This window comes from Amblyomma mixtum, chromosome 1 (assembly GCF_055824585.1).
Source record: "Amblyomma mixtum isolate Tamu chromosome 1, ASM5582458v1, whole genome shotgun sequence".
Lineage (NCBI taxonomy): Eukaryota > Metazoa > Arthropoda > Arachnida > Ixodida > Ixodidae > Amblyomma > Amblyomma mixtum.
This window is the reverse complement of record NC_143012.1, coordinates 120728631-120800719: the sequence shown is the minus strand read 5'-3', so window position 1 is coordinate 120800719 and position 72089 is coordinate 120728631.

Here is a 72089-nt window from a genome sequence, read left to right as displayed (position 1 = left end):
TAAACTCTAATACTCCAAAAACGCAAAACTCCGAAACTCCAAAACTGTAAAACACCTAAACTCTAATACTCCAAAAACGCAAAACTCCGAAACTCCAAAACTCCGAAACTCGGAATTTAAGAAATTCCAAAACAGTGACACTCCATAAATCCGAAACTCCAAACCCCAAAGCTCCGAAACTCCAAAACTGCTTAGCTCCAAACTCCGAAACTCCGAAGCTCCGAAACTCCAAAACACGGAAACTCGAAGACTGTGAAAGTCCAGGACTCCAAAACTTCGAAACTCCAAAACTTCAGAACTCTATAGCTCCAAAACTTCAAAACTTCGAAAATCCGAACCTCCGAAACTCCAAACTACAAAACTCCAAAAGCCCGAAACAAGAAAACTCCGAGACTCCAAAGCTCCAAAATTGCAAAACTGAAAAACTGCAAAAACTCCAAAACTCAAAAACTCCAAAACTCCAGAACTCCGAAACTCCCAAACTCCCAATTTCCGATACTGCAAGACTCCGAAACTGAATTTAAGAAACTCCAAAACACTGAAACGCCATAAATCCGCAACTCCGAAACTCCCAAAATTTCGAATCTCCAAAACTCCAAATCTCCGAAACTCCAAATATCCAAAACTCTAGAACTCCAAAGCTCCAGATCTCTGAAACTCCAAAGCTCCGAAATTCCCAATTTCCGCTACTCTAAAACTCCGAAACTCCAAAGCTCTGAAACTCTCTATCTCAAATATTCCAAAATTCCGAAACTCCGAAACTCCGAAGCTCCACAACACCAAAACTCCAAATCTCCTAAACTCCAAAAATCCGAACCTCCGAAACTCCAAAACTCCAAACTCTAGAATTCCGAAACACCAAAACGCCAAATCTCCGGAACTCCAAAACTCTGAAACTCCGAAACTCGAAAACTCCGAGACTCCAAAGCTCCAAAATTGCAAAACTGAAAAACTGCGAAAACTCCAAAACTCCCAAACTCCCAATTTCCGATACTGCAATACTCCGAAACTGAATTTAAGAAACTCCAAAACACTGAAATGCCATAAATCCACAACTCCGAAACTCCAAAATTTCGAATCTCCAAAACTCCAAAACTCCGACAATCCAAAACTCTAATACTCCGAAACTCCAAATCTCTGAAACTCCAAAAACCCAAAACTCCTGAACTCCAAAACTCTAAACTCTAAAACTCCAAAACTGTAAAACTCCGAAACTCCAAAACTCCGAAATTAAGAAATCCCAAAATTCTTGATATCCATAAATCCCAAACTCCAAAACTCCGAACCTCCGAAACTCCAAAACACGGAAACTCGAAAACTGTAAAATTCCAGGACACCAAAACTTCGAAACTCCAAAAATGCGAACCTCCGAAACTCCAAACTGCAAAACCCTAAAAGCCCGAAACACGAAAACTCCGAGACTCCAAAGCTCCAAAATTGCAGAACTGAAAAACTGCAAAAACTCCAAAACTCCAGAACTCCAAAACTCCCAAACTCCCAATTTCCGATACTGAAAGACTCCGAAACTGAATTTAAGAAATTTCAAAACACTGAAACGCCATAAATCCGAAACTCCGAAACTCCAAAATTTCGAACCTCCAAAACTCCAAATCTCCGAAACTCCAAAAATCCAGAACTCCAGAACGCCAAAGCTCCAGATCTCTGAAACTCCACAACTCCGAAATTCCCAATTTCCGATACTCTAAAACTCCGAAACTCCGAACCTCTGAAACTCTCAATCTCAAAAATTCCAAAATTCCGAAACTCCAAAACTCTGAAGCTCCACAACTTCAAACTCCAAAACTGCTTAGCTCCAAACTCCGAAACTCCGAATTTAAGAAATTCCAATACTCTGAAACTCCAAAATCCGAAACTCCAAACCCCGAAGCTCCGAAACTCCAAAACACGGAAACTCCAAAACTGTGAATGTCCAGGACTCCAAAACTTAGAAACTCCAAAACTTCAGAACTCTATAGCTCCAAAACTTCAAAACTCCGAAAATCCGAACCTCCGAAACTCCAAACTACAAAACTCCAAAAGCCCGAAACACGAAAACTCCGAGACTCCAAAGCTCCAAAATTGCAATACTGAAAAACTCCAAAACTCCAGGACTCCGAAACTCCGAAACTCCCAATTTCCGGTACTGCAAGACTCCGAAACAGAAGTTAAGAAACTCCAAAACACTGAAACGCCATAAATCCGCAACTCCGAAACTCCAAAATTTCCAATCTCCAAAACTCTAAAACTCCGAAAATCCAAAACTGTAATACTCCAAAACTCCAAATCTCCGAAACTCCAAAAATCCAAAACTCCAGAACTCCAAAGCTCCAGATCTCTGAAACTCCAAAACTCCGAAATTTCCAATTTCCGGTACTCTAAAACTCTGAAACTCCGAAGCTCTGAAACTCTCAATCTCAAAAATTCCAAAATTGCGAAACTCCAAAACTCCGAAGCTCCAAAACTCCAAACACCAAAACTCCTTAGCTCCTAAACTCCGAAACTTCAAAACTCTGAAACTCCAAACTCCAGAATTCTGAAACGCCAAAACTCCGGAACTCCAAAACTCTGAAACTCCGAAACTCGAAAACTCCGAGATTCCAAAGCTCCAAAATTGCAAAACCGAAAAACTCCAAAACGCCAAAAGTCCTGAACTCCAAAACTCTAAACTCCCAATTTCCAATGCTGCAAGACTCCGAAACTGAATTTAAGAAACTCCAAAACACTGAAACGCCATAACTCCAAACCTCCGAAACTCCAAACTGTAGAATTCCGAAGCACCAAAACGCCAAAACTCCGGAACTCCAAAACTTTGAAACTCCGAAACTCGAAAACTCCGAAATTAAGAAATTCCAAAACTCTGCAACTCCATAAACCCGAAACTCCAAAACTCCGAAGCTCCGAAACTCGCAAAAACGGAAACTCGAAAACTGTGTAAGTCCAGGACTCCAAAATGGAAACTTCAAAACTTCAGAACTCTACAGCTCCAAAACTTCCAAACTCCAAAAGCCCGAAACGTGAAAACTCCGAGACTCCAAAGCTCCAAAATTGAAAAACTGAAAAACTGCAAAAACTCCAAAACTCCTGAACTCCAAAACTCCCAAACTCCCAATTTCCGATATTGCAAGACTCCGAAACTGAATTTAAGAAACTCCAAAACACTGAAACGCCATAAATCCGCAACTCCAAAACTCCAAAATTTCGAATCACCAAAACTTCAAAACTCCGAAAATCCAAAACTCTAATACTCCAAAACTGCAAATCTCTGAAACTCCGAAGATCCAAAACTCCAGAACTCCAAAGCTCCAGATCTCTGAAACTCCAAAACTCCGAAATTCCCAATTTCCGATACTCTAAAACACCGAAACTCCGAAGCTCTGAAACTCTCAATCTCAAAAATTCCAAAATTCCGAAACTCCAAAACTCCGAAGCTCCACAACTCCAAACTTCAAAACTGCTTAGCTCCAAAACTCCGAAACTTCGAAACTCCGACATCCCAAACTCTGAAACTCCGAAACTGCTAAACTCTATAACTTCAAAACTCCGAAACTCCAAAACTCCAAATTTCTATAGCTCCAAAACTCCGAAACTCCAAAACTCTAGAATTCTGAAACACCAAAACGTCAAAACTCCGGAACTCCAAAGCTCTGAAACTCCGAAACTCGAAAACTCCGAGACTCCAAAGCTCCAAGATTGCAAAACTGAAAAACTCGAAAACTCCAAAACTCCTGAACTCCAAAACTCTAAAACTCCAAAACTGTAAAACACCTCAACTCTAATACTCCAAAAACGCAAAACTCCGAAACTCCAAAACTCCGAAACTCGGAATTTAAGAAATTCCAAAACAGTGACACTCCATAAATCCGAAACTCCGAACCCCAAAGCTCCGAAACTCCAAAACTGCTTACCTCCAAACTCCGAAACTCCGAAGCTCCGATACTCCAAAACACGGAAACTCGAAGACTGTGAAAGTCCGGGACTCCAAAACTTCGAAACTCCAAAACTTCAGAACTCTATAGCTCCAAAACTTCAAAACTTCGAAAATCCGAACCTCCGAAACTCCAAACTACAAAACTCCAAAAGCCCAAAACACGAAAACTCCGAGACTCCAAAGCTCCAAAATTGCAAAACTGAAAAACTGCAAAAACTCCAAAACTCAAAAACTCCAAAACTCCAGAACTCGTAAACTCCCAAACTCCCAATTTCCGATACTGCAAGACTCCGAAACTGAATTTAAGAAACTCCAAAACACTGAAACGCCATAAATCCGCAACTCCGAAACTCCAAAATTTCGAATCTCCAAAACTCCAAATCTCCGAAACTCCAAAAATCCAAAACTCCAGATCTCCAAAGCTCCAGATCTCTGAAACTCCAAAGCTCCGAAATTGCCAATTTCCGCTACTCTAAAACTCCGAAACTCCAAAGCTCTGAAGCTCTCAATCTCAAATATTCCAAAAATTCCGAAACTCCAAAACTCCGAAGCTCCACAACACCAAAACTCCAAATCTCCTTAGCTCCAAAACTCTGAAACTCCGAAACTCGAAAACTCCGAGACTCCAAAGCTCCAAAATTGCAAAACTGAAAAACTGCGAAAACTCCAAAACTCCCAAACTCCCAATTTCCGATACTGCAATACTCCGAAACTGAATTTAAGATACTCCAAAACACTGAAATGCCATAAATCCGCAACTCCGAAACTCCAAAATTTCGAATCTCCAAAACTCTAAAACTCCGAAAATCCAAAACTGTAATACTCCAAAACTACAAAAATCTCTGAAACTCCAAAAATCCAAAACTCCAGAACTCCAAAGCTCCAGATCTCTGAAACTCCAAAACTCCGAAATTTCCAATTTCCGGTACTCTAAAACTCTGAAACTCCGAAGCTCTGAAACTCTCAATCTCAAAAATTCCAAAATTGCGAAACTCCAAAACTCCGAAGCTCCACAACTCCAAACTCCAAAACTCCTTAGCTCCAAAACTCCGAAACTTCAATACTCCAGAACTCCAAAACTCTGAAACTCCGAAACTCGAAAACTCCGAGATTCCAAAGCTCCAAAATTGCAAAACCGAAAAACTCCAAAACTCCAAAAGTCCTGAACTCCAAGACTCTAAACTCCCAATTTTCAATACTGCAAGACTCCGAAACTGAATTTAAGAAACTCCAAAACACTGAAACGCCATAACTACGAACCTCCGAAACTCCAAACTGTAGAATTACGAAGCACCAAAACGCCAAAACTCCGGAACTCCAAAACTTTGAAACTCCGAAACTCGAAAACTCCGAAATTAAGAAATTCCAAAACTCTGCAACTCCATAAACCCAAAACTCCAAAACTCCGAAGCTCCGAAACTCGCAAAAACGGAAACTCGAAAACTGTGTAAGTCCAGGACTCCAAAATGGAAAATTCAAAACTTCAGAACTCTACAGCTCCAAAACTTCCAAACTCCAAAAGCCCGAAACGTGAAAACTCCGAGACTCCAAAGCTCCAAAATTGAAAAACTAAAAAACTGCAAAAACTCCAAAACTCCAGAACTCCAAAACTCCCAAACTCCCAATTTCCGATATTGCAAGACTCCGAAACTGAATTTAAGAAACTCCAAAACACTGAAATGCCATAAATCCGCAACTCCGAAACTCCAAAATTTCGAATCACCAAAACTTCAAAACTCCGAAAATCCAAAACTCTAATACTCCAAAACTCCAAATCTCCGAAACTCCGAAAATCCAAAACTCCAGAACTCCAAAGCTCCATATCTCTGAAACTCCAAAACTCCGAAATTCCCAATTTCCGATACTCTAAAACTCCGAAACTCCGAAGCTCCACAACTCCAAACACCAAAACTCCTTAGCTCCTAAACTCCGAAACTTCAAAACTCCGAAACTCCAAACTCCAGAATTCTGAAACGCCAAAACTCCGGAACTCCAAAACTCTGAAACTCCGAAACTCGAAAGCTCCGAGATTCCAAAGCTCCAAAATTGCAAAACCGAAAAACTCCAAAACTCCAAAAGTCCTGAACTCCAAAACTCTAAACTCCCAATTTCCAATACTGCAAGACTCCGAAACTGAATTTAAGAAACTCCAAAACACTGAAACGCCATAACTCCGAACCTCCGAAACTCCAAACTGTAGAATTCCGAAGCACCAAAACGCCAAAACTCCAAAACTACAAAACTACAAAATTCCGAAACTCCAAGACCCTGACTCTCCAAAACGCCGAAACTCCAAATCTCCAATACTCCAAAACTCCAAAACTCCGAAACTCCAAAATTCCGAAACTCCAAAACTCCGAAACTCCGATAATCCGGAACTCTAAAACTCAAAAACTCCAAAGCTCTAAAACTACAAAATTCCAATAATCCGAAACCCCGAAAGTCCAAAACTCCACAAATCCAAAACTCCGAAACTCGAAAGTTCCAAAAATCCAAAACTCCAAAAATCCAAAACTCTAAACGCCAAGACTCCAAAACTGTAAAACACCGAAACTCTAATACTCCAAAAACGCAAAACTCCGAAACTCCAAAACTCCGAAACTCCGAATTTAAGAAATTCCAAAACTCTGAAACTGCATAAATCCGAAACTCCAAATCCCGAAGCTCCGAAACTCCAAAACACGGCAACTCGAAAACTGTGAAAGTCCAGGACTCCAAAACTTCGAAACTACAAAACTTCAGAACTCTATAGCTCCAAAACTTCAAAACTCCGAAAATCCGAACCTCCGAAACTCCAAAACTCCAAAAGCCCGAAACACGAAAACTCCGAGACTCCAAAGCTCCAAAATTGCAAAACTGAAAAACTGCCAAAACTCCAAATCTCCAGAACTCCAAAACTCCAAAACTCCCAAACTCCCAATTTCCGATACTGAAAGACTCCGAAACTGCATTTAAGAAACTCTAAAACACTGAAACGCCATAAATCCGAAACTCCGAAACTCCAAAATTTCGAACCTCCAAAACTCCAAATCTCCGAAACTCCAAAAATCCAAACCTCCAGAACGCCAAAGCTCCAGATCTCTGAAGCTCCACAACTCCGAAATTCCCAATTTCCGATACTCTAAAACTCCGAAACTCCGAACCTCTGAAACTGTCAATCTCAAAAATTCCAAAATTCCGAAACTCCAAAACTCCGAAGCTCCACAACTCCAAACTCCAAAACTGCTTAGCTCCTAACTCCAAAACTCCGAAGCTCCACAACTCCAAACTCCAAAACTGCTTAGCTCCTAACTCCGAAACTCCGAATTTAAGAAATTCCAAAACTCTGAAACTCCAAAATCCGAAACTCAAAACCCCGAAGCTCCGAAACTCCAAAACACGGAAACTCGAAAACTGTGAATGTGCAGGACTCCAAAACTTCAGAACTCTATAGCTCCAAAACTTCAAAACTCCGAAAATCCGAACCTCCGAAACTCCAAACTACAAAACTCCAACAGCCCGAAACACGAAAACTCCGAGACTCCAAAGCTCCAAAATTGCAAGACTCAAAAACTCCAAAACTCCAGAACTCCCAAACTCCCAAACTCCCAATTTCCGATACTGCAAGACTCCGAAACAGAATTTAAGAAACTCCAAAACACTGAAACGCCATAAATCCGCAACTCCGAAACTCCAAAACTCCGAAGCTCCACAACTCAAAACTTCAAAACTGCTTAGCTCCAAAACTCCGAAAGTTCGAAACTCCAGATCTCTGAAACTCCAAAGCTCCGAAATTCCCAATTTCCGCTACTCTAAAACTCCGAAACTCCAAAGCTCTGAAACTCTCTATCTCAAATATTCCAAAATTCCGAAACTCCGAAACTCCGAAGCTCCACAACACCAAAACTCCAAATCTCCTAAACTCCAAAAATCCGAACCTCCGAAACTCCAAAACTCCAAACTCTATAATTCCGAAACACCAAAACGCCAAATCTCCGGAACTCCAAAACTCTGAAACTCCGAAACTCGAAAACTCCGAGACTCCAAAGCTCCAAAATTGCAAAACTGAAAAACTGCGAAAACTCCAAAACTCCCAAACTCCCAATTTCCGATACTGCAATACTCCGAAACTGAATTTAAGAAACTCCAAAACACTGAAATGCCATAAATCCACAACTCCGAAACTCCAAAATTTCGAATCTCCAAAACTCCAAAACTCCGAAAATCCAAAACTCTAATACTCCGAAACTCCAAATCTCTGAAACTCCAAAAACCCAAAACTCCTGAACTCCAAAACTCTAAACTCTAAAACTCCAAAACTGTAAAACTCCGAAACTCCAAAACTCCGAAGCTCCGAAACTCCAAAAGATGGAAACTCGAAAACTGTAAAAGTCCAGGACTCCAAAACTTCGAAACTCCAAAAATGCGAACCTCCGAAACACAAAACTGCAAAACCCCAAAAGCCCGAAACACGAAAACTCCGAGACTCCAAAGCTCCAAAATTGTAGAACGGAAATCCTGCAAAAACTCCAAAACTCCAGAACTCCAAAACTCCAAAATTCCCAAACTTCCAATTTCCGATACTGAAAGACTCCGAAACTGAATTTAAGAAACTCCAAAACACTGAAACGCCATAAATCCGGAACTCCGAAACTCCAAAACTCCGAAGCTCCACAGCACCAAACTCCAAAACTCCTTAGCTCCAAAACTCCGAAACATCGAAACTCCCAAACTCCCAAACTCCGAAACTCCGAAACTGCAAAACTCTAAATCTTCAAAACTCCGAGACTCCAAAGTTCCAAATCTCCGAAACTCTGAAGCTCCAAATTTAAGAAACTCCAAAACTCCAAAACTCCAAATTTCTATAGCTCAAAAACTCCGAAACTGCAATACTCTGAACCTCCGAATTTAAGAGAGTCCAAAACTCCAAATCTCCTAAACTCCAAAAATCCGAACCTCCGAAACTCCAAACTCTAGAATTCCGAAGCACCAAAACGCCAAAACTCCGAAACTCCAAAACACGGAAACTCGAAAACTGTGTAAGTCCAGGACTCCAATACTTCGAAACTTCAAAACTTCACAACTCTACAGCTCCAAAGCTTCAAAACTCACAAAATCCGAACCTCCGAAACTCCAAAACTCCAAGAGCCCGAAACGTGAAAACTCCGAGACTCCAAAGCTCCAAAATTGCAAATCTTAAAAACTGCAAAAACTCCAAAACTCCAGAACTCCAAAACTCCCAAACTCCCAATTTCCGATACTGCAAGACTCCGAAACTGAATTTAAGAAACTCCAGAACACTGAAATGCCATAAATCCGAAACTCCGAAACTTCAAAATTTCGAATGTCCAAAACTCCAAAACTCCGAAAATCCAAACTCTAATACTCCAAAACTCCAAATCTCCGAAACTCCAAAAATCCAAACCTCAACGACTCCAAAGCTCCAGATCTCTGAAACTCCAAAACTCCGAAATTCCCAATTTCCGATACTCTAAAACTCCGAAACTCCGAAGCTCTGAAACACTCAATCTCAAAAATTCCAAAATTCCGAAACTCCAAAACTCCGAAGCTCCACAACTCCAAACTCCAAAATTCCTTAGCTCCAAAACTCCGAAATTCCCATTTCCGATACTCTAAAACTCCGAAACTCCGAAGCTCTGAAACTCTCAATCTCGAAAATTCCAAAATTCCGAAACTCCAAAACTCCGAAGCTCCACAACTCCAAACTTCAAAACTGCTTAGCTCCAAAACTCCGAAACTTCGAAACTCCGACATCCCAAACTCTGAAACTCCGAAACTGCTAAACTCTATAACTTCGAAACTCCGAAATTCCAAAACTCCATATTTCTATAGCTCCAAAACTCCGAAACTCCAAAAATGCGAACCTCCGAAACTCCAAAACTCCAAACTCTATAATTCTGAAACACCAAAACGTCAAAACTCCGGAACTCCAAAGCTCTGAAACTCCGAAACTCGAAAACTCCGAGCATCCAAAGCTCCAAGATTGCAAAACTGAAAAACTCCAAAACTCCAAAACTCCTGAACTCCAAAACTCTAAAACTCCAAAACTGTAAAACACCTAACCTCTAATACTCCAAAAACGCAAAACTCTGAAACTCCAAAACTCCGAAAATCGGAATTTAAGAAATTTCACAACAGTGACACTCCATAAATCCGAAACTCCAAACCCCAAAGCTCCGAAACTCCAAAACTGCTTAGCTCCAAACTCCGAAACTGCGAAGCTCCGAAACTCCAAAACACGGAAACTCGAAGACTGTGAAAGTCCAGGACTCCAAAACTTCGAAACTCCAAAACTTCAGAACTCTATAGCTCCAAAACTTCAAAACTTCGAAAATCCGAACCTCCGAAACTCCAAACTACAAAACTCCAAAAGCCCGAAACACGAAAACTCCGAGACTCCAAAGCTCCAAAATTGCAAAACTGAAAAACTGCAAATACTCCAAAACTCAAAAACTCCAAAACTCCACAACTCCGAAACTCCCAAACTCCCAATTTCCGATACTGCAAGACTCCGAAACTGAATTTAAGAAACTCCAAAACACTGAAACGCCATAACTCCGAAACTCCGAAACTCCAAAATTTCGAATCTCCAAAACTCCAAATCTCCGAAACTCCAAAAATCCAAAACTCCAGAACTCCAAAGCTCCAGATCTCTGAAACTCCAAAGCTCCGAAATTCCCAATTTCCGATACTTTAAAACTCCGAAACTCCGAAGCTCTGAAACTCTCAATTTCAAAAATTCCAAAATTCCGAAACTCCAAAACTCCGAAGCTCCACAGCTCCAAACTCCAAAATTCCTTAGCTCCAAAACTCCGAAACTTCGAAACTCCGAAACTCCCAAACTCAGAAACTCCGAAACTGCAAAACTCTAAAACTTCAAAACTCCGAAACTCCAAAACTCCAAATTTCTATAGCTCCAAAACTCCGAAACTCCAAAACTCTGAACCTCCGAATTTAACAGACTCCAAAACTCAAAATCTCCTAAACTCCAAAAATCCGAACCTCCGAAACTCCAAAACTAAAAACTCTAGAATTCCGAAACGCCAAAACTCCGGAACCCCAAAACTCTGAAACTCCGAAACTCGAAAACTCCGAGACTCCAATGCTCCAAAATTGCAAAACTGAAAAACTCCAAAACTCCAAAACTCCCGAACTCCAAAACTCTAAACGCCAAGACTCCAAAACTGTAAAACACCGAAACTCTAATACTCCAAAAACGCAAAACTCCGAAACTCCAAAACTCCGAAACTCCGAATTTAAGAAACTCCAAAACTCTGAAACTGCATAAATCCGAAACTCCAAACCCTGAAGCTCCGAAACTCCAAAACACGGCAACTCGAAAACTGTGAAAGTCCAGGACTCCAAAACTTCGAAACTACAAAACTTCAGAACTCTATAGCTCCAAAACTTCAAAACTCCGAAAATCCGAACCTCCGAAACTCCAAAACTCCAAAAGCCCGAAACACGAAAACTCCGAGACTCCAAAGCTCCAAAATTGCAAAACTGAAAAACTGCCAAAACTCCAAATCTCCAGAACTCCAAAACTCCCAAACTCCCAATTTCCGATACTGAAAGACTCCGAAACTGCATTTAAGAAACTCTAAAACACTGAAACGCCATAAATCCGAAACTCCGAAACTCCAAAATTTCGAACCTCCAAAACTCCAAATCTCCGAAACTCCAAAAATCCAAAACTCCAGAACGCCAAAGCTCCAGATCTCTCAAACTCCACAACTCCGAAATTCCCAATTTCCGATACTCTAAAACTCCGAAACTCCGAACCTCTGAAACTGTCAATCTCAAAAATTCCAAAATTCCGAAACTCCAAAACTCCGAAGCTCCACAACTCCAAACTCCAAAACTGCTTAGCTCCTAACTCCGAAACTCCGAATTTAAGAAATTCCAAAACTCTGAAACTCCAAAATCCGAAACTCAAAACCCCGAAGCTCCGAAACTCCAAAACACGGAAACTCGAAAACTGTGAATGTCCAGGACTCCAAAACTTCAGAACTCTATAGCTCCAAAACTTCAAAACTCCGAAAATCCGAACCTCCGAAACTCCAAACTACAAAACTCCAACAGCCCGAAACACGAAAACTCCGAGACTCCAAAGCTCCAAAATTGCAAGACTGAAAAACTCCAAAACTCCAGAACTCACAAACTCCCAAACTCCCAATTTCCGATACTGCAAGACTCCGAAACAGAATTTAAGAAACTCCAAAACACTGAAACGCCATAAATCCGCAACTCCGAAACTCCAAAACTCCGAAGCTCCACAACTCAAAACTTCAAAACTGCTTAGCTCCAAAACTCAGAAATTTCGAAACTCCAACATCCCAAACTCTGAAACTCCGAAACTGCTAAACTCTATAACTTCAAAACTCCGAAACTCCAAAACTCCAAACTCTAGAATTCTGAAACACCAAAACGTCAAAACTCCGGAACTACAAAGCTCTGAAACTCCGAAACTCGAAAACTCCGAGACTCCAAAGCTCCAAGATTGCAAAACTGAAAAACTCCTAAACTCTAATACTCCAAAAACGCAAAACTCCGAAACTCCAAAACTGTAAAACACCTAAACTCTAATACTCCAAAAACGCAAAACTCCGAAACTCCAAAACTCCGAAACTCGGAATTTAAGAAATTCCAAAACAGTGACACTCCATAAATCCGAAACTCCAAACCCCAAAGCTCCGAAACTCCAAAACTGCTTAGCTCCAAACTCCGAAACTCCGAAGCTCCGAAACTCCAAAACACGGAAACTCGAAGACTGTGAAAGTCCAGGACTCCAAAACTTCGAAACTCCAAAACTTCAGAACTCTATAGCTCCAAAACTTCAAAACTTCGAAAATCCGAACCTCCGAAACTCCAAACTACAAAACTCCAAAAGCCCGAAACAAGAAAACTCCGAGACTCCAAAGCTCCAAAATTGCAAAACTGAAAAACTGCAAAAACTCCAAAACTCAAAAACTCCAAAACTCCAGAACTCCGAAACTCCCAAACTCCCAATTTCCGATACTGCAAGACTCCGAAACTGAATTTAAGAAACTCCAAAACACTGAAATGCCATAAATCCGCAACTCCGAAACTCCCAAAATTTCGAATCTCCAAAACTCCAAATCTCCGAAACTCCAAATATCCAAAACTCTAGAACTCCAAAGCTCCAGATCTCTGAAACTCCAAAGCTCCGAAATTCCCAATTTCCGCTACTCTAAAACTCCGAAACTCCAAAGCTCTGAAACTCTCTATCTCAAATATTCCAAAATTCCGAAACTCCGAAACTCCGAAGCTCCACAACACCAAAACTCCAAATCTCCTAAACTCCAAAAATCCGAACCTCCGAAACTCCAAAACTCCAAACTCTAGAATTCCGAAACACCAAAACGCCAAATCTCCGGAACTCCAAAACTCTGAAACTCCGAAACTCGAAAACTCCGAGACTCCAAAGCTCCAAAATTGCAAAACTGAAAAACTGCGAAAACTCCAAAACTCCCAAACTCCCAATTTCCGATACTGCAATACTCCGAAACTGAATTTAAGAAACTCCAAAACACTGAAATGCCATAAATCCACAACTCCGAAACTCCAAAATTTCGAATCTCCAAAACTCCAAAACTCCGACAATCCAAAACTCTAATACTCCGAAACTCCAAATCTCTGAAACTCCAAAAACCCAAAACTCCTGAACTCCAAAACTCTAAACTCTAAAACTCCAAAACTGTAAAACTCCGAAACTCCAAAACTCCGAAATTAAGAAATCCCAAAATTCTTGATATCCATAAATCCCAAACTCCAAAACTCCGAACCTCCGAAACTCCAAAACACGGAAACTCGAAAACTGTAAAATTCCAGGACACCAAAACTTCGAAACTCCAAAAATGCGAACCTCCGAAACTCCAAACTGCAAAACCCTAAAAGCCCGAAACACGAAAACTCCGAGACTCCAAAGCTCCAAAATTGCAGAACTGAAAAACTGCAAAAACTCCAAAACTCCAGAACTCCAAAACTCCCAAACTCCCAATTTCCGATACTGAAAGACTCCGAAACTGAATTTAAGAAATTTCAAAACACTGAAACGCCATAAATCCGAAACTCCGAAACTCCAAAATTTCGAACCTCCAAAACTCCAAATCTCCGAAACTCCAAAAATCCAGAACTCCAGAACGCCAAAGCTCCAGATCTCTGAAACTCCACAACTCCGAAATTCCCAATTTCCGATACTCTAAAACTCCGAAACTCCGAACCTCTGAAACTCTCAATCTCAAAAATTCCAAAATTCCGAAACTCCAAAACTCTGAAGCTCCACAACTTCAAACTCCAAAACTGCTTAGCTCCAAACTCCGAAACTCCGAATTTAAGAAATTCCAATACTCTGAAACTCCAAAATCCGAAACTCCAAACCCCGAAGCTCCGAAACTCCAAAACACGGAAACTCCAAAACTGTGAATGTCCAGGACTCCAAAACTTAGAAACTCCAAAACTTCAGAACTCTATAGCTCCAAAACTTCAAAACTCCGAAAATCCGAACCTCCGAAACTCCAAACTACAAAACTCCAAAAGCCCGAAACACGAAAACTCCGAGACTCCAAAGCTCCAAAATTGCAATACTGAAAAACTCCAAAACTCCAGGACTCCGAAACTCCGAAACTCCCAATTTCCGGTACTGCAAGACTCCGAAACAGAAGTTAAGAAACTCCAAAACACTGAAACGCCATAAATCCGCAACTCCGAAACTCCAAAATTTCCAATCTCCAAAACTCTAAAACTCCGAAAATCCAAAACTGTAATACTCCAAAACTCCAAATCTCCGAAACTCCAAAAATCCAAAACTCCAGAACTCCAAAGCTCCAGATCTCTGAAACTCCAAAACTCCGAAATTTCCAATTTCCGGTACTCTAAAACTCTGAAACTCCGAAGCTCTGAAACTCTCAATCTCAAAAATTCCAAAATTGCGAAACTCCAAAACTCCGAAGCTCCAAAACTCCAAACACCAAAACTCCTTAGCTCCTAAACTCCGAAACTTCAAAACTCTGAAACTCCAAACTCCAGAATTCTGAAACGCCAAAACTCCGGAACTCCAAAACTCTGAAACTCCGAAACTCGAAAACTCCGAGATTCCAAAGCTCCAAAATTGCAAAACCGAAAAACTCCAAAACGCCAAAAGTCCTGAACTCCAAAACTCTAAACTCCCAATTTCCAATGCTGCAAGACTCCGAAACTGAATTTAAGAAACTCCAAAACACTGAAACGCCATAACTCCAAACCTCCGAAACTCCAAACTGTAGAATTCCGAAGCACCAAAACGCCAAAACTCCGGAACTCCAAAACTTTGAAACTCCGAAACTCGAAAACTCCGAAATTAAGAAATTCCAAAACTCTGCAACTCCATAAACCCGAAACTCCAAAACTCCGAAGCTCCGAAACTCGCAAAAACGGAAACTCGAAAACTGTGTAAGTCCAGGACTCCAAAATGGAAACTTCAAAACTTCAGAACTCTACAGCTCCAAAACTTCCAAACTCCAAAAGCCCGAAACGTGAAAACTCCGAGACTCCAAAGCTCCAAAATTGAAAAACTGAAAAACTGCAAAAACTCCAAAACTCCTGAACTCCAAAACTCCCAAACTCCCAATTTCCGATATTGCAAGACTCCGAAACTGAATTTAAGAAACTCCAAAACACTGAAACGCCATAAATCCGCAACTCCAAAACTCCAAAATTTCGAATCACCAAAACTTCAAAACTCCGAAAATCCAAAACTCTAATACTCCAAAACTGCAAATCTCTGAAACTCCGAAAATCCAAAACTCCAGAACTCCAAAGCTCCAGATCTCTGAAACTCCAAAACTCCGAAATTCCCAATTTCCGATACTCTAAAACACCGAAACTCCGAAGCTCTGAAACTCTCAATCTCAAAAATTCCAAAATTCCGAAACTCCAAAACTCCGAAGCTCCACAACTCCAAACTTCAAAACTGCTTAGCTCCAAAACTCCGAAACTTCGAAACTCCGACATCCCAAACTCTGAAACTCCGAAACTGCTAAACTCTATAACTTCAAAACTCCGTAACTCCAAAACTCCAAATTTCTATAGCTCCAAAACTCCGAAACTCCAAAACTCTAGAATTCTGAAACACCAAAACGTCAAAACTCCGGAACTCCAAAGCTCTGAAACTCCGAAACTCGAAAACTCCGAGACTCCAAAGCTCCAAGATTGCAAAACTGAAAAACTCGAAAACTCCAAAACTCCTGAACTCCAAAACTCTAAAACTCCAAAACTGTAAAACACCTCAACTCTAATACTCCAAAAACGCAAAACTCCGAAACTCCAAAACTCCGAAACTCGGAATTTAAGAAATTCCAAAACAGTGACACTCCATAAATCCGAAACTCCGAACCCCAAAGCTCCGAAACTCCAAAACTGCTTACCTCCAAACTCCGAAACTCCGAAGCTCCGAAACTCCAAAACACGGAAACTCGAAGACTGTGAAAGTCCGGGACTCCAAAACTTCGAAACTCCAAAACTTCAGAACTCTATAGCTCCAAAACTTCAAAACTTCGAAAATCCGAACCTCCGAAACTCCAAACTACAAAACTCCAAAAGCCCAAAACACGAAAACTCCGAGACTCCAAAGCTCCAAAATTGCAAAACTGAAAAACTGCAAAAACTCCAAAACTCAAAAACTCCAAAACTCCAGAACTCGTAAACTCCCAAACTCCCAATTTCCGATACTGCAAGACTCCGAAACTGAATTTAAGAAACTCCAAAACACTGAAACGCCATAAATCCGCAACTCCGAAACTCCAAAATTTCGAATCTCCAAAACTCCAAATCTCCGAAACTCCAAAAATCCAAAACTCCAGATCTCCAAAGCTCCAGATCTCTGAAACTCCAAAGCTCCGAAATTGCCAATTTCCGCTACTCTAAAACTCCGAAACTCCAAAGCTCTGAAGCTCTCAATCTCAAATATTCCAAAAATTCCGAAACTCCAAAACTCCGAAGCTCCACAACACCAAAACTCCAAATCTCCTTAGCTCCAAAACTCTGAAACTCCGAAACTCGAAAACTCCGAGACTCCAAAGCTCCAAAATTGCAAAACTGAAAAACTGCGAAAACTCCAAAACTCCCAAACTCCCAATTTCCGATACTGCAATACTCCGAAACTGAATTTAAGATACTCCAAAACACTGAAATGCCATAAATCCGCAACTCCGAAACTCCAAAATTTCGAATCTCCAAAACTCTAAAACTCCGAAAATCCAAAACTGTAATACTCCAAAACTACAAAAATCTCTGAAACTCCAAAAATCCAAAACTCCAGAACTCCAAAGCTCCAGATCTCTGAAACTCCAAAACTCCGAAATTTCCAATTTCCGGTACTCTAAAACTCTGAAACTCCGAAGCTCTGAAACTCTCAATCTCAAAAATTCCAAAATTGCGAAACTCCAAAACTCCGAAGCTCCACAACTCCAAACTCCAAAACTCCTTAGCTCCAAAACGCCGAAACTTCAATACTCCAGAACTCCAAAACTCTGAAACTCCGAAACTCGAAAACTCCGAGATTCCAAAGCTCCAAAATTGCAAAACCGAAAAACTCCAAAACTCCAAAAGTCCTGAACTCCAAGACTCTAAACTCCCAATTTTCAATACTGCAAGACTCCGAAACTGAATTTAAGAAACTCCAAAACACTGAAACGCCATAACTACGAACCTCCGAAACTCCAAACTGTAGAATTACGAAGCACCAAAACGCCAAAACTCCGGAACTCCAAAACTTTGAAACTCCGAAACTCGAAAACTCCGAAATTAAGAAATTCCAAAACTCTGCAACTCCATAAACCCAAAACTCCAAAACTCCGAAGCTCCGAAACTCGCAAAAACGGAAACTCGAAAACTGTGTAAGTCCAGGACTCCAAAATGGAAAATTCAAAACTTCAGAACTCTACAGCTCCAAAACTTCCAAACTCCAAAAGCCCGAAACGTGAAAACTCCGAGACTCCAAAGCTCCAAAATTGAAAAACTAAAAAACTGCAAAAACTCCAAAACTCCAGAACTCCAAAACTCCCAAACTCCCAATTTCCGATATTGCAAGACTCCGAAACTGAATTTAAGAAACTCCAAAACACTGAAATGCCATAAATCCGCAACTCCGAAACTCCAAAATTTCGAATCACCAAAACTTCAAAACTCCGAAAATCCAAAACTCTAATACTCCAAAACTCCAAATCTCCGAAACTCCGAAAATCCAAAACTCCAGAACTCCAAAGCTCCATATCTCTGAAACTCCAAAACTCCGAAATTCCCAATTTCCGATACTCTAAAACTCCGAAACTCCGAAGCTCCACAACTCCAAACACCAAAACTCCTTAGCTCCTAAACTCCGAAACTTCAAAACTCCGAAACTCCAAACTCCAGAATTCTGAAACGCCAAAACTCCGGAACTCCAAAACTCTGAAACTCCGAAACTCGAAAGCTCCGAGATTCCAAAGCTCCAAAATTGCAAAACCGAAAAACTCCAAAACTCCAAAAGTCCTGAACTCCAAAACTCTAAACTCCCAATTTCCAATACTGCTAGACTCCGAAACTGAATTTAAGAAACTCCAAAACACTGAAACGCCATAACTCCGAACCTCCGAAACTCCAAACTGTAGAATTCCGAAGCACCAAAACGCCAAAACTCCAAAACTACAAAACTACAAAATTCCGAAACTCCAAGACCCTGACTCTCCAAAACGCCGAAACTCCAAATCTCCGATACTCCAAAACTCCAAAACTCCGAAACTCCAAAATTCCGAAACTCCAAAACTCCGAAACTCCGATAATCCGGAACTCTAAAACTCAAAAACTCCAAAGCTCTAAAACTACAAAATTCCAATAATCCGAAACCCCGAAAGTCCAAAACTCCACAAATCCAAAACTCCGAAACTCGAAAGCTCCAAAAATCCAAAACTCCAAAAATCCAAAACTCCGAAAATCGAAAACTTAGAAACTCCAAAACTCCAAAAATCCGAAACTCAAATATTCCGAAACTCCACAACCCTGAACCTCCAAAACTCCGAAACTCCAAAACTTCGAAACTCCGAAACTCCAAAACTCCAAAACTCCGAAACTGCAAAACTCCAAAACTCCGAAACTCCGAAACTCCGGAACTCCGAAACTCCAAAACTCCGAAGCTCCAAAACTCCGAAACTCCAACAATCAATACCTCCAAAACTCCAAAACTACAGAATTCGGAAACTCCAAAACCCCGAATTTCCAGAACTCCGAAACTGCAATATTCCGAAACTCTAAAACTCCAAAAATCAGAAACTCCGAAACTCCAAAACTCCGAAACTGCAAAACACCGAAACTCCAAAAATCCAGAACTCGAAAACTCCAATGCTCTAAAACTCCAAAACTCCAATAATCCGAAACTCCGAAAATCCAAAACTCCAAAAATCCAAAACTCCACAAATCCAAAACTAGAAAACTCCGAACCTGCAAAAATCCGAAACTCCAAAATTCCGAAACTCCACAACCACGAATCTCCAAAACTGCGAAACTCCAAAACTCAATCACTCCGAAACTCTAAAACTCCGAAACTCAGGAACTCAGAAACTCCGAACCTCCAAAACTCCAAAACTGAAATTCCGAAACTCCAAAACTCCAAACCTCCAAAATTCCGAAACTCCAAAACCCCGAATCTCCAAAACTCGGAAACTCCAAAACTCCGAAACTCCGAAAATCCAGAACTCCAAAACTTCAAAACTCCAAAGCTCTAAAACTCCAAAACTCCAATAATCCGAAACTCCGAAAATCCGAAACTCCAAAAATCCAAAGCTCCGAAACACCAAAACTCCGAAACTCCACAACCCTGCATCTCCAAAACTCCGAAACTCCAAAACTCAAACTCCAAAACTTCGAAACTCCGAAACTCCAAAACTCCAAAACTCCGAAACTGCAAAACTTCGAAACTCCGAAACTGCGAAACTCCGGAACTCCGAAACTCCAAAACTCCAAAACTCAAAAATATCGAAACTCCACTACCCTGAATCTCCAAAACTCCGAAACTCCAAAACTCCGAAACTCCGAAAATCCAGAACTCCACAACTCCAAAACTCCAAAGCTCTTAAACTCTAAAACTCCAAAACTCCAAAAATCCGAAACTCCGAAAATCCAAAACTCCAAAAATCCAATACTCCACAAATCCAAAACTAGAACACTCCAAAACTGCAAAAATCCGAAACTCCGAAATTCCGAAACTCCACAACCACGAATCTCCAAAACTCCGAAACTCAGGAACTCAGAAACTCCTTAGCTCCAAAACTCCGAAACTTCAATACTCCAGAACTCCAAAACTCTGAAACTCCGAAACTCGAAAACTCCGAGATTCCAAAGCTCCAAAATTGCAAAACCGAAAAACTCCAAAACTCCAAAAGTCCTGAACTCCAAGACTCTAAACTCCCAATTTTCAATGCTGCAAGACTCCGAAACTGAATTTAAGAAACTCCAAAACACTGAAACGCCATAACTACGAACCTCCGAAACTCCAAACTGTAGAATTACGAAGCACCAAAACGCCAAAACTCCGGAACTCCAAAACTTTGAAACTCCGAAACTCGAAAACTCCGAAATTAAGAAATTCCAAAACTCTGCAACTCCATAAACCCAAAACTCCAAAACTCCGAAGCTCCGAAACTCGCAAAAACGGAAACTCGAAAACTGTGTAAGTCCAGGACTCCAAAATGGAAAATTCAAAACTTCAGAACTCTACAGCTCCAAAACTTCCAAACTCCAAAAGCCCGAAACGTGAAAACTCCGAGACTCCAAAGCTCCAAAATTGAAAAACTAAAAAACTGCAAAAACTCCAAAACTCCAGAACTCCAAAACTCCCAAACTCCCAATTTCCGATATTGCAAGACTCCGAAACTGAATTTAAGAAACTCCAAAACACTGAAATGCCATAAATCCGCAACTCCGAAACTCCAAAATTTCGAATCACCAAAACTTCAAAACTCCGAAAATCCAAAACTCTAATACTCCAAAACTCCAAATCTCCGAAACTCCGAAAATCCAAAACTCCAGAACTCCAAAGCTCCATATCTCTGAAACTCCAAAACTCCGAAATTCCCAATTTCCGATACTCTAAAACTCCGAAACTCCGAAGCTCCACAACTCCAAACACCAAAACTCCTTAGCTCCTAAACTCCGAAACTTCAAAACTCCGAAACTCCAAACTCCAGAATTCTGAAACGCCAAAACTCCGGAACTCCAAAACTCTGAAACTCCGAAACTCGAAAGCTCCGAGATTCCAAAGCTCCAAAATTGCAAAACCGAAAAACTCCAAAACTCCAAAAGTCCTGAACTCCAAAACTCTAAACTCCCAATTTCCAATACTGCAAGACTCCGAAACTGAATTTAAGAAACTCCAAAACACTGAAACGCCATAACTCCGAACCTCCGAAACTCCAAACTGTAGAATTCCGAAGCACCAAAACGCCAAAACTCCAAAACTACAAAACTACAAAATTCCGAAACTCCAAGACCCTGACTCTCCAAAACGCCGAAACTCCAAATCTCCGATACTCCAAAACTCCAAAACTCCGAAACTCCAAAATTCCGAAACTCCAAAACTCCGAAACTCCGATAATCCGGAACTCTAAAACTCAAAAACTCCAAAGCTCTAAAACTACAAAATTCCAATAATCCGAAACCCCGAAAGTCCAAAACTCCACAAATCCAAAACTCCGAAACTCGAAAGCTCCAAAAATCCAAAACTCCAAAAATCCAAAACTCCGAAAATCGAAAACTTAGAAACTCCAAAACTCCAAAAATCCGAAACTAAAATTTCAAAACTCCAAAACTCTAAAACTCTAAAACTCCAAAACTCCAAAACTTCAACACTCCGAAACTCCAAAACTACAAAACTACAAAATTCTTAAACTCCAAGACCCTGAATCTCCAAAACGCCAAAACTCCAAATCTCCGAAACTTCAGAACTCCAAAAATCCGAAACTGAAAATCCGGAACTCCAAAACTCCAAAGCTCTAAAACTCCAAAAGTCCGATAATCCGAAACTCCGAAAGTCCAAAACTACAATATTCCGAAACTCCGAAACTCCGAAAATCCAGAACTCCAAAACTCCAAAACTCCAAAGCTCTAAAAATCGAAAAGTCCAATAATCCGAAACTCCGAAAGTCAGGAACTCAAAATCTCCAAAAGTGCAAAAATCCAAAACTCCAAAACTCGAAAGCTCCAAAACTCAAAAACCCAAAAATCCAAAACTCAAAAATCCAAAACCTAAAAACTCCAAACTCCAAAAATCCGAAACTCAAAAATTTCAAAACTACAAAACTCAAACTCTAAAACTCCAAAACTCCAACACTCCGAAACTCCGAAACTACAAAATTCCAAAACTACAAAACTACAAAATTCCGAAACTCCAAGACCCCGAATCTCCAAAACGCCGGAACTCCAAATCTCTGAAACTCCAAAACTCCAAAACTCCGAAACTCAGAACCTCAGGAACTCAGAAACTCCGAACCTCCAAAACTCCAAAACTGAAATTCCGAAACTCCAAAACTCCAAACCTCCAAAATTCCGAAACTCCAAAACCCCGAATCTCCAAAACTCCGAAACTCCAAAACTCAAACTCCAAAACTTCGAAACTCCGAAACTCCAAAACTCCAAAACTCCGAAACTGCAAAACTTCGAAACTCCGAAACTGCGAAACTCCGGAACTCCGAAACTCCAAAACTCCAAAACTCAAAAATATCGAAACTCCACTACCCTGAATCTCCAAAACTCCGAAACTCCAAAACTCCGAAACTCCGAAAATCCAGAACTCCAAAACTTCAAAACTCCAAAGCTCTAAAACTCCAAAACTCCAATAATCCGAAACTCAGAAAATCCGAAACTCCAAAAATCCAAAGCTCCAAAACACCAAAACTCCAAACTCCGAAACTCCACAACCCTGCATCTCCAAAACTCCGAAACTCCAAAACTCTAAAACTCCAAAACTTCGAAACTCCGAAACTCCGAAACTCCAAAACTACGAAACTACAAAACTTCGAAACTCCGAAACTGCGAAACTCCGGAACTCCGAAACTCCAAAACTCCAAAACTCAAAAATTCCGAAACTCCACTACCCTGAATCTCCAAAACTCCGAAACTCCGAAAATCCAGAACTCCACAACTCCAAAACTCCAAAGCTCTTAAACTCTAAAACTCCAAAACTCCAAAAATCCGAAACTCCGAAAATCCAAAACTCCAAAAATCCAATACTCCACAAATCCAAAACTAGAAAACTCCAAAACTGCAAAAATCCGAAACTCCGAAATTCCGAAACTCCACAACCACGAATCTCCAAAACTCCGAAACTCAGGAACTCAGAAACTCCGAACCTCCAAAACTCCAAAACTGAAATTCCGAAACTCCAAAACTCCAAACCTCCAAAATTCCGAAACTCCAAAGCCCCGAATCTCCAAAACTCGGAAACTCCAAAACTCCGAAACTCCGAAAATCCAGAACTCCAAAACTTCAAAACTCCAAAGCTCCAAAACTCCAATAATCCGAAACTCCAAAGCTCCAAAACTCCGAAACTGCAAAACTTCGAAACTCCGAAACTGCGAAACTCCAGAACTCCAAAACTTCGAAACTCCGAAACTCCGAAACTCCAAAACTCCAAAACTCCAAAACTCCGAAACTGCAAAACTTCGAAACTCCGAAACTGCGAAACTCCGGAACTCCGAAACTCCAAAACTCCAAAACTCAAAAATTCCGAAACTCCACTACCCTGAATCTCCAAAACTCCGAAACTCCAAAACTCCGAAAATCCAAAACTCCACAAATCCAGAACCCCATAAATCCAAACCTCGAAAACTCCACAACTCAAAAATTCCGAAACTCTGAAACTCCAACAATCAATACCTCCAAAACTACAGAATTCCGAAACTCCAAAACCCCGAATTTCCAGAACTCCGAAACTGCAATATTCCGAAACTCCAAAACTCCAAAAATTTGAAACTCCGAAACTCCAAAACTCCGAAACTCCAAAATTCCGAAACTCCACAACCCCAAATCTCCAAAACTCCGAAACTCCAAAACTCCGAAACTCCGAAAATCCAGAACTCCACAACTCCAAAACTCCAAAGCTCTTAAACTCTCAAACTCCAAAACTCCAAAAATCCGAAACTCCGAAAATCCAAAACTCCAAAAATCCAATACTCCACAAATCCAAAACTAGAAAACTCCAAAACTGCAAAAATCCGAAACTCCGAAATTCCGAAACTCCACAACCATGAATCTCCAAAACTGCGAAACTCCAAAACTCAAACACTCCGAAACTCCAAAACTCCGAAACTCCAACACTCCAAATCTCCAAAACTGCGAAACTCCCAAACTCAAAAACTACGAAACTCCAACACTCCGAAACTCGGAAACTCCAAAACTCCGAACCTCCAAGACTCAAAAACTCCACAACCCCGAATCTCCACAACTCCGAAACTCCAAAAATCCATACCTCCAAAAATCAAAAATTCTAAAACTCGAAAACTCAAATAATTTGAAACTCCGAAACTCCAAAACTCCAAAACTCTAAAACTCCAAAACTCCAAAACTCCAATACTCCACAACTCCAAAACTCCAAAACTCCGAAACTCCAAAACTCCCAAACTACAAAATTCTGGAAGAACAAAACCCTGAATCTCCAAAAATCCATACCTCCAAAACTCCAAAAATAAAAACTCCGAAACTGCAAAACTCCAAAACTCAAAAATTCCGAAACTCCACAACCCTGAACCTCCAAAACTCCGAAACTCCAAAACTTCGAAACTCCGAAACTCCAAAACTCCAAAACTCCGCAACTGCAAAACTCCAAAACTCCGAAACTCCGAAACTCCGGAACTCCGAAACTCCAAAACTCCGAAGCTCCAAAACTCCGAAACTCCAACAATCAATACCTCCAAAACTCCAAAACTACAGAATTCGGAAACTCCAAAACCCCGAATTTCCAGAACTCCGAAACTGCAATATTCCGAAACTCTAAAACTCCAAAAATCAGAAACTCCGAAACTCCAAAACTCCGAAACTGCAAAACACCGAAACTCCAAAAATCCAGAACTCGAAAACTCCAATGCTCTAAAACTCCAAAACTCCAATAATCCGAAACTCCGAAAATCCAAAACTCCAAAAATCCAAAACTCCACAAATCCAAAACTAGAAAACTCCAAACCTGCAAAAATCCGAAACTCCAAAATTCCGAAACTCCACAACCACGAATCTCCAAAACTGCGAAACTCCAAAACTCAATCACTCCGAAACTCTAAAACTCCGAAACTCAGGAACTCAGAAACTCCGAACCTCCAAAACTCCAAAACTGAAATTCCGAAACTCCAAAACTCCAAACCTCCAAAATTCCGAAACTCCAAAACCCCGAATCTCCAAAACTCGGAAACTCCAAAACTCCGAAACTCCGAAAATCCAGAACTCCAAAACTTCAAAACTCCAAAGCTCTAAAACTCCAAAACTCCAATAAACCGAAACTCCGAAAATCCGAAACTCCAAAAATCCAAAGCTCCGAAACACCAAAACTCCGAAACTCCACAACCCTGCATCTCCAAAACTCCGAAACTCCAAAACTCAAACTCCAAAACTTCGAAACTCCGAAACTCCAAAACTCCAAAACTCCGAAACTGCAAAACTTCGAAACTCCGAAACTGCGAAACTCCGGAACTCCGAAACTCCAAAACTCCAAAACTCAAAAATTCCGAAACTCCACTACCCTGAATCTCCAAAACTCCGAAACTCCAAAACTCCGAAACTCCGAAAATCCAGAACTCCACAACTCCAAAACTCCAAAGCTCTTAAACTCTAAAACTCCAAAACTCCAAAAATCCGAAACTCCGAAAATCCAAAACTCCAAAAATCCAATACTCCACAAATCCAAAACTAGAACACTCCAAAACTGCAAAAATCCGAAACTCCGAAATTCCGAAACTCCACAACCACGAATCTCCAAAACTCCGAAACTCAGGAACTCAGAAACTCCGAACCTCCAAAACTCCAAAACTGAAATTCCGAAACTCCAAAACTCCAAACCTCCAAAATTCCGAAACTCCAAAGCCCCGAATCTCCAAAACTCGGAAACTCCAAGACTCCGAAACTCCAAAAATCCAAAACTCGAAAACGCCAAAACTGCAAACATAAAACTCCAAAAATCCAAAACTCCGAAAATCGGAAACTTAAAAACTCCAAAACTCCCAAAATCCGAAACTAAAATTTCAAAACTCCAAAACTCTAAAACTCCAAAACTCCAACACTCCGAAACTCCAAAACTACAAAATTCTTAAACTCCAAGACCCCGAATCTCCAAAACGCCGAAACTCCAAATCTCCGAAACTCCAAAACTCCAAAAATCCGAAACTCAAAAAGTGCAAAAATCCAAAACTCCAAAACTCCGAAACTCCAAAACTCCAAATATCCGAAACTCCAAAACTACAATATTCCGAAACTCCGACACTCCAAAACTCCAAAATTCCGAAGCTCCACAACCCCGAATCTCCAAAACTCCGAAACTCCAAATCTCTGAAACTCCAAAACTCCAAAAATCCGAAACTGAAAATCCGGAACTCCAAAACTCCAAAACTCGAAAGCTCTAAAACTCCAAAAGTCCAATAATCCGAAACTCCGAAAGTCTAAATTCCAAAAATCCAAAACTCCGAACAACCAAAACTCCAAAAATCCAAAACTTGAAAACTCCAAAACTGCAAAAATGCGAAACACCAAAATTCGAAACTTCACAACTCCGAATCTCCAAAACTGCGAAACTCCCAAACTCAAAAACTCCGAAACTCCAACACTCCGAAACTCAGAAACTCCAAAACTCCTAACCTCTAAAACTCCACAACCCCGAATCTCCACAACTCCGAAACTCCAAAAATCCATACCTCCAAAAATCAAAAATTGTAAAACTCGAAAACTCCAATAATTGGAAACTCCGAAACTCCAAAACTCCAAAACTACAAAATTCTGGAACAACAAAACCCTGAATCTCCAAAAACTCATACCTCCAAAACTTCAAAAATCCAAAACTCCGAAACTCCAAAAGTGCAAAAATCCAAAACTCCAAAACTCAACAACTCAAAAACTCCAAAAATCCAAAAATCCAAAACTCAAAAATCCAAAACAAAAACTCCAAACTCCAAAAATCCGAAACTCAAAAATTTCAAAACTCCAAAACTCCAAAACTCTAAAACTCTAAAACTCCAAAACTCCAACACTCCGAAACTCCGACACTCCAAAACTCCAAAACTACAAAACTACAAAATTCCGAAACTCCAAGACCCTGAATCTCCAAAACGCCGAAACTCCAAATCTCCGAAACTCCAAAGCTCGAAAACTCCGAAACTCCAAAATTCCGAAACTCCAAAACTCCGAAACTCCGATCATCCGGAACTCTAAAACTCAAAAACTCCAAAGCTCTAAAACTCCAAAATTCCAATAATCCGAAACCCTGAAAGTCCAAAACTCCACAAATCCAAAACTCGAAAGCTCCAAAAATCCAAAACTCCAAAAATCCAAAACTCCGAAAATCCAAAACTTCAACACTCCGAAAATGCAAAACTACAAAACTACAAAATTCTTAAACTCCAAGACCCCGAATCTCCAAAACGCCGAAACTGCAAAACTTCGAAACTTCAGAACTCCAAAAATCCGAAACTGAAAATCCGGAACTCCAAAGCTCTAAAACTCCAAAAGTCCGATAATCCGAAACTCCGAAAGTCCAAAACTACAATATTCCGAAACTCCAAAACTTCAAAACTCCAAAGCTCTAAAACTCGAAAAGTCCAATAATCCGAAACTCCGAAAGTCCGAAACTCAAAATCTCCAAAAGTGCAAAAATCCAAAACTCCAAAACTCGAAAACTCCAAAACTCAAAAACCCAAAAATCCAAAACTCAAAAATCCACAACCTAAAAACTCTAAACTCCAAAAATCCGAAACTCAAACATTTCAAAACTACAAAACTCTAAAACTCCAAAACTCCAACAATCCGAAACTCCGACACTCCAAAACTACAAAACTACAAAACTCCGAAACTCCAAAACTCCCAAACTACAAAATTCTGGAAGAACAAAACCCTGAATCTCCAAAAATCCATACCTCCAAAACTCCAAAAATCAAAACTCCGAAACTGCAAAACTCCAAAACTCAAAAATTCCGAAACTCCACAACCCTGAACCTCCAAAACTCCGAAACTCCAAAACTTCGAAACTCCGAAACTCCAAAACTCCAAAACTCCGAAACTGCAAAACTCCAAAACTCCGAAACTCCGAAACTCCGGAACTCCGAAACTCCAAAACTCCGAAGCTCCAAAACTCCGAAACTCCAACAATCAATACCTCCAAAACTCCAAAACTACAGAATTCGGAAACTCCAAAACCCCGAATTTCCAGAACTCCGAAACTGCAATATTCCGAAACTCTAAAACTCCAAAAATCAGAAACTCCGAAACTCCAAAACTCCGAAACTGCAAAACACCGAAACTCCACAACCCCAAATCTCCAAAACTCCGAAACTCCAAAACTCCGAAACTCCGAAAATCCAGAACTCCACAACTCCAAAACTCCAAAGCTCTAAAACTCGAAAAGTCCAATAATCCGAAACTCCGAAAGTCCGGAACTCAAAATCTCCAAAAGTGCAAAAATCCAAAACTCCAAAACTCGAAAGCTCCAAAACTCAAAAACCCAAAAATCCAAAACTCAAAAATCCAAAACCTAAAAACTCCAAACTCCAAAAATCCGAAACTAAAATTTCAAAACTCCAAAACTCTAAAATCCAAAACTGCAACACCCCGAAACTCCAAAACTACAAAATTCTTAAACTCCAAGACCCCGAATCTCCAAAACGCCGAAACTCCAAAACTCCGAAAATCCAAAACTCCAAAAATCCCAAACTTGAAAACTCCAAAACTGCAAAAATGCGAAACACCAAAATTCGAAACTTCACAACTCCGAATCTCCAAAACTGCGAAACTCCCAAACTCAAAAACTCCGAAACTCCAACACTCCGAAACTCGTAAACTCCAAAACTCCGAACCTCTAAAACTCCACAACTCCAAAACTACAAAATTCTGGAACAACAAAACCCTGAATCTCCAAAAACTCATACCTCCAAAACTTCAAAAATCCAAAACTCCGAAACTCCAAAATTCCGAAAGTGCAAAAATCCAAACCTCCAAAACTCAAAAACTCAAAAACTCCAAAAATCCAAAAATCCAAAACTCAAAAATCCAAAACATAAAAACTGCAAACTCCAAAAATCCCAAACTCAAATTTCAAAACTCCAAAACTCTAAAACTCTAAAACTGTAAAACTCCAAAACTCCAACACTCCGAAACTCCGACACTCCAAAACTCCAAAACTACAAAACCACAAAATTCCGAAACTACAAGACCCTGAATCTCCAAAACGCCGAAACTCCAAATCTCCGATACTCCAAAACTCCAAAACTCCGAAACTCCAAAATGCCGAAACTCCAAAACTCCGAAACTCCGATAATCCGGAACTCTAAAACTCAAAAACTCCAAAGCTCTAAAACTACAAAATTCCAATAATCCGAAACCCCGAAAGTCCAAAACTCCACAAATCCAAAACTCCGAAACTCGAAAGCTCCAAAAATCCAAAACTCCAAAAATCCAAAACTCCGAAAATCGAAAACTTAGAAACTCCAAAACTCCAAAAATCCGAAACTAAAATTTCAAAACTCCAAAACTCTAAAACTCTAAAACTCCAAAACTCCAAAACTTCAACACTCCGAAACTCCAAAACTACAAAACTACAAAATTCTTAAACTCCAAGACCCTGAATCTCCAAAACGCCAAAACTCCAAATCTCCGAAACTTCAGAACTCCAAAAATCCGAAACTGAAAATCCGGAACTCCAAAACTCCAAAGCTCTAAAACTCCAAAAGTCCGATAATCCGAAACTCCGAAAGTCCAAAACTACAATATTCCGAAACTCCGAAAATCCAGAACTCCAAAACTCCAAAACTCCAAAGCTCTAAAAATCGAAAAGTCCAATAATCCGAAACTCCGAAAGTCCGGAACTCAAAATCTCCAAAAGTGCAAAAATCCAAAACCAAAACTCGAAAGCTCCAAAACTCAAAAACACAATAATCCAAAACTCAAAAATCCAAAACCTAAAAACTCCAAACTCCAAAAATCCGAAACTCAAAAATTTCAAAACTACAAAACTCAAACTCTAAAACTCCAAAACTCCAACACTCCGAAACTCCGAAACTACAAAATTCAAAAACTACAAAACTCAGAAACTCAGGAACTCAGAAACTCCGAACCTCCAAAACTCCAAAACTGAAATTCCGAAACTCCAAAACTCCAAACCTCCAAAATTCCGAAACTCCAAAACCCCGAATCTCCAAAACTCGGAAACTCCAAAACTCCGAAACTCCGAAAATCCAGAACTCCAAAACTTCAAAACTCCAAAGCTCTAAAACTCAAAAACTCCAATAATCCGAAACTCCGAAAATCCGAAACTCCAAAAATCCAAAGCTCCGAAACACCAAAACTCCAAACTCCGAAACTCCACAACCCTGCATCTCCAAAACTCCGAAACTCCAAAACTCTAAAACTCCAAAACTTCGAAACTCCGAAACTCCAAAACTCCAAAACTCCGAAACTGCAAAACTTCGAAACTCCGAAACTGCGAAACTACGGAACTCCGAAACTCCAAAACTCCAAAACTCCAAAACTCAAAAATTCCGAAACTCCACTACCCTGAATCTCCAAAACTCCGAAACCCCACAACTCCGAAAATCCAAAACTCCACAAATCCAGAACCCCATAAATCCAAACCTCGAAAACTCCACAACTCAAAAATTCCGAAACTCCGAAACTCCAACAATCAATACCTCCAAAACTACAGAATTCCGAAACTCCAAAACCCCGAATTTCCAGAACTCCGAAACTGCAATATTCCGAAACTCCAAAACTCCAAAAATTTGAAACTCCAAAGCTCTAAAACTCCAAAAGTCCAATAATCCGAAACTCCGAAAGTCCAAACTCCAAAAATCCAAAACTCCGAAAATCCAAAACTCCAAAAATCCAAAACTTGAAAACTCCAAAACTGCAAAAATGCGAAACACCAAAATTCGAAACTTCACAACTCCGAATCTCCAAAACTGCGAAACTCCCAAACTCAAAAACTCTGAAACTCCAGCACTCCGAAACTCGGAAACTCCAAAACTCCGAACCTCTAAAACTCCACAACCCCGAATCTCCACAACTCCGAAACTCCAAAAATCCATACCTCCAAAAATCAAAAATTGTAAAACTCGAAAACTCCAATAATCCAAAACTCCGAAACTCCAAAACTCCAAAAGTGCAAAAATCCAAATCTCCAAAACTCAAAAACTCAAAAACTCCAAAAATCCAAAAATCCAAAACTCAAAAATCCAAAATATAAAAACTCCAAACTCCAAAAATCCGAAACTCAAAAATTTCAAAACTCCAAAACTATAAAACTCTAAAACTCCAAAACTCCAACACTCCGAAACTCCGACACTCCAAAACTCCAAAACTACAAAACTACAAAATTCCGAAACTCCAAGACCCTGCATCTCCAAAACGCCGAAACTCCAAATCTCCAAAACTCCACAACCCTGCATCTCCAAAACTCCGAAACTCCAAAACTCTAAAACTCCAAAACTTCGAAACTCCGAAACTCCAAAACTCCAAAACTCCGAAACTGCAAAACTTCGAAACTCCGAAACTGCGAAACTCCGGTACTCCGAAACTCCAAAACTCCAAAACTCAAAAATTCCGAAACTCCACTACCCTGAATCTCCAAAACTCTGAAACTCCAAAAGCGCAAAAATCCAAAACTCCAAAACTCAAAAACTTCAAAACTCCAAAATTCCAAAACTCCAAAACCCTGAATCTCCAAAACTCCGCAACTCCAAAACTCCGAAAATCCAAAACTCCACAACTCCAGAACTCCGAAAATCGAAAACTTAAAAACTCCAAAACTCCAAAAATCTGAAACTCTAAAATTTCAAAACTCCAAAACTCTAGTAGTCTAAAACTCTAAAGCTCAAACACTCCAAAACTTCAAAACTACAAAACTACAAAATTCCGAAACATGAAGACCCCGAATCTCCAAACTGCCGAAACTCCAAATCTCCGAAACTCCGAAACTGAAAATCCGGAACTCCAAAACTCCAAAGCTCTAAAACTCCAAAATTCCAATAATCCGAAACTCCGAAAGTCCAAAACTCCAAAAATCCAAAACTCGAAAACGCCAAAACTGCAAAAATCCAAAACTCCAAAAATCCAAAACTCCGAAAATCGAAAACTTAAAAACTCCAAAACCCAAAATCCGAAACTAAAATTTCAAAACTCCAAAACTCTAAAACTAAAACTCCAAAACTCCAACACCCCGAAACTCCAAAACTACAAAATTCTTAAACTCCAAGACCCCAAATCTCCAAAACGCCGAAACTCCAAATCTCCGAAACTCCAAAAATCCGAAACTCAAAAAGTGCAAAAATCCAAAACTCCAAAACTCCAAAACGCCGAAAGTCCAAATCTCCGAAACTCCAAAAATCCGAAACTCAAAAAGTGCAAAAATCCAAAACTCCAAAACTCCAAAATGCCGAAACTCCAAATCTCCGAAACTCCAAAACTCCAAAAATCCAAAACTCCAAAAATCCAAAACTCAAAAACTCCAAAACTAAAAAACTCTAAAAATCCAAAACTCAAAAATCCAAAACTCCAAAAATCCAAAACTCCGAAAATTGAAAAGTTAAAAACTCCAAAACTCCACCACCCCGAAACTCCAAAACTACAAAATTCTTAAACTCCAAGACCCCGAATCTCCAAAACGTTGAAACTCCAAGTCACCGAAACTCCAAAACTCCAAAAATCCGAAACTGAAAATCCGGAACTCCAAAACTCCAAAACTCCAAAGCTCTAAAACTCCAAAAGTCCAATAATCCGAAACTCCGAAAGTCCAAACTCCAAAAATCCAAAACTCCGAAAATCCAAAACTCCAAAAATCCAAAACTTGAAAACTCCAAAACTGCAAAAATGCGAAACACCAAAATTCGAAACTTCACAACTCCGAATCTCCAAAACTGCGAAACTCCCAAACTCAAAAACTCTGAAACTCCAACACTCCGAAACTCGGAAACTCCAAAACTCCGAACCTATAAACTCCACAACCCCGAATCTCCACAACTCCATACCTCCAAAAATCAAAAATTGTAAAACTCGAAAACTCCAATAATCCAAAACTCCGAAACTCCAAAATTCCGAAAGTGCAAAAATCCAAACCTCCAAAACTCAAAAACTCAAAAACTCCAAAAATCCAAAAATCCAAAACTCAAAAATCCAAAACATAAAAACTGCAAACTCCAAAAATCCCAAACTCAAATTTCAAAACTCCAAAACTCTAAAACTCTAAAACTGTAAAACTCCAAAACTCCAACACTCCGAAACTCCGACACTCCAAAACTCCAAAACTACAAAACCACAAAATTCCGAAACTACAAGACCCTGAATCTCCAAAACGCCGAAACTCCAAATCTCCGATACTCCAAAACTCCAAAACTCCGAAACTCCAAAATGCCGAAACTCCAAAACTCCGAAACTCCGATAATCCGGAACTCTAAAACTCAAAAACTCCAAAGCTCTAAAACTACAAAATTCCAATAATCCGAAACCCCGAAAGTCCAAAACTCCACAAATCCAAAACTCCGAAACTCGAAAGCTCCAAAAATCCAAAACTCCAAAAATCCAAAACTCCGAAAATCGAAAACTTAGAAACTCCAAAACTCCAAAAATCCGAAACTAAAATTTCAAAACTCCAAAACTCTAAAACTCTAAAACTCCAAAACTCCAAAACTTCAACACTCCGAAACTCCAAAACTACAAAACTACAAAATTCTTAAACTCCAAGACCCTGAATCTCCAAAACGCCAAAACTCCAAATCTCCGAAACTTCAGAACTCCAAAAATCCGAAACTGAAAATCCGGAACTCCAAAACTCCAAAGCTCTAAAACTCCAAAAGTCCGATAATCCGAAACTCCGAAAGTCCAAAACTACAATATTCCGAAACTCCGAAAATCCAGAACTCCAAAACTCCAAAACTCCAAAGCTCTAAAAATCGAAAAGTCCAATAATCCGAAACTCCGAAAGTCCGGAACTCAAAATCTCCAAAAGTGCAAAAATCCAAAACCAAAACTCGAAAGCTCCAAAACTCAAAAACACAATAATCCAAAACTCAAAAATCCAAAACCTAAAAACTCCAAACTCCAAAAATCCGAAACTCAAAAATTTCAAAACTACAAAACTCAAACTCTAAAACTCCAAAACTCCAACACTCCGAAACTCCGAAACTACAAAATTCAAAAACTACAAAACTCAGAAACTCAGGAACTCAGAAACTCCGAACCTCCAAAACTCCAAAACTGAAATTCCGAAACTCCAAAACTCCAAACCTCCAAAATTCCGAAACTCCAAAACCCCGAATCTCCAAAACTCGGAAACTCCAAAACTCCGAAACTCCGAAAATCCAGAACTCCAAAACTTCAAAACTCCAAAGCTCTAAAACTCAAAAACTCCAATAATCCGAAACTCCGAAAATCCGAAACTCCAAAAATCCAAAGCTCCGAAACACCAAAACTCCAAACTCCGAAACTCCACAACCCTGCATCTCCAAAACTCCGAAACTCCAAAACTCTAAAACTCCAAAACTTCGAAACTCCGAAACTCCAAAACTCCAAAACTCCGAAACTGCAAAACTTCGAAACTCCGAAACTGCGAAACTACGGAACTCCGAAACTCCAAAACTCCAAAACTCAAAAATTCCGAAACTCCACTACCCTGAATCTCCAAAACTCCGAAACCCCACAACTCCGAAAATCCAAAACTCCACAAATCCAGAACCCCATAAATCCAAACCTCGAAAACTCCACAACTCAAAAATTCCGAAACTCCGAAACTCCAACAATCAATACCTCCAAAACTACAGAATTCCGAAACTCCAAAACCCCGAATTTCCAGAACTCCGAAACTGCAATATTCCGAAACTCCAAAACTCCAAAAATTTGAAACTCCAAAGCTCTAAAACTCCAAAAGTCCAATAATCCGAAACTCCGAAAGTCCAAACTCCAAAAATCCAAAACTCCGAAAATCCAAAACTCCAAAAATCCAAAACTTGAAAACTCCAAAACTGCAAAAATGCGAAACACCAAAATTCGAAACTTCACAACTCCGAATCTCCAAAACTGCGAAACTCCCAAACTCAAAAACTCTGAAACTCCAGCACTCCGAAACTCGGAAACTCCAAAACTCCGAACCTCTAAAACTCCACAACCCCGAATCTCCACAACTCCGAAACTCCAAAAATCCATACCTCCAAAAATCAAAAATTGTAAAACTCGAAAACTCCAATAATCCAAAACTCCGAAACTCCAAAACTCCAAAAGTGCAAAAATCCAAATCTCCAAAACTCAAAAACTCAAAAACTCCAAAACTCCAAAAATCCAAAAATCCAAAACTCAAAAATCCAAAATATAAAAACTCCAAACTCCAAAAATCCGAAACTCAAAAATTTCAAAACTCCAAAACTATAAAACTCTAAAACTCCAAAACTCCAACACTCCGAAACTCCGACACTCCAAAACTCCAAAACTACAAAACTACAAAATTCCGAAACTCCAAGACCCTGAATCTCCAAAACGCCGAAACTCCAAATCTCCAAAACTCCACAACCCTGCATCTCCAAAACTCCGAAACTCCAAAACTCTAAAACTCCAAAACTTCGAAACTCCGAAACTCCAAAACTCCAAAACTCCGAAACTGCAAAACTTCGAAACTCCGAAACTGCGAAACTCCGGTACTCCGAAACTCCAAAACTCCAAAACTCAAAAATTCCGAAACTCCACTACCCTGAATCTCCAAAACTCTGAAACTCCAAAAGCGCAAAAATCCAAAACTCCAAAACTCAAAAACTTCAAAACTCCAAAATTCCAAAACTCCAAAACCCTGAATCTCCAAAACTCCGCAACTCCAAAACTCCGAAAATCCAAAACTCCACAACTCCAGAACTCCGAAAATCGAAAACTTAAAAACTCCAAAACTCCAAAAATCTGAAACTCTAAAATTTCAAAACTCCAAAACTCTAGTAGTCTAAAACTCTAAAGCTCAAACACTCCGAAACTTCAAAACTACAAAACTACAAAATTCCGAAACATGAAGACCCCGAATCTCCAAACTGCCGAAACTCCAAATCTCCGAAACTCCGAAACTGAAAATCCGGAACTCCAAAACTCCAAAGCTCTAAAACTCCAAAAGTCCAATAATCCGAAACTCCGAAAGTCCAAAACTCCAAAAATCCAAAACTCGAAAACGCCAAAACTGCAAAAATCCAAAACTCCAAAAATCCAAAACTCCGAAAATCGAAAACTTAAAAACTCCAAAACCCAAAATCCGAAACTAAAATTTCAAAACTCCAAAACTCTAAAACTAAAACTCCAAAACTCCAACACCCCGAAACTCCAAAACTACAAAATTCTTAAACTCCAAGACCCCAAATCTCCAAAACGCCGAAACTCCAAATCTCCGAAACTCCAAAAATCCGAAACTCAAAAAGCGCAAAAATCCAAAACTCCAAAACTCCAAAACGCCGAAAGTCCAAATCTCCGAAACTCCAAAAATCCGAAACTCAAAAAGTGCAAAAATCCAAAACTCCAAAACTCCAAAATGCCGAAACTCCAAATCTCCGAAACTCCAAAACTCCAAAAATCCAAAACTCCAAAAATCCAAAACTCAAAAACTCCAAAACTAAAAAACTCTAAAAATCCAAAACTCAAAAATCCAAAACTCCAAAAATCCAAAACTCCGAAAATTGAAAAGTTAAAAACTCCAAAACTCCACCACCCCGAAACTCCAAAACTACAAAATTCTTAAACTCCAAGACCCCGAATCTCCAAAACGTTGAAACTCCAAGTCACCGAAACTCCAAAACTCCAAAAATCCGAAACTGAAAATCCGGAACTCCAAAACTCCAAAACTCCAAAGCTCTAAAACTCCAAAAGTCCAATAATCCGAAACTCCGAAAGTCCAAACTCCAAAAATCCAAAACTCCGAAAATCCAAAACTCCAAAAATCCAAAACTTGAAAACTCCAAAACTGCAAAAATGCGAAACACCAAAATTCGAAACTTCACAACTCCGAATCTCCAAAACTGCGAAACTCCCAAACTCAAAAACTCTGAAACTCCAACACTCCGAAACTCGGAAACTCCAAAACTCCGAACCTATAAACTCCACAACCCCGAATCTCCACAACTCCATACCTCCAAAAATCAAAAATTGTAAAACTCGAAAACTCCAATAATCCAAAACTCCGAAACTCCAAAGCTCCAAAAGTGCAAAAATCCAAATCTCCAAAACTCAAAAACTCAAAAACTCAAAAACTCCAAAAATCCAAAAATCCAAAACTCAAAAATCCAAAACATAAAAACTCCAAACTCCAAAAATCCGAAACTCAAAAATTTCAAAACTCCAAACTATAAAACTCTCAAACTCCAAAACTCCAACACTCCGAAACTCCGAAACTTCAAAACTCCAAAACTCAAAAATTCCGAAACTCCACTACCCTGAATCTCCAAAACTCCGCAACTCCAAAACTCCGAAAATCCAACTCACAAATCCAGAACTCCGAAAATCGAAAACTTAAAAACTCCAAAACTCCAAAAATCTGAAACTCTAAAATTTCAAAACTCCAAAATCTAGTAGTCTAAAACTCTAAAGCTCAAACACTCCGAAACTTCAAAACTACAAAACTACAAAATTCCGAAATATCAAGACCCCGAATCTCCAAACTGCCGAAACTCCAAATCTCCGAAACTCCGAAACTGAAAATCCGGAACTCCAAAACTCCAAAGCTCTAAAACTCCAAAAGTCCAATAATCCGAAACTCCGAAAGTCCAAAACTCCAAAAATCCAAAACTCCAAAAATCCAAAACTCGAAAACGCCAAAACTCCAAAAATCCAAAACTCCGAAAATTGAAAACTTAAAAACTCCAAAACTCCCAAAATCCGAAACTAAAATTTCAAAACTCCAAAACTCTAAAACTAAAACTCCAAAACTCCAACACCCCGAAACTCCAAAACTACAAAATTCTTAAACTCCAACACCCCGAAACTCCAAAACTACAAAATTCTTAAACTCCAAGACCCCGAATCTCCAAAACGCCGAAACTCCAAAAGTCCGAAACTCAAAAAGTGCAAAAATCCAAAACTCCAAAACTCCAAAACGCCGAGACTCCAAATCTCCGAAACTCCAAAACTCCAAAAATCCAAAACTCCAAAAATCCAAAACTCAAAAACTCCAAATCTAAAAAACTCTAAAAATCCAAAACTCAAAAATCCAAAACTCCAAAAATCCAAAACTCCGAAAATTGAAAATTTCAAAACTCCAGAACTCTAAAACTCCAAAACTCCACCACCCCGAAACTCCAAAACTACAAAATTCTTAAACTCCAAGACCCCGAATCTCCAAAACGCCGAAACTCCAAGTCACCGAAACTCCAAAACTCCAAAAATCTGAAACTCTAAAATTTCAAAACTCCAAAACTCTAGTAGTCAAACTCTAAAGCTCAAACACTCCGAAACTTCAAAACTACAAAACTACAAAATTCCGAAACATCAAGACCCCGAATCTCCAAACTGCCGAAACTCCAAATCTCCGAAACTCCGAAACTGAAAATCCGGAACTCCAAAACTGCAAAGCTCTAAAACTCCAAAAGTCCAATAATCCGAAACTCCGAAAGTCCAAAACTCCAAAAATCCAAAACTCGAAAACGCCAAAACTGCAAAAATCCAAAACTCCAAAAATCCAAAACTCCGAAAATCGAAAACTTAAAAACTCCAAAACCCAAAATCCGAAACTAAAATTTCAAAACTCCAAAACTCTAAAACTAAAACTCCAAAACTCCAACACCCCGAAACTCCAAAACTACAAAATTCTTAAACTCCAAGACCCCAAATCTCCAAAACGCCGACACTCCAAATCTCCGAAACTCCAAAAATCCGAAACTCAAAAAGTGCAAAAATCCAAAACTCCAAAACTCCAAAACGCCGAAACTCCAAATCTCCGAAACTCCAAAAATCCGAAACTCAAAAAGTGCAAAAATCCAAAACTCCAAAACTCCAAAATGCCGAAACTCCAAATCTCCGAAACTCCAAAACTCCAAAAATCCAAAACTCCAAAAATCCAAAACTCAAAAACTCCAAAACTAAAAAACTCTAAAAATCCAAAACTCAAAAATCCAAAACTCCAAAAATCCAAAACTCCGAAAATTGAAAAGTTAAAAACTCCAAAACTCCACCACCCCGAAACTCCAAAACTACAAAATTCTTAAACTCCAAGACCCCGAATCTCCAAAACGTTGAAACTCCAAGTCACCGAAACTCCAAAACTCCAAAAATCCGAAACTGAAAATCCGGAACTCCAAAACTCCAAAGCTCTAAAACTCCAAAAGTCCAATAATCCGAAACTCCGAAAGTCCAAACTCCAAAAATCCAAAACTCCGAAAATCCAAAACTCCAAAAATCCAAAACTTGAAAACTCCAAAACTGCAAAAATGCGAAACACCAAAATTCGAAACTTCACAACTCCGAATCTCCAAAACTGCGAAACTCCCAAACTCAAAAACTCTGAAACTCCAACACTCCGAAACTCGGAAACTCCAAAACTCCGAACCTATAAACTCCACAACCCCGAATCTCCACAACTCCATACCTCCAAAAATCAAAAATTGTAAAACTCGAAAACTCCAATAATCCAAAACTCCGAAACTCCAAAGCTCCAAAAGTGCAAAAATCCAAATCTCCAAAACTCAAAAACTCAAAAACTCCAAAACTCCAAAAATCCAAAACTCAAAAATCCAAAACATAAAAACTCCAAACCCAAAAAATCCGAAACTCAAAAATTTCAAAACTCCAAAACTATAAAACTCTAAAACTCCAAAACTCCAAAACTCCAACACTCCGAAACTCCGAAACTCCGACACTCCAAAACTCCAAAACTACAAAACTACAAAATTCCGAAACTCCAAGACCCTGAATCTCCAAAACGCCGAAATTCCAAATCTCCGAAACTCCAAAACTCCAACACTCCGAAACTCCAAAGCTCTAAAACTCCAAAATTCTAATAATCCGAAACCCCGAAAGTCCAAAACTCCACAAATCGAAAACTCCAAAAATCCAAAACTGCAAAAATCCGTACCTCCAAAATTCCGAAACTCGGAAACTCCAATACTCCAAAACTCCAAAACTGCAAAAATCCAAAACTCCAAAACTCAAAAACTCCGAAACTCCAAAACTCCAAAAATCCAAAATACCAAAACTCCAATGCTCCAAAAATCCAAAACTCCAAAAATCCAATACTCCGAAAATCGAAAACTTAAAAACTCCAAAACTCCCAAAATCCGAAACTAAAATTTCAAAACTCCAAACCTCTAAAACTCTAAAACTCCAAAACTCCAACACCCCGAAACTCCAAAACTACAAAATTCTTAAACTCCAAGACCCCGAATCTCCAAAACGCCGAAACTCCAAATCTCCGAAACTCAAAAACTCCAAAAATCAGAAACTCAGAAAGTGCAAAAATCCATAACTCAGAAACTCCGAAACTCCGAAACTCCAAAACTCCAAATATCCGAAACTCCAAAACTCCACAAATCCAGAACTCCGAAAATCGAAAACTTAAAAACTCCAAAACTCCAAAAATCTGAAACTCCAAAAATCCAAAACTCGAAAACGCCAAAACTGCAAAAATCCAAAACTCCAAAAATCCAAAACTCCGAAAATCGAAAACTTAAAAACTCCAGAACTCCCAAAATCCGAAACTAAAATTTCAAAACTCCAAAACTCTAAAACTAAAACTCCAAAACTCCAACACCCCGAAACTCCAAAACTACAAAATTCTTAAACTCCAAGACCCCGAAACTCCAAAACGCCGAAACTCCAAATCTCCGAAACTCCAAAAATCCGAAACTCAAAAAGTGCAAAAATCCAAAACTCCAAAATTCCAAAAATCCAAAACTCCAAAAATCCAAAACTCAAAAACTCCAAAACTAAAAAACTCTAAAAATCCAAAACTCAAAAATCCAAAACTCCGAAAATTGAAAATTTCAAAACTCCAAAACTCTAAAACTACAAAACTCCACCACCCCGAAACTCCAAAATTACAAAATTCTTAAACTCCAAGACCCCGAATATCCAAAACGCCGAAACTCCAAGTCACCGAAACTCCCAAACTCCAAAAATCCGAAACTGAAAATACGGAACTCCAAAACTCCAAAACTCCAAAGCTCTAAAACTCCAAAAGTCCAATAATCCGAAACTCCAAAAGTCCAAACTCCAAAAATCCAAAACTCCGAAAATCCAAAACTCCAAAAATCCAAAACTTGAAAACTCCAAAACTGCAAAAATGCGAAACACCAAAATTCGAAACTTCACAACTCCCAATCTCCAAAACTGCGAAACTCCCAAACTCAAAAACTCTGAAACTCCAACACTCCGAAACTCGGAAACTCCAAAACTCCGAACCTCTAAAACTCCACAACCCCGAATCTCCACACCTCCGAAACTCCAAAAATCCATACCTCCAAAAATCAAAAATTGTAAAACTCGAAAACTCCAATAATCCAAAACTCCGAAACTCCAAAACTCCAAAAGTGCAAAAATCCAAATCTCCAAAACTCAAAAACTCAAAAACTCCAAAACTCCAAAAATCCAAAAATCCAAAACTCAAAATTCCAAAACATAAAAACTCCAAACTCCAAAAATCCGAAACTCAAAAATTTCAAAACTCCAAAACTATAAAACTCTAAAACTCCAAAACTCCAACACTCCGAAACTCCGACACTCCAAAACTCCAAAACTACAAAACTACAAAATTCCGAAACTCCAAGACCCTGAATCTCCAAAACGCCGAAACTCCAAATCTCCGAAACTCCACAACCCTGCATCTCCAAAACTCAGAAACTCCAAAACTCTAAAACTCCAAAACTTCGAAACTCCGAAACTCCAAAACTCCGAAACTGCAAAACTTCGAAACTCCGAAACTGCGAAACTCCGGTACTCCGAAACTCCAAAACTCCAAAACTCCAAAATTCCGAAACTCCACTACCCTGAATCTCCAAAACTCCGAAACTCCAAAAGCGCAAAAATCCAAAACTCCAAAACTCAAAAACTTCAAAACTCCAAAATTCCAAAACTCCAAAACCCTGAATCTCCAAAACTCCGCAACTCCAAAACTCCGAAAATCCAAAACTCCACAAATACAGAACTCCGAAAATCGAAAACTTAAAAACTCCAAAACTCCAAAAATCTGAAACTCTAAAATTTCAAAACTCCAAAACTCTAGTAGTCTAAAACTCTAAAGCTCAAACACTCCGAAACTTCAAAACTACAAAACTACAAAATTCCGAAACATCAAGACCCCGAATCTCCAAACTGCCGAAACTCCAAATCTCCGAAACTCCGAAACTGAAAATCCGGAACTCCAAAACTCCAAAGCTCTAAATCTCCAAAAGTCCAATAATCCGAAACTCCGAAAGTCCAAAACTCCAAAAATCCAAAACTCGAAAACGCTAGAACTGCAAAAATCCAAAACTCCAAAAATCCAAAACTCCGAAAATCGAAAACTTAAAAACTCCAAAACTCCCAAAATCCGAAACTAAAATTTCAAAACTCCAAAACTCTAAAACTAAAACTCCAAAACTCCAACACCCCGAAACTCCAAAACTACAAAATTCTTAAACTCCAAGACCCCGAATCTCCAAAACGCCGAAACTCCAAAAGTCCGAAACTCAAAAAGTGCAAAAATCCAAAACTCCAAAACTCCAAAACGCCGAGACTCCAAATCTCCGAAACTCCAAAATTCCAAAAATCCAAAACTCCAAAAATCCAAAACTCAAAAACTCCAAAACTAAAAAACTCTAAAAATCCAAAACTCAAAAATCCAAAACTCCAAAAATCCAAAACTCCGAAAATTGAAAATTTCAAAACTCCAAAACTCTAAAACTCCAAAACTCCACCACCCCGAAACTCCAAAACTACAAAATTCTTAAACTCCAAGACCCCGAATCTCCAAAACGCCGAAACTCCAAGTCACCGAAACTCCAAAACTCCAAAAATCCGAAACTGAAAATCCGGAACTCCAAAACTCCAAAACTCCAAAGCTCTAAAACTCCAAAAGTCCAATAATCCGAAACTCCAAAAGTCCAAACTCCAAAAATCCAAAACTCCGAGACTCCAAAGCTCCAAAATTGCAAAACTGAAAAACTCCAAAACTCCAGAACTCCGAAACTCCCAAACTCCCAATTTCCTATACTGCAAGACTCCGAAACTGAATTTAAGAAACTCCAAAGCACTGAAACGCCATAACTCCGAACCTCCGAAACTCCAAACTGTAGAATTCCGAAGCACCAAAACGCCAAAACTCCGGAACTCCAAAACTCCGAAATTAAGGAATTCCAAAACTCTGCAACTCCATAAACCCGAAACTCCAAAACTCCGAAGCTCCGAAACTCGCAAAAACGGAAAATCGAAAACTGTGTAAGTCCAGGACTCCAAAATGGAAAATTCAAAACTTCAGAACTCTACAGCTCCAAAACTTCCAAACTCCAAAAGCCCGAAACGTGAAAACTCCGAGACTCCAAAGCTCCAAAATTGAAAAACTAAAAAACTGCAAAAACTCCAAAACTCCAGAACTCCAAAACTCCCAAACTCCCAATTTCCGATATTGCAAGACTCCGAAACTGAATTTAAGAAACTCCAAAACACTGAAATGCCATAAATCCGCAACTCCGAAACTCCAAAATTTCGAATCACCAAAACTTCAAAACTCCGAAAATCCAAAACTCTAATACTCCAAAACTCCAAATCTCCGAAACTCCGAAAATCCAAAACTCCAGAACTCCAAAGCTCCAGATCTCTGAAACTCCAAAACTCTGAAATTCCCAATTTCCGATACTCTAAAACTCCGAAACTCCGAAGCTCTGAAACTCTCAATCTCAAAAATTCCAAAATTCCGAAACTCCAAAACTCCGAAGCTCCACAACTCCAAACTTCAAAACTGCTTAGCTCCAAAACTCCGAAACTTCGAAACTCCGACATCCCAAACATTGAAACTCCGAAACTGCTAAACTCTATAACTTCGAAACTCCGAAACTCCAAAACTCCAAATTTCTATAGCTCCAAAACTCCGAAACTCCAAAACTCTGAACCTCCGAATTTAACAGACTCCAAAACTCCAAATCTCCTAAACTCCAAAAATGCGAACCTCCGAAACTCCAAAACTCCAAACTCTAGAATTCTGAAACACCAAAACGTCAAAACTCCGGAACTCCAAAGCTCTGAAACTCCGAAACTCGAAAACTCCGAGACTCCAAAGCTCCAAGATTGCAAAACTGAAAAACTCCAAAACTCCTGAACTCCAAAACTCTAAAACTCCAAAACTGTAAAACACCTAAACTCTAATACTCCAAAAACGCAAAACTCCGAAACTCCAAAACTCCGAAACTCGGAATTTAAGAAATTCCAAAACAGTGACACTCCATAAATCTGAAACTCCAAACCCCAAAGCTCCGAAACTCCAAAACTGCTTAGCTCCAAACTCCGAAACTCCCAAGCTCCGAAACTCCAAAACACGGAAACTCGAAGACTGTGAAAGTCCAGGACTCCAAAACTTCGAAACTCCAAAACTTCAGAACTCTATAGCTCCAAAACTTCAAAACTTCGAAAATCCGAACCTCTGGAACTCCAAACTACAAAACTCCAAAAGCCCGAAACACGAAAACTCCGAGACTCCAAAGCTCCAAAATTGCAAAACTGAAAAACTGCAAAAACTCCAAAACTCAAAAACTCGAAAACTCCAGAACTGCGAAACTCCCAAACTCACAATTTCCGATACTGCAAGACTCCGAAACTGAATTTAAGAAACTCCAAAGGACTGAAACGCCATAAATCCGCAACTCCGAAACTCCAAAATTTCGAATCTCCAAAACTCCAAATCTCCGAAACTCCAAAAATCCAAAACTCCAGAACTCCAAAGCTCGAGATCTCTGAAACTCCAAAGCTCCGAAATTCCCAATTTCTGCTACTCTAAAACTCCGAAACTCCAAAGCTCTGAAACTCTCAATCTCAAATATTCCAAAATTCCGAAACTCCAAAACTCCGAAGCTCCACAACACCAAAACTCCAAATCTCCAAAACTCCAAAAATCCGAACCTCCGAAACTCCAAAACTCCAAACTCTAGAATTCCGAAACACCAAAACGCCAAATCTCCGGAACTCCAAAACTCTGAAACTCCGAAACTCGAAAACTCCGAGACTCCAAAGCTCCAAAATTGCAAAACTGAAAAACTGCGAAAACTCCAAAACTCCCAAACTCCCAATTTCCGATACTGCAATACTCCGAAACTGAATTTAAGAAACTCCAAAACACTGAAATGCCATAAATCCGCAACTCCGAAACTCCAAAATTTCGAATCTCCAAAACTCCAAAACTCCGAAAATCCAAAACTCTTATACTCCGAAACTCCAAATCCCTGAAACTCCAAAAACCCAAAACTCCTGAACTCCAAAACTCTAAACTCTAAAACTCCAAAACTCCAAAAATCCAAAACTCCAAAAATCCAAAACTCAAAAACTCCAAAACTAAAAAACTCTAAAAATCCAAAACTCAAAAATCCAAAACTCCAAAAATCCAAAACTCCGAAAATTGAAAAGTTAAAAACTCCAAAACTCCAAAAATCCGAAACTAAAATTTCAAAACTCCAAAACTCTAAAACTCCAAAACTCCACCACCCCGAAACTCCAAAACTACAAAATTCTTAAACTCCAAGACCCCGAATCTCCAAAACGTTGAAACTCCAAGTCACCGAAACTCCAAAACTCCAAAAATCCGAAACTGAAAATCCGGAACTCCAACTCCAAAACTCCAAAGCTCTAAAACTCCAAAAGTCCAATAATCCGAAACTCCGAAAGTCCAAACTCCAAAAATCCAAAACTCCGAAAATCCAAAACTCCAAAAATCCAAAACTTGAAAACTCCAAAACTGCAAAAATGCGAAACACCAAAATTCGAAACTTCACAACTCCGAATCTCCAAAACTGCGAAACTCCCAAACTCAAAAACTCTGAAACTCCAACACTCCGAAACTCGGAAACTCCAAAACTCCGAACCTATAAACTCCACAACCCCGAATCTCCACAACTCCATACCTCCAAAAATCAAAAATTGTAAAACTCGAAAACTCCAATAATCCAAAACTCCGAAACTCCAAAGCTCCAAAAGTGCAAAAATCCAAATCTCCAAAACTCAAAAACTCAAAAACTCCAAAACTCCAAAAATCCAAAACTCAAAAATTTCAAAACTCCAAAACTATAAAACTCTAAAACTCCAAAACTCCAACACTCCAAAACTCCGAAACTCCGACACTCCAAAACTCCAAAACTCCAACACTCCGAAACTCCAAAGCTCTAAAACTCCAAAATTCTAATTATCCGAAACCCCGAAAGTCCAAAACTCCACAAATCGAAAACTCCAAAAATCCAAAACTGCAAAAATCCGTACCTCCAAAATTCCGAAACTCGGAAACTCCAATACTCCAAAACTCCAAAACTGCAAAAATCCAAAACTCCAAAACTCAAAAACTCCGAAACTCCAAAACTCCAAAAATCCAAAATACCAAAACTCCAATGCTCCAAAAATCCAAAACTCCAAAAATCTAAAACTCCGAAAATCGAAAACTTAAAAACTCCAAAACTCCCAAAATCCGAAACTAAAATTTCAAAACTCCAAACCTCTAAAACTCTAAAACTCCAAAACTCCAACACCCCGAAACTCCAAAACTACAAAATTCTTAAACTCCAACACCCCGAAACTCCAAAACTACAAAATTCTTAAACTCCAAGACCCCGAATCTCCAAAACGCCGAAACTCCAAAAGTCCGAAACTCAAAAAGTGCAAAAATCCAAAACTCCAAAACTCCAAAACGCCGAGACTCCAAATCTCCGAAACTCCAAAACTCCAAAAATCCAAAACTCCAAAAATCCAAAACTCAAAAACTCCAAATCTAAAAAACTCTAAAAATCCAAAACTCAAAAATCCAAAACTCCAAAAATCCAAAACTCCGAAAATTGAAAATTTCAAAACTCCAGAACTCTAAAACTCCAAAACTCCACCACCCCGAAACTCCAAAACTACAAAATTCTTAAACTCCAAGACCCCGAATCTCCAAAACGCCGAAACTCCAAGTCACCGAAACTCCAAAACTCCAAAAATCCGAAACTGAAAATCCGGAACTCCAAAACTCCAAAACTCCAAAGCTCTAAAACTCCAAAAGTCCAATAATCCGAAACTCCAAAAGTCCAAACTCCAAAAATCCAAAACTCCGAGACTCCAAAGCTCCAAAATTGCAAAACTGAAAAACTCCAAAACTCCAGAACTCCGAAACTCCCAAACTCCCAATTTCCGATACTGCAAGACTCCGAAACTGAATTTAAGAAACTCCAAAACACTGAAACGCCATAACTCCAATCTCCGAAACTCCAAATTGTAGAATTCCGAAGCACCAAAACGCCAAAACTCCGGAACTCCAAAACTCCGAAATTAAGAAATTCCAAAACTCTGCAACTCCATAAACCCGAAACTCCAAAACTCCAAAGGTCCGAAACTCGCAAAAACGGAAAATCGAAAACTGTGTAAGTCCAGGACTCCAAAATGGAAACTTCAAAACTTCAGAACTCTACAGCTCCAAAACTTCCAAACTCCAAAAGCCCGAAACGTGAAAACTCCGAGACTCCAAAGCTCCAAAATTGAAAAACTGAAAAACTGCAAAAACTCCAAAACTCCAGAACTCCAAAACTCCCAATTTCCGATATTGCAAGACTCCGAAACTGAATTTAAGAAACTCCAAAACACTGAAACGCCATAAATCCGCAACTCCGAAACTCCAAAATTTCGAATCACCAAAACTTCAAAACTCCGAAAATCCAAAACTCTAATACTCCAAAACTCCAAATCTCCGAAACTCCGAAAATCCAAAACTCCAGAACTCCAAAGCTCCAGATCTCTGAAACTCCAAAACTCCGAAATTCCCAATTTCCGATACTCTAAAACTCCGAAACTCCGAAGCTCTGAAACTCTCAATCTCAAAAATTCCAAAATTCCGAAACTCCAAAACTCCGAAGCTCCACAACTCCAAACTTCAAAACTGCTTAGCTCCAAAACTCCGAAACTTCGAAACTCCGACATCGCAAACACTGAAACTCCGAAACTGCTAAACTCTATAACTTCGAAACTCCGAAACTCCAAAACTCCAAATTTCTATAGCTCCAAAACTCCGAAACACCAAAACTCTGAACCTCCGAATTTAACAGACTCCAAAACTCCAAATCTCCTAAACTCCAAAAATGCGAACCTCCGAAACTCCAAAACTCCAACCTCTAGAATTCTGAAACACCAAAACGTCAAAACTCCGGAACTCCAAAGCTCTGAAACTCCGAAACTCGAAAACTCCGAGACTCCAAAGCTCCAAGATTGCAAAACTGAAAAACTCCAAAACTCCTGAACTCCAAAACTCTAAAACTCCAAAACTGTAAAACACCTAAACTCTAATACTCCAAAAACGCAAAACTCCGAAACTCCAAAACTCCGAAACTCGGAATTTAAGAAATTCCAAAACAGTGACACTCCATAAATCCGAAACTCCAAACCCCAAAGCTCCGAAACTCCAAAACTGCTTAGCTCCAAACTCCGAAACTCCCAAGCTCCGAAACTCCAAAACACGGAAACTCGAAGACTGTGAAAGTCCAGGACTCCAAAACTTCGAAACTCCAAAACTTCAGAACTCTATAGCTCCAAAACTTCAAAACTTCGAAAATCCGAACCTCCGGAACTCCAAACTACAAAACTCCAAAAGCCCGAAACACGAAAACTCCGAGACTCCAAAGCTCCAAAATTGCAAAACTGAAAAACTGCACGAACTCCAAAACTCAAAAACTCGAAAACTCCAGAACTCCGAAACTCCCAAACTCACAATTTCCGATACTGCAAGACTCCGAAACTGAATTTAAGAAACTCCAAAGGACTGAAACGCCATAAATCCGCAACTCCGAAACTCCAAAATTTCGAATCTCCAAAACTCCAAATCTCCGAAACTCCAAAAATCCAAAACTCCAGAACTCCAAAGCTCGAGATCTCTGAAACTCCAAAGCTCCGAAATTCCCAATTTCTGCTACTCTAAAACTCCGAAACTCCAAAGCTCTGAAACTCTCAATCTCAAATATTCCAAAATTCCGAAACTCCAAAACTCCGAAGCTCCACAACACCAAAACTCCAAATCTCCAAAACTCCAAAAATCCGAACCTCCGAAACTCCAAAACTCCAAACTCTAGAATTCCGAAACACCAAAACGCCAAATCTCCGGAACTCCAAAACTCTGAAACTCCGAAACTCGAAAACTCCGAGACTCCAAAGCTCCAAAATTGCAAAACTGAAAAACTGCGAAAACTCCAAAACTCCCAAACTCCCAATTTCCGATACTGCAATACTCCGAAACTGAATTTAAGAAACTCCAAAACACTGAAATGCCATAAATCCGCAACTCCGAAACTCCAAAATTTCGAATCTCCAAAACTCCAAAACTCCGAAAATCCAAAACTCTTATACTCCGAAACTCCAAATCTCTGAAACTCCAAAAACCCAAAACTCCTGAACTCCAAAACTCTAAACTCTAAAACTCCAAAACTGTAAAACTCCGAAACTCCAAAACTCCGAAGCTCCGAAACTCCAAAAGATGGAAACTCGAAAACTGTAAAAGTCTAGGACTCCAAAACTTCGAAACTCCAAAAATGCGAACCTCCGAAACACAAAACTGCAAAACCCCAAAAGCCCGAAACACGAAAACTCCAGAACTCCAAAACTCCAAAATTCCCAAACTTCCAATTTCCGATACTGAGACTCCGAAACTGAATTTAAGAAACTCCAAAACACTGAAACGCCATAAATCCGGAACTCCGAAACTCCAAAACTCCGAAGCTCCACAGCACCAAACTCCAAAACTCCTTAGCTCCAAAACTCCGAAACATCGAAACTCCGAAACTCCCAAACTCCGAAACTCCGAAACTGCAAAACTCTAAATCTTCAAAACTCCGAGACTCCAAAGTTCCAAATCTCCGAAACTCTGAAGCTCAAAATTTAAGAAACTCCAAAACTCCAAAACTCCAAATTTCTATAGCTCAAAAACTCCGAAACTGCAATACTCTGAACCTCCGAATTTAAGAGAGTCCAAAACTCCAAATCTCCTAAACTCCAAAAATCCGAACCTCCGAAACTGCAAACTCTAGAATTCCGAAGCACCAAAACGCCAAAACTCCGAAACTCCAAAACACGGAAACTCGAAAACTGTGTAAGTCCAGGACTGCAAAACTTCGAAACTTCAAAACTTCAGAACTCTACAGCTCCAAAGCTTCAAAACTCACAAAATCCGAACCTCCGAAACTCCAAAACTCCAAGAGCCCGAAACGTGAAAACTCCGAGACTCCAAAGCTCCAAAATTGCAAATCTTAAAAACTGCAAAAACTCCAAAACTCCAGAACTCCAAAACTCCCAAACTCCCAATTTCCGATACTGCAAGACTCCGAAACTGAATTTAAGAAACTCCAAAACACTGAAATGCCATAAATCCGAAACTCCGAAACTTCAAAATTTCGAATGTCCAAAACTCCAAAACTCCGAAAATCCAAACTCTAATACTCCAAAACTCCAAATCTCCGAAACTCCAAAAATCCAAACCTCAACAACTCCAAAGCTCCAGATCTCTGAAACTCCAAAACTCCGAAGCTCCACAACTCCAAACTCCAAAATTCCTTAGCTCCAAAACTCCGAAATTCCCAGTTTCCGATACTCTAAAACTCCGAAACTCCGAAGCTCCACAACTCCAAACTTCAAAACTGCTTAGCTCCAAAACTCCGAAACTTCGAAACTCCGACATCCCAAACTCTGAAACTCCGAAACTGCTAAACTCTATAACTTCGAAACTCCGAAACTCCAAAACTCCAAATTTCTATAGCTCCAAAACTCCGAAACTCCAAAAATGCGAACCTCCGAAACTCCAAAACTCCAAACTCTAGAATTCTGAAACACCAAAACGTCAAAACTCCGGAACTCCAAAGCTCTGAAACTCCGAAACTCGAAAACTCCGAGACTCCAAAGCTCCAAGATTGCAAAACTGAAAAACTCCAAAACTCCAAAACTCCTGAACTCCAAAACTCTAAAACTCCAAAACTGTAAAACACCTAACCTCTAATACTCCAAAAACCCAAAACTCTGAAACTCCAAAACTCCGAAAATCGGAATTTAAGAAATTCCACAACAGTGACACTCCATAAATCCGAAACTCCAAACCCCAAAGCTCCGAAACTCCAAAACTGCTTAGCTCCATACTCCGAAACTGCGAAGCTCCGAAACTCCAAAACACGGAAACTCGAAGACTGTGAAAGTCCAGGACTCCAAAACTTCGAAACTCCAAAACTTCACAACTCTATAGCTCCAAAACTTCAAAACTTCGAAAATCCGAACCTCCGAAACTCCAAACTACAAAACTGCAAAAGCCCGAAACACGAAAACTCCGAGACTCCAAAGCTCCAAAATTGCAAAACTGAAAAACTGCAAATACTCCAAAACTCAAAAACTCCAAAACTCCAGAACTCCGAAACTCCCAAACTCCCAATTTCCGATACTGCAAGACTCCGAAACTGAATTTAAGAAACTCCAAAACACTGAAACGCCATAACTCCGAAACTCCGAAACTCCAAAATTTCGAATCTCCAAAACTCCAAATCTCCGAAACTCCAAAAATCCAAAACTCCAGAACTCCAAAGCTCCAGATCTCTGAAACTCCAAAGCTCCGAAATTCCCAATTTCCGATACTCTAAAACTCCGAAACTCCGAAGCTCTGAAACTCTCAATCTCAAAAATTCCAAAATTCCGAAACTCCAAAACTCCGAAGCTCCACAGCTCCAAACTCCAAAATTCCTTAGCTCCAAAACTCCGAAACTTCGAAACTCCGAAACTCCCAAACTCAGAAACTCCGAAACTGCAAAACTCTAAAACTTCAAAACTCCGAAACTCCAAAACTCCAAATTTCTATAGCTCCAAAACTCCGAAACTCCAAAACTCTGAACCTCCGAATTTAACAGACTCCAAAACTCAAAATCTCCTAAACTCCAAAAATGCGAACCTCCGAAACTCCAAAACTCCAAACTCTAGAATTCTGAAACACCAAAACGTCAAAACTCCGGAACTCCAAAGCTCTGAAACTCCGAAACTCGAAAACTCCGAGACTCCAAAGCTCCAAGATTGCAAAACTGAAAAACTCCAAAACTCCGGAACTCCAAAACTCTGAAACTCTAAAACTCCAAAACTGTAAAACACCTAAACTCTAATACTCCAAAAACGCAAAACTCCGAAACTCCAAAACTCCGAAACTCGGAATTTAAGAAATTCCAAAACAGTGACACTCCATAAATCCGAAACTCCGAACCCCAAAGCTCCGAAACTCCAAAACTGCTTACCTCCAAACTCCGAAACTCCGAAACTCCGAAGCTCCGAAACTCCAAAACACGGAAACTCGAAGACTGTGAAAGTCCAGGACTCCAAAACTTCGAAACTCCAAAACTTCAGAACTCTATAGCTCCAAAACTTCAAAACTTCGAAAATCCGAACCTCCGAAACTCCAAACTACAAAACTCCAAAAGCCCAAAACACGAAAACTCCGAGACTCCAAAGCTCCAAAATTGCAAAACTGAAAAACTGCAAAAACTCCAAAACTCAAAAACTCCAAAACTCCAGAACTCGTAAACTCCCAAACTCCCAATTTCCGATACTGCAAGACTCCGAAACTGAATTTAAGAAACTCCAAAACACTGAAACGCCATAAATCCGCAACTCCGAAACTCCAAAATTTCGAATCTCCAAAACTCCAAATCTCCGAAACTCCAAAAATCCAAAACTCCAGATCTCCAAAGCTCCAGACCTCTGAAACTCCAAAGCTCCGAAATTCCCAATTTCCGCTACTCTAAAACTCCGAAACTCCAAAGCTCTGAAACTCTCAATCTCAAATATTCCAAAAATTCCGAAACTCCAAAACTCCGAAGCTCCACAACACCAAAACTCCAAATCTCCTTAGCTCCAAAACTCTGAAACTCCGAAACTCGAAAACTCCGAGACTCCAAAGCTCCAAAATTGCAAAACTGAAAAACTGCGAAAACTCCAAAACTCCCAAACTCCCAATTTCCGATACTGCAATACTCCGAAACTGAATTTAAGAAACTCCAAAACACTGAAATGCCGTAAATCCACAACTCCGAAACTCCAAAATTTCGAATCTCCAAAACTCTAAAACTCCGAAAATCCAAAACTGTAATACTCCAAAACTCCAAATCTCCGAAACTCCAAAAATCCAAAACTCCAGAACTCCAAAGCTCCAGATCTCTGAAACTCCAAAACTCCGAAATTTCCAATTTCCGGTACTCTAAAACTCTGAAACTCCGAAGCTCTGAAACTCTCAATCTCAAAAATTCCATAATTGCGAAACTCCAAAACTCCGAAGCTCCACAACTCCAAACTCCAAAACTCCTTAGCTCCAAAACTCCGAAACTTCAATACTCCAGAACTCCAAAACTCTGAAAGTATCGAATTTTCAGAGTTTCGGATTTTTGGAGTTTTGGAGTTTCGGAGATTTGGAATTTCGGCGTTTTGGAGATTCGGAGTCTTGGAGTTTCGGAATTTTGTAGTTTTGGAGTTTTGGAGTGTCGGAGTTTCGGAGTGTTGGAGTTTTGGAGTTTTGGAGTTTTAGAGTTTTCGATTTTCGGAGTTTTGGATTTTTGGTGTTTCGGATTTTTTGAGTTTTGGAGTTTGGGAGTTTTTGAGTTTTGGAGTTTTGGATTTTTGCAGTTTTGGAGTTTTGGAGTTTTGGAGTTTCCAAGTTTCGGAATTTTGGAGTTAGGGATTCTTGCAGTTTTGGAGTTTTCGAGTTTTGGATTTTTGGAGTTTTGGATTTGTGGAGTTTTGGACTTTCGGGGTTTCGGATTACTGGAATTTTGGAGTTTTAGAGCTTTGCAGTTTTGGAGTTTCGGAGTTTTGGAGATTCGGGGTTGTGGAGCTTCGGAATTTTGGAGTTTTGGAGTTTCGGAGTTTCGGATTATTGTAGTTTTGGAGTTTCGGATATTTGGAGTATTGGAGTTTCGGAGTTTTTGAGTTTTGGAGTTTTGGATTTTTGCACTTTTGGAGTTTCAGATTTTTGGAGTTTTGGAGTTTCAGAGATTTGGAGTTTTGGAGTTTCAGAGATTTGGAGTTCCGGCGTTTTGGAGATTCGGGGTCTTGGAGTTTCGGAATTTTGTAGTTTTGTAGTTTTGGAGTGTCGGAGTTTCGGAGTGTTGGAGTTTTGGAGTTTTAGATTTTTAGAGTTTTGTAGATTGAAATTTTTGAGTTTCGGATTTTTGGAGTTTAGAGTTTTTAAGTTTTGGATTTTTGAGTTTTGGATTTTTGGATTTTTGAGATTTGGAGTTTTTGAGTTTTGGAGTTTTGGATTTTTGCACTTTTGGAGTTTTTGAGTTTCGGACTTTCGGAGTTTCGGATTATTGGACTTTTCGAGTTTTAGAGCTTTGGAGTTTTGGAGTTCTGGATTTTCGGAGTTTCGGAAATTTGGAGTTTCGGGGTTGAGGAGCTTCGGAATTTTGGAGTTTTGGAGTTCTGGATTTTCGGAGTTTCGGAGTTTTGGAGTTTCGGAGTTTTGGAGATTCGGGGTTGTGGAGCTTCGGAATTTTGGAGTTTTGGAGTTTCGGAATATTGTAGTTTTGGACCTTTGGAGTTTCGGATTATTGGACTTTTGGAGTTCTAGAGCTTTGGAGTTTTGGAGTTTTGGAGTTCCGGATTTTCAGTTTCGGATTTTTGGAGTTTTGGACTTTCAGAGATTTGGAGTTGCGGCGTTTTGGAGATTCGGGGTCTTGGAGTTTCGGAATTTTGCAGTTTTGTAGTTTTGGAGTTTTGGAGTGTCGGAGTTTCGGAGTGTTGGAGTTTTGGAGTTTTACAGTTTTAGAGTTTTGTAGTTTTGAAATTTTTGAGTTTCGGATTTTTGGAGTTTGGAGTTTTTAAGTTTTGGATTTTTGAGTTTTGGATTTTTGGATTTTTGAGATTTGGAGTACTTGAGTTTTGGAGTTTTGGATTTCTGCACTATTGGAGTTTTTGAGTTTCGGACTTTCGGAGTTTCGGATTATTGGACTTTTCGAGTTTTAGAGCTTTGGAGTTTTGGAGTTCTGGATTTTCGGAGTTGCGGAGTTTTGGAGTTTCGGAGTTTTGGTGATTCGGGGTTGAGGAGCTTCGGAATTTTGGAGTTTTGGAGTTCTGGATTTTCGGAGTTTCGGAGTTTTGGAGTTTCGGAGTTTTGGAGATTCGGGGTTGTGGAGCTTCGGAATTTTGGAGTTTTGGAGTTTCGGAGTTTCGGAATATTGTAGTTTTGGACCTTCGGAGTTTCGGATTATTGGACTTTTGGAGTTTTAGAGCTTTGGAGTTTTGGAGTTCCGGATTTTCAGTTTCGGATTTTTGGAGTTTTGGAGTTTTGGAGTTCCGGATTTTCAGTTTCGGATTTTTGGAGTTTTGGAGTTTCGGAGATTTGGAGTTTCGGCGTTTTGGAGATTCGGGGTCTTGGAGTTTAAGAATTTTGTAGTTTTGGAGTTTCGGGGTGTTGGAGTTTTGGAGTTTTAGAGTTTTAGAGTTTTGGAGTTTTGAAATTTTAGTTCCGGATTTTTGGAGTTTTGGAGTTTTTAACTTTTCGATTTTGGGAGTTTTGGATTTTTGGAGTTTTGGATTTTTGGAGCATTGGAGTTTTGGTGTTTTGGATTTTTGGAGTTTTGGAGTTTTTGAGTTTTGGATTTTTGAGTTTTGGATTTTTGGATTTTTGGAGTTTTGGAGTTTTTGAGTTTTGGAGTTTTGGATTTTTGCACTTTTGGAGTTTTGGAGTTTCGGAGTTTTGGATTTTTGGAGTTTTGGAGGTATGGATTTTTGGATATTCAGGGTTTTGTTGTTCCAGAATTTTGTAGTTTTGGAGTTTTGGAGTGTCGGAGTTTCGGAGTTTCGAATTAATGGAGTTTTCGAGTTTTAGAATTTTTGATTTTTGGAGGTATGGATTTTTGGAGTTTCGGAGTTGTGGAGATTCGGGGTTGTGGAGTTTTGGAGTATTGGAGGTTCGGAGTTTTGGAGTTTTGGAGTTTCAGAGTTCCGGAGTTTCGGAGTTTTGGAGTTTTGCAGTCTCGGGAGTTTTGGAGTTCTGGAGTTTCGGAGTTTCGGAGTTTTGGAGGTTCAGGGTTGTGGAGTTTCGGAATTTTTGAGTTTTGGAGTTTCGGAGTTTTGGAGTTTTGCAGTTTTGGAGTTTTGGAGTTTTGGAGTTTCGAATTTTCAGAGTTTCGGATTTTTGGAGTTTTGGAGTTTCGGAGATTTGGAGTTTCGGCGTTTTAAAGATTCAGGGTCTTGGAGTTTCGGAATTTTGTAGTTTTGTAGTTTTGGAGTTTTGGAGTGTCGGAGTTTCGGAGTGTTGGAGTTTTGGAGTTTTAGAGTGTTGGAGTTTTGGAGTTTTGGAGTTCTAAATTATCGGAGTTTCGGAGTTTTGGAGTATCGAATTTTCAGTTTCGGATTTTTGGAGTTTTGGAGTTTCGGAGATTTGGAATTTCGGCGTTTTGGAGATTCGGAGTCTTGGAGTTTCGGAATTTTGTAGTTTTGGAGTTTTGGAGTGTCGGAGTTTCGGAGTGTTGGAGTTTTGGAGTTGTGGAGTTTTAGAGTTTTAGAGTTTTGGAGTTTGAAATTTTTGAGTTTCGGATTTTTGGAGTTTGGAGTTTTTAAGTTTTGGATTTTTGAGTTTTGGATTTTTGGATTTTTGGAGTTTTTGAGTTTTGGAGTTTTGGATTTTTGCACTTTTGGAGTTTTGGAGTTTCGGAGTTTTGGATTTTTGGAGTTTTGGAGGTATGGATTTTTGGATATTCAGGGTTTTGTTGTTCCAGAATTTTGTAGTTTTGGAGTTTTGGAGTGTCGGAGTTTCGGAGTTTCGAATTAATGGAGTTTTCGAGTTTTAGAATTTTTGATTTTTGGAGGTATGGATTTTTGGAGTTTCGGAGTTGTGGAGATTCGGGGTTGTGGAGTTTTGGAGTATTGGAGGTTCGGAGTTTTGGAGTTTTGGAGTTTCAGAGTTCCGGAGTTTCGGAGTTTTGGAGTTTTGCAGTCTCGGGAGTTTTGGAGTTCTGGAGTTTCGGAGTTTCGGAGTTTTGGAGGTTCAGGGTTGTGGAGTTTCGGAATTTTTGAGTTTTGGAGTTTCGGAGTTTTGGAGTTTTGCAGTTTTGGAGTTTTGGAGTTTTGGAGTTTCGAATTTTCAGAGTTTCGGATTTTTGGAGTTTTGGAGTTTCGGAGATTTGGAGTTTCGGCGTTTTAAAGATTCAGGGTCTTGGAGTTTCGGAATTTTGTAGTTTTGTAGTTTTGGAGTTTTGGAGTGTCGGAGTTTCGGAGTGTTGGAATTTTGGAGTTTTAGAGTTTTGGAGTTTTGGAGTTTTGGAGTTCTAAATTATCGGAGTTTCGGAGTTTTGGAGTTTTGGAGTATTGAATTTTCAGAGTTTCGGATTTTTGGAGTTTTGGAGTTTCGGAGATTTGGAATTTCGGCGTTTTGGAGATTCGGAGTCTTGGAGTTTCGGAATTTTGTAGTTTTGGAGTTTTGGAGTGTCGGAGTTTCGGAGTGTTGGAGTTTTGGAGTTGTGGAGTTTTAGAGTTTTAGAGTTTTGGAGTTTGAAATTTTTGAGTTTCGGATTTTTGGAGTTTTTAAGTTTTGGATTTTTGAGTTTTGGATTTTTGGATTTTTGGAGTTTTTGAGTTTTGGAGTTTTGGATTTTTGCACTTTTGGAGTTTTGGAGTTTCGGAGTTTTGGATTTTTGGAGTTTTGGAGGTATGGATTTTTGGATATTCAGGGTTTTGTTCCAGAATTTTGTAGTTTTGGAGTTTTGGAGTGTCGGAGTTTCGGAGTTTCGAATTAATGGAGTTTTCGAGTTTTAGAATTTTTGATTTTTGGAGGTATGGATTTTTGGAGTTTCGGAGTTGTGGAGATTCGGGGTTGTGGAGTTTTGGAGTTTTGGAGGTTCGGAGTTTTGGAGTTTTGGAGTTTCGGAGTTTTGAAGTTTCGGAGCTTTAGAGAGTCAGGGTTGTGGAGTTTAGGAATTTTTGAGTTTTGGAGTTTTGGAGTTTCGGAGTTCCGGAGTTTCGGAGTTTTGGAGTTTTGGAGTTTTAGAGTTTCGAATTTTCAGAGTTTCGGATTTTTGGAGTTTTGGAGTTTCGGAGATTTGGAGTTTTGGCGTTTTGGAGATTCGGGGTCTTGGAGTTTCGGAATTTTGTAGTTTTGGAGTTTTGGAGTGTCGGAGTTTCGGAGTGTTGGAGTTTTGGAGTTTTGGAGTTTTAGAGTTTTCGATTTTCGGAGTTTTGGATTTTTGGTGTTTCGGATTTTTTGAGTTTTGGAGTTTCGGAGTTTTTGAGTTTTGGAGTTTTGGATTTTTGCAGTTTTGGAGTTTTGGAGTTTCCAAGTTTCGGAATTTTGGAGTTAGGGATTCTTGCAGTTTTGGAGTTTTCGAGTTTTGGATTTTTGGAGTTTTGGATTTGTGGAGTTTTGGACTTTCGGGGTTTCGGATTATTGGAATTTTGGAGTTTTAGAGCTTTGGAGTTTTGGAGTATCGGAGTTTTGGAGATTCGGGGTTGTGGAGCTTCGGAATTTTGGAGTTTTGGAGTTTCGGAGTTTCGGATTATTGTAGTTTTGGAGTTTCGGATATTTGGAGTATTGGAGTTTCGGAGTTTTTGAGTTTTGGAGTTTTGGATTTTTGCACTTTTGGAGTTTCAGATTTTTGGAGTTTTGGAGTTTCAGAGATTTGGAGTTCCGGCGTTTTGGAGATTCGGGGTCTTGGAGTTTCGGAATTTTGTAGTTTTGTAGTTTTGGAGTGTCGGAGTTTCGGAGTGTTGGAGTTTTGGAGTTTTAGATTTTTAGAGTTTTGTAGATTCAAAATTTGGAGTTTCGGATTTTTGGAGTTTGGAGTTTTTAAGTTTTGGATTTTTGAGTTTTGGATTTTTGGATTTTTGGAGTTTTTGAGTTTTGGAGTTTTGGATTTTTGCACTTTTGGAGTTTTGGAGTTTCGGAGTTTTGGATTTTTGGAGTTTTGGAGGTATGGATTTTTGGATATTCAGGGTTTTGTTGTTCCAGAATTTTGTAGTTTTGGAGTTTTGGAGTGTCGGAGTTTCGGAGTTTCGAATTAATGGAGTTTTCGAGTTTTAGAATTTTTGATTTTTGGAGGTATGGATTTTTGGAGTTTCGGAGTTGTGGAGATTCGGGGTTGTGGAGTTTTGGAGTATTGGAGGTTTGGAGTTTTGGAGTTTTGGAGTTTCAGAGTTCCGGAGTTTCGGAGTTTTGGAGTTTTGCAGTCTCGGGAGTTTTGGAGTTCTGGAGTTTCGGAGTTTCGGAGTTTTGGAGGTTCAGGGTTGTGGAGTTTCGGAATTTTTGAGTTTTGGAGTTTCGGAGTTTTGGAGTTTTGCAGTTTTGGAGTTTTGGAGTTTTGGAGTTTCGAATTTTCAGAGTTTCGGATTTTTGGAGTTTTGGAGTTTCGGAGATTTGGAGTTTCGGCGTTTTAAAGATTCAGGGTCTTGGAGTTTCGGAATTTTGTAGTTTTGTAGTTTTGGAGTTTTGGAGTGTCGGAGTTTCGGAGTGTTGGAGTTTTGGAGTTTTAGAGTGTTGGAGTTTTGGAGTTTTGGAGTTCTAAATTATCGGAGTTTCGGAGTTTTGGAGTATCGAATTTTCAGTTTCGGATTTTTGGAGTTTTGGAGTTTCGGAGATTTGGAATTTCGGCGTTTTGGAGATTCGGAGTCTTGGAGTTTCGGAATTTTGTAGTTTTGGAGTTTTGGAGTGTCGGAGTTTCGGAGTGTTGGAGTTTTGGAGTTGTGGAGTTTTAGAGTTTTAGAGTTTTGGAGTTTGAAATTTTTGAGTTTCGGATTTTTGGAGTTTGGAGTTTTTAAGTTTTGGATTTTTGAGTTTTGGATTTTTGGATTTTTGGAGTTTTTGAGTTTTGGAGTTTTGGATTTTTGCACTTTTGGAGTTTTGGAGTTTCGGAGTTTTGGATTTTTGGAGTTTTGGAGGTATGGATTTTTGGATATTCAGGGTTTTGTTGTTCCAGAATTTTGTAGTTTTGGAGTTTTGGAGTGTCGGAGTTTCGGAGTTTCGAATTAATGGAGTTTTCGAGTTTTAGAATTTTTGATTTTTGGAGGTATGGATTTTTGGAGTTTCGGAGTTGTGGAGATTCGGGGTTGTGGAGTTTTGGAGTATTGGAGGTTCGGAGTTTTGGAGTTTTGGAGTTTCAGAGTTCCGGAGTTTCGGAGTTTTGGAGTTTTGCAGTCTCGGGAGTTTTGGAGTTCTGGAGTTTCGGAGTTTCGGAGTTTTGGAGGTTCAGGGTTGTGGAGTTTCGGAATTTTTGAGTTTTGGAGTTTCGGAGTTTTGGAGTTTTGCAGTTTTGGAGTTTTGGAGTTTTGGAGTTTCGAATTTTCAGAGTTTCGGATTTTTGGAGTTTTGGAGTTTCGGAGATTTGGAGTTTCGGCGTTTTAAAGATTCAGGGTCTTGGAGTTTCGGAATTTTGTAGTTTTGTAGTTTTGGAGTTTTGGAGTGTCGGAGTTTCGGAGTGTTGGAATTTTGGAGTTTTAGAGTTTTGGAGTTTTGGAGTTTTGGAGTTTTGGAGTTCTAAATTATCGGAGTTTCGGAGTTTTGGAGTTTTGGAGTATTGAATTTTCAGAGTTTCGGATTTTTGGAGTTTTGGAGTTTCGGAGATTTGGAATTTCGGCGTTTTGGAGATTCGGAGTCTTGGAGTTTCGGAATTTTGTAGTTTTGGAGTTTTGGAGTGTCGGAGTTTCGGAGTGTTGGAGTTTTGGAGTTGTGGAGTTTTAGAGTTTTAGAGTTTTGGAGTTTGAAATTTTTGAGTTTCGGATTTTTGGAGTTTTTAAGTTTTGGATTTTTGAGTTTTGGATTTTTGGATTTTTGGAGTTTTTGAGTTTTGGAGTTTTGGATTTTTGCACTTTTGGAGTTTTGGAGTTTCGGAGTTTTGGATTTTTGGAGTTTTGGAGGTATGGATTTTTGGATATTCAGGGTTTTGTTCCAGAATTTTGTAGTTTTGGAGTTTTGGAGTGTCGGAGTTTCGGAGTTTCGAATTAATGGAGTTTTCGAGTTTTAGAATTTTTGATTTTTGGAGGTATGGATTTTTGGAGTTTCGGAGTTGTGGAGATTCGGGGTTGTGGAGTTTTGGAGTTTTGGAGGTTCGGAGTTTTGGAGTTTTGGAGTTTCGGAGTTTTGAAGTTTCGGAGCTTTAGAGAGTCAGGGTTGTGGAGTTTAGGAATTTTTGAGTTTTGGAGTTTTGGAGTTTCGGAGTTCCGGAGTTTCGGAGTTTTGGAGTTTTGGAGTTTTAGAGTTTCGAATTTTCAGAGTTTCGGATTTTTGGAGTTTTGGAGTTTCGGAGATTTGGAGTTTTGGCGTTTTGGAGATTCGGGGTCTTGGAGTTTCGGAATTTTGTAGTTTTGGAGTTTTGGAGTGTCGGAGTTTCGGAGTGTTGGAGTTTTGGAGTTTTGGAGTTTTAGAGTTTTCGATTTTCGGAGTTTTGGATTTTTGGTGTTTCGGATTTTTTGAGTTTTGGAGTTTCGGAGTTTTTGAGTTTTGGAGTTTTGGATTTTTGCAGTTTTGGAGTTTTGGAGTTTCCAAGTTTCGGAATTTTGGAGTTAGGGATTCTTGCAGTTTTGGAGTTTTCGAGTTTTGGATTTTTGGAGTTTTGGATTTGTGGAGTTTTGGACTTTCGGGGTTTCGGATTATTGGAATTTTGGAGTTTTAGAGCTTTGGAGTTTTGGAGTATCGGAGTTTTGGAGATTCGGGGTTGTGGAGCTTCGGAATTTTGGAGTTTTGGAGTTTCGGAGTTTCGGATTATTGTAGTTTTGGAGTTTCGGATATTTGGAGTATTGGAGTTTCGGAGTTTTTGAGTTTTGGAGTTTTGGATTTTTGCACTTTTGGAGTTTCAGATTTTTGGAGTTTTGGAGTTTCAGAGATTTGGAGTTCCGGCGTTTTGGAGATTCGGGGTCTTGGAGTTTCGGAATTTTGTAGTTTTGTAGTTTTGGAGTGTCGGAGTTTCGGAGTGTTGGAGTTTTGGAGTTTTAGATTTTTAGAGTTTTGTAGATTCAAAATTTGGAGTTTCGGATTTTTGGAGTTTGGAGTTTTTAAGTTTTGGATTTTTGAGTTTTGGATTTTTGGATTTTTGGAGTTTTTGAGTTTTGGAGTTTTGGATTTTTGCACTTTTGGAGTTTTGGAGTTTCGGAGTTTTGGATTTTTGGAGTTTTGGAGGTATGGATTTTTGGATATTCAGGGTTTTGTTGTTCCAGAATTTTGTAGTTTTGGAGTTTTGGAGTGTCGGAGTTTCGGAGTTTCGAATTAATGGAGTTTTCGAGTTTTAGAATTTTTGATTTTTGGAGGTATGGATTTTTGGAGTTTCGGATTATTGTAGTTTTGGAGTTTCGGATATTTGGAGTATTGGAGTTTCGGAGTTTTTGAGTTTTGGAGTTTTGGATTTTTGCACTTTTGGAGTTTCAGATTTTTGGAGTTTTGGAGTTTCAGAGATTTGGAGTTCCGGCGTTTTGGAGATTCGGGGTCTTGGAGTTTCGGAATTTTGTAGTTTTGTAGTTTTGGAGTGTCGGAGTTTCGGAGTGTTGGAGTTTTGGAGTTTTAGATTTTTAGAGTTTTGTAGATTCAAAATTTGGAGTTTCGGATTTTTGGAGTTTGGAGTTTTTAAGTTTTGGATTTTTGAGTTTTGGATTTTTGGATTTTTGGAGTTTTTGAGTTTTGGAGTTTTGGATTTTTGCACTTTTGGAGTTTTGGAGTTTCGGAGTTTTGGATTTTTGGAGTTTTGGAGGTATGGATTTTTGGATATTCAGGGTTTTGTTGTTCCAGAATTTTGTAGTTTTGGAGTTTTGGAGTGTCGGAGTTTCGGAGTTTCGAATTAATGGAGTTTTCGAGTTTTAGAATTTTTGATTTTTGGAGGTATGGATTTTTGGAGTTTCGGAGTTGTGGAGATTCGGGGTTGTGGAGTTTTGGAGTTTTGGAGGTTCGGAGTTTTGGAGTTTTGGAGTTTCGGAGTTTTGAAGTTTCGGAGCTTTGGAGAGTCAGGGTTGTGGAGTTTAGGAATTTTTGAGTTTTGGAGTTTTGGAGTTTCGGAGTTCCGGAGTTTCGGAGTTTTGGAGTTTTGGAGTTTTAGAGTTTCGAATTTTCAGAGTTTCGGATTTTTGGAGTTTTGGAGTTTCGGAGATTTGGAGTTTTGGCGTTTTGGAGATTCGGGGTCTTGGAGTTTCGGAATTTTGTAGTTTTGTAGTTTTGGAGTTTTGGAGTGTCGGAGTTTCGGAGTGTTGTAGTTTTGGAGTTTTAGAGTTTTCGATTTTCGGAGTTTTGGATTTTTGGTGTTCCGGATTTTTTGAGTTTTGGAGTTTCGGAGTTTTTGAGTTTTGGAGTTTTGGATTTTTGCAGTTTTGGAGTTTTGGAGTTTCCAAGTTTCGGAATTTTGGAGTTAGGGATTCTTGCAGTTTTGGAGTTTTCGAGTTTTGGATTTTTGGAGTTTTGGATTTGTGGAGTTTTGGACTTTCGGGGTTTCGGATTATTGGAATTTTGGAGTTTTAGAGCTTTGGAGTTTTGGAGTATCGGAGTTTTGGAGATTCGGGGTTGTGGAGCTTCGGAATTTTGGAGTTTTGGAGTTTCGGAGTTTCGGATTATTGTAGTTTTGGAGTTTCGGATATTTGGAGTATTGGAGTTTCGGAGTTTTTGAGTTTTGGAGTCTTGGATTTTTGCACTTTTGGAGTTTCAGATTTTTGGAGTTTTGGAGTTTCAGAGATTTGGAGTTCCGGCGTTTTGGAGATTCGGGGTCTTGGAGTTTCGGAATTTTGTAGTTTTGTAGTTTTGGAGTGTCGGAGTTTCGGAGTGTTGGAGTTTTGGAGTTTTAGATTTTTAGAGTTTTGTAGATTGAAATTTTTGAGTTTCGGATTTTTGGAGTTTGGAGTTTTTAAGTTTTGGATTTTTGAGTTTTGGATTTTTGGATTTATGAGATTTGGAGTTTTTGAGTTTTGGAGTTTTGGATTTTTGCACTTTTGGAGTTTTTGAGTTTCGGACTTTCGGAGTTTCGGATTATTGGACTTTTCGAGTTTTAGAGCTTTGGAGTTTTGGAGTTCTGGATTTTCGGAGTTTCGGAATTTTGGAGTTTCGGGGTTGAGGAGCTTCGGAATTTTGGAGTTTTGGAGTTCTGGATTTTCGGAGTTTCGGAGTTTTGGAGTTTCGGAGTTTTGGAGATTCGGGGTTGTGGAGCTTCGGAATTTTGGAGTTTTGGAGTTTCGGAATATTGTAGTTTTGGACCTTTGGAGTTTCGGATTATTGGACTTTTGGAGTTCTAGAGCTTTGGAGTTTTGGAGTTTTGGAGTTCCGGATTTTCAGTTTCGGATTTTTGGAGTTTTGGACTTTCAGAGATTTGGAGTTGCGGCGTTTTGGAGATTCGGGGTCTTGGAGTTTCGGAATTTTGAAGTGTTGGAGTTTTGGAGTTTTAGAGTTTTGGAGTTTTTGAGTTTTTGAGTTTTTGAGTTTTGGATTTTTGCACTTTTGGAGTTTTGGAGTTATGGAGTTTTGGAGTTTTGGAGTTTTGGAGTTTCGGAGTTTCGGAGTTTCGGAGTTATGGAGTTTCAGAGTTTTGGAGGTTCGGGGTTGTGGAGTTTCGGAATTTTTGAGTTTTGGAGTTTTGGATTTTTGCACTTTTGGAGTTTTGGAGTTTCGAAGTTTCGGAGTTTTGGATTTTTGGAGTTTAGGAGGTATGGATTTTTGGATATTCAGGGTTTTGTTGTTCCAGAATTTTGTAGTTTTGGAGTTTTGGACTTTCAGAGATTTGGAGTTGCGGCGTTTTGGAGATTCGGGGTCTTGGAGTTTCGGAATTTTGTAGTTTTGTAGTTTTGGAGTTTTGGAGTGTCGGAGTTTCGGAGTGTTGGAGTTTTGGAGTTTTAGAGTTTTGGAGTTTTGGAGTTTTGGAGTTCTAAATTATCGGAGTTTCGGAGTTTTGGTGTTTTGGAGTATCGAATTTTCAGAGTTTCGGATTTTTGGAGTTTTGGAGTTTCGGAGATTTGGAATTTCGGCGTTTTGGAGATTCGGGGTCTTGGAGTTTCGGAATTTTGTAGTTTTGGAGTTTTGGAGTGTCGGAGTTTTGGAGTGTTGGAGTTTTGGAGTTTTAGAGTTTTGGAGTTTTTGAGTTTTTGAGTTTTTGAGTTTTGGATTTTTGCACTTTTGGAGTTTTGGAGTTATGGAGTTTTGGAGTTTTGGAGTTTTGGAGTTTCGGAGTTTCGGAGTTTCGGAGTTCTGGAGTTTCAGAGTTTTGGAGGTTCGGGGTTGTGGAGTTTCGGAATTTTTGAGTTTTGGAGTTTTGGATTTTTGCACTTTTGGAGTTTTGGAGTTTCGAAGTTTCGGAGTTTTGGATTTTTGGAGTTTTGGAGGTATGGATTTTTGGATATTCAGGGTTTTGTTGTTCCAGAATTTTGTAGTTTTGGAGTTTTGGAGTGTCGGAGTTTCGGAGTTTCGAATTAATGGAGTTTTCGAGTTTTAGAATTTTTGATTTTTGGAGGTATGGATTTTTGGAGTTTCGGAGTTGTGGAGATTCGGGGTTGTGGAGTTTTGGAGTTTTGGAGGTTCGGAGTTTTGGAGTTTTGGAGTGTTGGAGTTTCGGAGTTTTGAAGTTTCGGAGTTTTGGAGAGTCAGGGTTGTGGAGTTTCGGAATTTTGTAGTTTTGTAGTTTTGGAGTGTCGGAGTTTCGGAGTGTTGGAGTTTTGGTGTTTTAGAGTTTTAGATTTTTAGAGTTTTGTAGATTCAAAATTTGGAGTTTCGGATTTTTGGAGTTTGGAGTTTTTAAGTTTTGGATTTTTGAGTTTTGGATTTTTGGATTTTTGGAGTTTTTGAGTTTTGGAGTTTTGGATTTTTGCACTTTTGGAGTTTTGGAGTTTCGGAGTTTTGGATTTTTGGAGTTTTGGAGGTATGGATTTTTGGATATTCAGGGTTTTGTTGTTCCAGAATTTTGTAGTTTTGGAGTTTTGGAGTGTCGGAGTTTCGGAGTTTCGAATTAATGGAGTTTTCGAGTTTTAGAATTTTTGATTTTTGGAGGTATGGATTTTTGGAGTTTCGGAGTTGTGGAGATTCGGGGTTGTGGAGTTTTGGAGTTTTGGAGGTTCGGAGTTTTGGAGTTTTGGAGTTTCGGAGTTTTGAAGTTTCGGAGCTTTGGAGAGTCAGGGTTGTGGAGTTTAGGAATTTTTGAGTTTTGGAGTTTTGGAGTTTCGGAGTTCCGGAGTTTCGGAGTTTTGGAGTTTTGGAGTTTTAGAGTTTCGAATTTTCAGAGTTTCGGATTTTTGGAGTTTTGGAGTTTCGGAGATTTGGAGTTTTGGCGTTTTGGAGATTCGGGGTCTTGGAGTTTCGGAATTTTGTAGTTTTGTAGTTTTGGAGTTTTGGAGTGTCGGAGTTTCGGAGTGTTGTAGTTTTGGAGTTTTAGAGTTTTCGATTTTCGGAGTTTTGGATTTTTGGTGTTCCGGATTTTTTGAGTTTTGGAGTTTCGGAGTTTTTGAGTTTTGGAGTTTTGGATTTTTGCAGTTTTGGAGTTTTGGAGTTTCCAAGTTTCGGAATTTTGGAGTTAGGGATTCTTGCAGTTTTGGAGTTTTCGAGTTTTGGATTTTTGGAGTTTTGGATTTGTGGAGTTTTGGACTTTCGGGGTTTCGGATTATTGGAATTTTGGAGTTTTAGAGCTTTGGAGTTTTGGAGTATCGGAGTTTTGGAGATTCGGGGTTGTGGAGCTTCGGAATTTTGGAGTTTTGGAGTTTCGGAGTTTCGGATTATTGTAGTTTTGGAGTTTCGGATATTTGGAGTATTGGAGTTTCGGAGTTTTTGAGTTTTGGAGTCTTGGATTTTTGCACTTTTGGAGTTTCAGATTTTTGGAGTTTTGGAGTTTCAGAGATTTGGAGTTCCGGCGTTTTGGAGATTCGGGGTCTTGGAGTTTCGGAATTTTGTAGTTTTGTAGTTTTGGAGTGTCGGAGTTTCGGAGTGTTGGAGTTTTGGAGTTTTAGATTTTTAGAGTTTTGTAGATTGAAATTTTTGAGTTTCGGATTTTTGGAGTTTGGAGTTTTTAAGTTTTGGATTTTTGAGTTTTGGATTTTTGGATTTATGAGATTTGGAGTTTTTGAGTTTTGGAGTTTTGGATTTTTGCACTTTTGGAGTTTTTGAGTTTCGGACTTTCGGAGTTTCGGATTATTGGACTTTTCGAGTTTTAGAGCTTTGGAGTTTTGGAGTTCTGGATTTTCGGAGTTTCGGAATTTTGGAGTTTCGGGGTTGAGGAGCTTCGGAATTTTGGAGTTTTGGAGTTCTGGATTTTCGGAGTTTCGGAGTTTTGGAGTTTCGGAGTTTTGGAGATTCGGGGTTGTGGAGCTTCGGAATTTTGGAGTTTTGGAGTTTCGGAATATTGTAGTTTTGGACCTTTGGAGTTTCGGATTATTGGACTTTTGGAGTTCTAGAGCTTTGGAGTTTTGGAGTTTTGGAGTTCCGGATTTTCAGTTTCGGATTTTTGGAGTTTTGGACTTTCAGAGATTTGGAGTTGCGGCGTTTTGGAGATTCGGGGTCTTGGAGTTTCGGAATTTTGAAGTGTTGGAGTTTTGGAGTTTTAGAGTTTTGGAGTTTTTGAGTTTTTGAGTTTTTGAGTTTTGGATTTTTGCACTTTTGGAGTTTTGGAGTTATGGAGTTTTGGAGTTTTGGAGTTTTGGAGTTTCGGAGTTTCGGAGTTTCGGAGTTATGGAGTTTCAGAGTTTTGGAGGTTCGGGGTTGTGGAGTTTCGGAATTTTTGAGTTTTGGAGTTTTGGATTTTTGCACTTTTGGAGTTTTGGAGTTTCGAAGTTTCGGAGTTTTGGATTTTTGGAGTTTAGGAGGTATGGATTTTTGGATATTCAGGGTTTTGTTGTTCCAGAATTTTGTAGTTTTGGAGTTTTGGACTTTCAGAGATTTGGAGTTGCGGCGTTTTGGAGATTCGGGGTCTTGGAGTTTCGGAATTTTGTAGTTTTGTAGTTTTGGAGTTTTGGAGTGTCGGAGTTTCGGAGTGTTGGAGTTTTGGAGTTTTAGAGTTTTGGAGTTTTGGAGTTTTGGAGTTCTAAATTATCGGAGTTTCGGAGTTTTGGTGTTTTGGAGTATCGAATTTTCAGAGTTTCGGATTTTTGGAGTTTTGGAGTTTCGGAGATTTGGAATTTCGGCGTTTTGGAGATTCGGGGTCTTGGAGTTTCGGAATTTTGTAGTTTTGGAGTTTTGGAGTGTCGGAGTTTTGGAGTGTTGGAGTTTTGGAGTTTTAGAGTTTTGGAGTTTTTGAGTTTTTGAGTTTTTGAGTTTTGGATTTTTGCACTTTTGGAGTTTTGGAGTTATGGAGTTTTGGAGTTTTGGAGTTTTGGAGTTTCGGAGTTTCGGAGTTTCGGAGTTCTGGAGTTTCAGAGTTTTGGAGGTTCGGGGTTGTGGAGTTTCGGAATTTTTGAGTTTTGGAGTTTTGGATTTTTGCACTTTTGGAGTTTTGGAGTTTCGAAGTTTCGGAGTTTTGGATTTTTGGAGTTTTGGAGGTATGGATTTTTGGATATTCAGGGTTTTGTTGTTCCAGAATTTTGTAGTTTTGGAGTTTTGGAGTGTCGGAGTTTCGGAGTTTCGAATTAATGGAGTTTTCGAGTTTTAGAATTTTTGATTTTTGGAGGTATGGATTTTTGGAGTTTCGGAGTTGTGGAGATTCGGGGTTGTGGAGTTTTGGAGTTTTGGAGGTTCGGAGTTTTGGAGTTTTGGAGTGTTGGAGTTTCGGAGTTTTGAAGTTTCGGAGTTTTGGAGAGTCAGGGTTGTGGAGTTTCGGAATTTTGTAGTTTTGTAGTTTTGGAGTGTCGGAGTTTCGGAGTGTTGGAGTTTTGGTGTTTTAGAGTTTTAGATTTTTAGAGTTTTGTAGATTCAAAATTTGGAGTTTCGGATTTTTGGAGTTTGGAGTTTTTAAGTTTTGGATTTTTGAGTTTTGGATTTTTGGATTTTTGGAGTTTTTGAGTTTTGGAGTTTTGGATTTTTGCACTTTTGGAGTTTTGGAGTTTCGGAGTTTTGGATTTTTGGAGTTTTGGAGGTATGGATTTTTGGATATTCAGGGTTTTGTTGTTCCAGAATTTTGTAGTTTTGGAGTTTTGGAGTGTCGGAGTTTCGGAGTTTCGAATTAATGGAGTTTTCGAGTTTTAGAATTTTTGATTTTTGGAGGTATGGATTTTTGGAGTTTCGGAGTTGTGGAGATTCGGGGTTGTGGAGTTTTGGAGTTTTGGAGGTTCGGAGTTTTGGAGTTTTGGAGTTTCGGAGTTTTGAAGTTTCGGAGCTTTGGAGAGTCAGGGTTGTGGAGTTTAGGAATTTTTGAGTTTTGGAGTTTTGGAGTTTCGGAGTTCCGGAGTTTCGGAGTTTTGGAGTTTTGGAGTTTTAGAGTTTCGAATTTTCAGAGTTTCGGATTTTTGGAGTTTTGGAGTTTCGGAGATTTGGAGTTTTGGCGTTTTGGAGATTCGGGGTCTTGGAGTTTCGGAATTTTGTAGTTTTGTAGTTTTGGAGTTTTGGAGTGTCGGAGTTTCGGAGTGTTGTAGTTTTGGAGTTTTAGAGTTTTCGATTTTCGGAGTTTTGGATTTTTGGTGTTCCGGATTTTTTGAGTTTTGGAGTTTCGGAGTTTTTGAGTTTTGGAGTTTTGGATTTTTGCAGTTTTGGAGTTTTGGAGTTTCCAAGTTTCGGAATTTTGGAGTTAGGGATTCTTGCAGTTTTGGAGTTTTCGAGTTTTGGATTTTTGGAGTTTTGGATTTGTGGAGTTTTGGACTTTCGGGGTTTCGGATTATTGGAATTTTGGAGTTTTAGAGCTTTGGAGTTTTGGAGTATCGGAGTTTTGGAGATTCGGGGTTGTGGAGCTTCGGAATTTTGGAGTTTTGGAGTTTCGGAGTTTCGGATTATTGTAGTTTTGGAGTTTCGGATATTTGGAGTATTGGAGTTTCGGAGTTTTTGAGTTTTGGAGTCTTGGATTTTTGCACTTTTGGAGTTTCAGATTTTTGGAGTTTTGGAGTTTCAGAGATTTGGAGTTCCGGCGTTTTGGAGATTCGGGGTCTTGGAGTTTCGGAATTTTGTAGTTTTGTAGTTTTGGAGTGTCGGAGTTTCGGAGTGTTGGAGTTTTGGAGTTTTAGATTTTTAGAGTTTTGTAGATTGAAATTTTTGAGTTTCGGATTTTTGGAGTTTGGAGTTTTTAAGTTTTGGATTTTTGAGTTTTGGATTTTTGGATTTATGAGATTTGGAGTTTTTGAGTTTTGGAGTTTTGGATTTTTGCACTTTTGGAGTTTTTGAGTTTCGGACTTTCGGAGTTTCGGATTATTGGACTTTTCGAGTTTTAGAGCTTTGGAGTTTTGGAGTTCTGGATTTTCGGAGTTTCGGAATTTTGGAGTTTCGGGGTTGAGGAGCTTCGGAATTTTGGAGTTTTGGAGTTCTGGATTTTCGGAGTTTCGGAGTTTTGGAGTTTCGGAGTTTTGGAGATTCGGGGTTGTGGAGCTTCGGAATTTTGGAGTTTTGGAGTTTCGGAATATTGTAGTTTTGGACCTTTGGAGTTTCGGATTATTGGACTTTTGGAGTTCTAGAGCTTTGGAGTTTTGGAGTTTTGGAGTTCCGGATTTTCAGTTTCGGATTTTTGGAGTTTTGGACTTTCAGAGATTTGGAGTTGCGGCGTTTTGGAGATTCGGGGTCTTGGAGTTTCGGAATTTTGAAGTGTTGGAGTTTTGGAGTTTTAGAGTTTTGGAGTTTTTGAGTTTTTGAGTTTTTGAGTTTTGGATTTTTGCACTTTTGGAGTTTTGGAGTTATGGAGTTTTGGAGTTTTGGAGTTTTGGAGTTTCGGAGTTTCGGAGTTTCGGAGTTATGGAGTTTCAGAGTTTTGGAGGTTCGGGGTTGTGGAGTTTCGGAATTTTTGAGTTTTGGAGTTTTGGATTTTTGCACTTTTGGAGTTTTGGAGTTTCGAAGTTTCGGAGTTTTGGATTTTTGGAGTTTAGGAGGTATGGATTTTTGGATATTCAGGGTTTTGTTGTTCCAGAATTTTGTAGTTTTGGAGTTTTGGACTTTCAGAGATTTGGAGTTGCGGCGTTTTGGAGATTCGGGGTCTTGGAGTTTCGGAATTTTGTAGTTTTGTAGTTTTGGAGTTTTGGAGTGTCGGAGTTTCGGAGTGTTGGAGTTTTGGAGTTTTAGAGTTTTGGAGTTTTGGAGTTTTGGAGTTCTAAATTATCGGAGTTTCGGAGTTTTGGTGTTTTGGAGTATCGAATTTTCAGAGTTTCGGATTTTTGGAGTTTTGGAGTTTCGGAGATTTGGAATTTCGGCGTTTTGGAGATTCGGGGTCTTGGAGTTTCGGAATTTTGTAGTTTTGGAGTTTTGGAGTGTCGGAGTTTTGGAGTGTTGGAGTTTTGGAGTTTTAGAGTTTTGGAGTTTTTGAGTTTTTGAGTTTTTGAGTTTTGGATTTTTGCACTTTTGGAGTTTTGGAGTTATGGAGTTTTGGAGTTTTGGAGTTTTGGAGTTTCGGAGTTTCGGAGTTTCGGAGTTCTGGAGTTTCAGAGTTTTGGAGGTTCGGGGTTGTGGAGTTTCGGAATTTTTGAGTTTTGGAGTTTTGGATTTTTGCACTTTTGGAGTTTTGGAGTTTCGAAGTTTCGGAGTTTTGGATTTTTGGAGTTTTGGAGGTATGGATTTTTGGATATTCAGGGTTTTGTTGTTCCAGAATTTTGTAGTTTTGGAGTTTTGGAGTGTCGGAGTTTCGGAGTTTCGAATTAATGGAGTTTTCGAGTTTTAGAATTTTTGATTTTTGGAGGTATGGATTTTTGGAGTTTCGGAGTTGTGGAGATTCGGGGTTGTGGAGTTTTGGAGTTTTGGAGGTTCGGAGTTTTGGAG